Raw genomic sequence first — 72,089 nt, 5'->3', positions numbered from 1 at the left:
GGGAGATTTTACTTCTGCCCCAGGAAGCAGAAGTTTGAACAATGAATGGAAAGTGTTGTTCAGTCTAATTCTTCATGATTCCATTTGGGCTATGATTGTCAAAGATAATAGAATGGTTTGCTTTTTCAGCTCATTTTACAGATAAAGAAATGGAGGAAATAAGATTAGGTGACTTGTCCAGGGTCACACAGCTAGCTTCTGAAGCCAGATTTAAACTTCTGACAATGAGTCTCTTTGACTCCAGGCCCAGCACTCTTATCTTTTGAATCACTTAGCTACCTTTGATGGAAATGGGAAAAAAATTTCAGCTGGTTACAGGGGAAAATTCCTAATATAGTTGTCCAAAAATAGAACAGGTATATAGGTTCATAGGATCAAAGACCTAGAGTTAGAAGGTACCTCAGGGCCAGCAAACCAAACCATCTCATTTTACAGACAAGGAAACTGAGGTTCAGTTTCCAGAGTGACCAGGCTTTGGGAGGTTGTGAGTTTCAAATCACTGGAGTTCTCCCAGCAGAGGCAGATTGACTTTCCCTTATCATGAATGTTGCAGAGGAGATTTCTGACTAGGTAACGATTAGAGTGGAGGCTTTTTGAGATTCCTTCCAGCTTTTACATTCAGCAGTTTTGTGAACAAGGTTCATAGTAACCTCTGCACAGCAGGTGGTCCATGAACAGTGATGCTTTCTTGGTGACAGGGGAAAACAGTGAAGGAAACAGATATTTCCTTCATGAGAATTCCTCGATGCTGGTTTCTCAGCTCCATAGAGATTCACCAACACAGCCACTTCTCTGCATGAGAAAGAGCAAAGGCTTTTCCACAGAGTGAGCTATAAGGGTTTGTCTTAGCTAAGGTAGAGAAGCCAGCTCAGTTCTTGGTTCAGACACTGAGATTCCTGCAAACCTATCACTAAATAATGGCTCATCTCTATGAGGAATCTTATTTCTTTGGCAGTAAACCTTAATTTTTTTATTTTCTACCTATAAGTTTAACTTCTATGAGATCAAAGTCACTTCTAGAAAACAAAAGAAAGAAAGCTTTGAAAAAAATAAGAGCTCAGGCACAAGTTAAGGTGATCTAGGGGGGTGTGTGTGTGTATGTGAGAGAGAGGGGGGAAGTATGGGAAGTGGCTAAAAAAGGAGGTGTTGCCATGCTAACTTCGTGATAGAATTGGCCTGGCCATTGGTTCTCACTGCTCATGGGGTGACACGGGGTTCAGACAATGGGATTACTCATGGTAGGCTGGAAAGTTGACGCTCAGGTAAGTAACCACCTATTTTATAAACATATATACACATACATATATATAATGCTAAATAGCTAGTTAACATAACTTCTTTTAGTTGAGGATATCAATGGGGAGAGAGAAGCTGAAAAATATTCTACCACTATGTTTTTACATTTAGTTTCCTTTTTTTTAAACCAGTGTCCAGTATTTAATCACTTTGAATCTAAAAAATATATATATACTGGGAACTGGAATCAGAAGACTTGGATTTGAGATCAGGCTCTACTACTTCCTAGTGGTCTGGCCTTGGGGTCAGACTAGTTTAGCCCTCTAACATCTTTTCTCAAATCTTTTCTCCTGGGAATAGTTATACCCCTTCTTGCCATAGGGTTCTTGTGAAACTTAGATGAGATAACATATGTTATCTTTTTTTTTTTTTCTATTTCTCTATCTCAAACAATGGAAAAAGAATCATCTTTCTTTAGGGTCATTTAGATTAGATTATTTCCATTTTTGACTGCCCAAGATAGCATCCATTCCCTGTCAAATCAAATTAAAATATCTAATTGGGTGTTTCAAGACTCTTTATTTCCTCACTCTCTCTGCCATGCTTACCTTACTTCATCTGATATGTTCTCCAACTGCTGCTCTTTTCTGTAATCAAAATGATTTTCTTGGTATTCAGAGCTAGCTTACTTGCAGAAATGTAAAAATGTAAGAAATGAACTATGCAGGCAGCTTTGCTGGGAGACAGAATGGATTCATAGGTGACAACAGTACCAACACGTACTTGTCTCCTACCCAAAACTTACTTATCTAAACCTTTGACCTTCAATTTCATATCTCTAACTGTCGGTAGATATCTTAAACTCACCATGTCCAAAACCAAACGCCTCAACTCTCCTCATAAAAACACCCTTTCCCCTGTCTTTCCTATTACTTTTGAAAGCAATGTCATCCTTCCACATCTTTTCTGTGGATTGGTTGTATTTCCTTATTCTGGGGTACCCTACTTATGGCCTCCGCGTGGGAGGTATGTTTCCCAACTTAATCCCATGGTGAGAAGATAATAACTTTGTGATCACTGCTTGCCAAGCTAATGAACTAGTGAAAAACACTAGTCCAAACACACGCAATCTCTTGGCCTAAAGGAAAAATGTTTTGCTAGGTAGAGTGCTAGAGAACAAAGGTTTCCTAACGTAGGATAGTGAAATTTATCACAAGGATCCTAGGAAATTTTGTAATAATTATATGGCCCCATTCAGGTATCTATGATTATTATCATCTATTTTATTTCTTGTATCAATGTTTGTGATAAACTCTAAAATTTATTGCTTTTCGTTATTGACTATGGTTTATGGGAAGATTTATTGAAAGTCAAGGAGTAAAGAGACCAAGAAGTAGGAATAGAACCTAGTGCTCACGATTCCTGGTTCATTTCTTTCTCATTATTACACACTTTATCCACTCATGCTGTTGGCCTAGGAGAGATACCAAATATTTTGTAAATAATTAAATAGTAAGTCAATAAGCATTTTTTCAAAAGCACTTACTTTATGCCCTGCTATGCTAAGCTCCGAGGATTAAAAAAAGGCAATAACTAGTCCCTTCCATGAAGGAACTAATATTCTAATGAGGGAGACAATGTGCAAACCACTATGTATAGGCAGGATATAAAGAGAAGAGATGTAGATAATCTCAATAAAAGGTTGGATGTTGCTGATAAAGGCTGAATAGAAGTTGACTGTTCACAATATTGTGTATTTAGCATCTTATCAGCTTTGGTAACATGGGCTGTTGGTCTGATCCTTCTCTTTCACTTTTAGTTTTGGGGCATATAGGCTATATGACATGAAAAGCTACGTCCATGCCAGTGGCTGATGTCTCTCTCTCAAGCTTCCCTCCCCCACCCCCCGCCCTGGGCACAATTGAAATGAGGAACAGAACTGTCCAGGAACCATCTGGCTGCCTGTGTCTGAACCCTGTCCCCCACTCTCCCTCTCAGGCTTTCTTGTTTATTATGTACAATGTGATGTACCAAGATTATATGTTTTAAGAGGAGCATGCAGCCTTCTGGGTGGTGCAAAAGCCGAGCTGTCAGCAGAATCCCGGAGAGCGGATGGCTTCAAGGGCACTGGGAGTAAAAGGTGCTGGGAGAATTGGCAGTTACTTAGTGAGACAGGGAGAGAAAGCATGTCCTTTGCATGAGATGGGTTACTGTGTTTGCAGAGCTTGAAGTTTGCTTGTTTAAGAGAGGAGATGAGCTGCTGAGAAAGTGAGGAATGCTGGAGTGCTGAGGCTCCTTCTCTGCCCCCACCCTTCCCTACCACAGGGGAAAGAAAAGTAAACATGTTCCTCCATGGGGTTGTCATGCTGGGATTAAATAGAGTCTTAGGGCAAGGCAGAAGCCTGACTTTTTAATGGGTTTACTAGTATTAATCCCCTAAAGGGAAACTGTATAGAGCACATATGCTTTTAAAATGGGATGTTCTTTTCTAAAAATAGGTCATTCCTCCTGGGAAGTGGTGGGTGTTATGAATGCCAAGGGTAATCCTACAGCCCGAAACCCAACACAGAAGCCTAACTGGTGTTCACTGGTTGTATCTGTGCCCATGAAGGGAGAATCATAGGCTGTCAGAGCTGGAAAACACCATAAAAGTCTTTTAACATATGCTTCGCATTTTACAGAAGTCCTGAGGCCCAAAGAGAAATGACACATCCAAAGTCACAAGGTGAAGTTTTAGAAGAACTGGAACAAAATCTTTAACTCTACAAGCTCTTTTAGAAATAAACCAAAAAAAAAAATGAAAAAAAAATATATGTGCACTTCTCTGCTTTTTCTTCTTCTTGTAAGAATAGAGGTGGATTTGCCATTGCGTATCACCACAGTGATAGCACAATAACAAGAGTCAAGAGTTCCTTCTGCCTTGTTCCTTCCTATATACCCCTCCCTAATTTCAGTTTAATTTCTACTTTTTTTACTTCAAAAGACAAGGGCTAGTACTGGAGAAAGGGAGATTTCATAAACTACCTAGCAGCTCAAACTGGTCTATAGCTTAGTAAATAAGTCCTGAGAAGCTCTCCCAGGTGCACTGAGGCTAACTGATTGATTGACCCCTAGTTACCTAGCTTGAATTCTGGTCTTGACTCCAACCACTCTATCCACTGTGATGACCTGTCTTTACAGATAGTAAAAAAAATATTTATTGAATTGAATTGACCTTTTAAGACTATTTTTCCCATATCCTAGAAAAATTACAATTGGCCAAATAACATAAAGATAGTATGGATTAAGATGAGAAATTGTTTTGCATTTCCTTAATCACAGAGTGGATGCGAATGGTGTAAAGAGAGCAAAGGTTAAACATAAGTCAAAGTCTTGTTTATACTTTTATCCTTGAAAGGGGTCTGTGATTGCTTTGATAGTCTTCCTACCCTTGCTGGTGGATCCTCGAAGATGGTCTTTTAAGTTGTTATGACTCAAAAATTCTATACTTCTAAGGGCAAACCTCTGATGATGCTATTCTTCCAATTTAACTAGAATAATCCTGGGATGTTAGATTTATAGTCTATCTGTGGGCCCATACTCAAAGCATTTTTAGTTTTATGGTGTCCTCCAAAATTCCACTGCCCGGACTTTCAAGAATCTACTTTCTGTAATCTTGAAGATTCAGATGAGGAGAGAAGGTACTTAATCAATCTTTCTTGACTATGACACTATAATGACTAAGCTTAAGCCAAAAGAGATGAAAAAATACCTCTTTTGCTTTTTATATATATTTTTCCTGATGTAAGGGATTATGGGCGTGCACATATAAAATGTATGATTCTTTTGATAAATTGGTTAGTTTTGTTGAACTATTTAAAAAAAAAAACCCTTTTTGCTGTTTGTTATAGTTCTCTGGGAGGGCAAACAGGAAAATACATATTGGGAAATATGGGCTATATAAACTAAAACAAATCAATATTTACTAAGAATAAGTGCTAAAAGAATTCCCATTTAAGTGATAAAGGACTTAGAATTAATGGCCTCTAAAGCCCCTTCCCCAAACTCTATGTGGTACAGTGGATAGAGTGTAGGTCTTGGGGCAGGAAGACCTGAGTTGAAACTTGCCTCTGACACCTTTAGCAAGTCACCTCAATTTTCTCACCTATAAAATAAACTGAAGAAAATGGCAAATCACTCCAGTATCTTTGCCAAGAAAATCTCAAATGGGGTCATGAAAAAATCATACACGACTGAAAAATGTCTGAAAAACAATAAAAGCCTCTTCCTGATCTATTCATTTAGGCATTTTTGTAGGACACTGTTGCATGATAATAAGACATAGGATTGCTGACATTGCAGAATGAAAAGAGAGTGCTGTAGATCTTCCATTTAGGGAACCATTGTTAAGATCTCATGGTAATTTGGTCAGATCTTTTCAAAGATCCCCAGTGATGTTAAAAGCTGTGATATCAGGGGTCATAAGTAGCTCAGTTAGAGTTTGACTTAACTAAAGTAATTTGATTAAAAAAATAAATTGAGAGGAAAAGATGTTGATTCTACCTAGTCTGATAAAACTCTGGCTTAGTTCCTGGTTTGCACAGATAGACTCTTAGGTTGATTGCTTTTTTGTTCAGCTTTGTTTTTATTTGTAGTTGTAGCTGCTCACCCCTAGAGATAAATTTAGCAGCATCCTGGGATTTATTTACAATATTTCAATTTTCATCCCACTTCAGTTTCGTTTAGTGATATGAAAATTGGCTCTTGCTTTTATTCAATCCTTCATTCTGGGGCTCTCCTTATTTCCTGCACCAGATTTAATGGAAATTCTAATAATGGAATGGAAATATAGCCAGGTTATTTTATTAGGGCATAAGCAACATAAAGGGCTTTTTTCCCCCCATAACTAAGATAAACCTGAATTTTTCATCTCAAATCCTCATGCTCAAAATCATTTCTTCCCTGAGACTTCCCAAGGGCTCCTTATTAAATAAAATTACACCAGGAACATCATGACTCCAGAATAAATATCTTCTGAGCTGCCTTTGGTGGATGGTATAGCTTATTTTGAAAAAAAAACTTAAACATTCTTAAAAAGATAGGCCCTGACTGAAATAAATCTTTGTGCTAGAATTTCTGCCTGCCGTCAAAATGTTGTTTTCTGCTCAGCTAGGGCATGACTTACTGCCAGCTATGCATTTAAATACCCCATTGTCCCTTTGAGTTGAGGCTCTGTATCCTGCCTTAATTATCCATTGGTGGCCTCCAGGAGGCCAATAAAACTATTAAAACTCAAATTCAATGCCTTTTGGAATGAGGCCACTAAAATTGAAAGATAGTACTCTGGGTCTGTCAGCATTACTGTCACCACTAAATTTGCTCCAAATGTAAAAGTGTCATGCTCAACTATGGTGGACAAAATGGAGGCTCAGAAAGAACTGTCTTGGCCAACCAGATTTGGAGACCAAGCATCTCAAAGCTCTCTAAACAATTACTTTGGTATCTTTTCCTATTTTGACACTAATTTGATTGACTGTTCTAGAAGGAAGTAGAAATGAGATCCATTCAAATCCTGATCAGTAAATAAAAGCTTCAAGCTACTGAGAGTGAGTTTTATATGAGGAAGAACAAAAAGACTTGCTGAAACAGTGTATATTGCCTTGATAAAATGAGTAATTTTGAGTTTTCCCACAGGGTCCCTCATTCTCATGTTTAGCCATAGGAAACTTACCCTGATTTTTATCAGTTTGATTTAAAAACAATGTTTTACAGCAGTCAGATCTGCTAATAGGGTCTTATGTAGCTGCTTTTATTTGGCTTAATCAATGCCATTGATTTCCCTTTAAATGTAAAGATTGCACCGTTCAGCTTTAATTGCATATCTGGTTGCAACAACCTTTTCTTGGAGGCAAAGGCAAAGCAGGTTCATTAGACCTCCCTACTAATAAATCACTCTGTTTTCCACAATCCTGCTGGGTCTGCCTGGATTTCCATCAATTTAACCATTTATGTTAGTCTTGGAGTTCTGGGCCTTTTGAAAGGAAATGCAACACCCAGCCAGAAGTGTTTTAACTGAAACCATTATAGTTAGAGGCTTAAATATCCAAGGCTTAAGGTCTGTCATACAATAAACTAGGTGCTTTGTTATCGGGAACTGCTTAAAGAGGTGAACAAAAATGCATTGGGGAATAGTTTTAAAGGGAAAACTAAATAAGGTGAGTTTTGAATACAACTATATGTAAACTAAATATGGTTTCTAATGTGGTTCCCTTATAACTAGAGCCTTCTGATCCACATTTGTGGACTTTTTTCTGATGTACACTGGGACCAGGGGCAAGCAGTTGACCAGATTGAGGACATGCTTAATTTCATATCATTAAATGTAGAATGGAATGAAAACACTTTGAAAGCAGGGACTGTTTACATTGTTCTTCTTCTTCTTTTTGGGGGAGGGGGTCTTTGTGTCCTAAATGTCTAGCATAATATCTAATACTTATCTGCCCTTAACTTAATGCTTTTTGAATTAACAAATGAATGAAAGGCAACAGAAATCTAGTACTTAAAGGAATCAAATTTGGAGGAAAAAGAAATCTTAAGAGATTCTCTGGCCCATTATGTAACAGTCAAGAATAATCAGGTTTGAAGAGGGAAAATGATTATTGAAGGTCACTAAGTGAAGAACTGGGATTCAAAATATTTCTTTCTGTGATATCACATAGTGGATTTCAGTGTGCAGAACCAGTTCTAAATGTAAAGACTTCTCTCACTTTTTCCTTCCTTCCCTTTCCTCCTATTTCTTCTCTCCTTTTTTCCTTTCCCTTCCTCCCCCTTTTCTGCTCTGCTCTGAGTCTCCTCTGTTAATTGTCTAAAGGAGACTTACCAGATTATTTCATTAAAATGCATGCATATATTTGATAGGGAAAGTAGAGATGACTAGCAGCCTTGAAAAGAGAAGATTCACATTGAAGAAATTTTCAGGGTTAGCAGTTTGCAAACTTGCTTGAAGGTATTAAAAATAGATATTAATGCCTCCCAAACATAGATGGTTTCTAGAGGCTGTGGTGGCTCAGAGAGGTGAGTGACCACCATATAATAAAAAAAAGCTGGAGATATCTCTAGGAGCAAAACAAAGGTTTATTAACCTTCTCTGTAATGCTGGAGAAACTGAAGCAAGGCAGAGATTAGAGGGTTTTTAATATTTTAATAGTGGAGAGTTTGGACTGGCAGCCGGTAGATGAGACTCTTGTCTCAGAGCATCTAATGATGAACAAGGGATTCCAGAGACTCTTATAGGACTCCAGTGATCAGGGAAACAAAGGCAAGGGTGGGGCAGAGCATTGGGTGAATGGAAGTTTTAAGAAAGGACCATAAATTCAGTTCTGACAGGTTGGGGGTAAGGAAGGAAGGATTATAAATTCTAAGAAGTTGGGAGTGAAGAAGCTAGGAGACAGGATGTCTGAGCCAGAAAGATGCCCAAGCATTTGAGATAAGCCATCTGTAGTTTTATGACTCTTTGGAATGCCAGAGTGGCCAGAGCTCTGTAGCCCTAATTATCTCAGTACTAATGGCCATGAAGGGGGGGGGGTTGCCACTAGGGAGACTGAGGCATGGAATCTGAGGTGGAATAATTTAGGGAAACTGAGGCAGAAAAATTCAGGAAAACTGAGGCATAACATCTCAGTAGAAGTGGGTGTCCCTCCAGTTGAACAAGCAATTGAAAGGAGCACTTTTGGAGTCAGGTCAGCAGTTTAAATAGTCCCTAATGCAAAAACCCCTCCCACTACTGACCCTTATCCTCATTGACTGAGGAGCTTACATTCTAAATGCTAGAACTACCCAGGAAACTGAACTTTGGCCAGTAAGTACATAGCTGCCCATATTTGATTGAGGTTATAAAGGAAATGGTGTCATGGAAGAATAGCAGGAAGAAGTATGTCCTGGGATCAGTGCCCAAAGACTAACTTCAGGCCTACTCCAGTTTTGGGGTGGATGAAAATCGAGTAGATTTTCACAACTGTCTGAGAGATCTCTCTCCATCTCGTTCAAGGCAATAAGAGGGTGATACAGAGAGTATAGTCAGTTTGCTTGTTTCTACTATCCCAGAGTCAAATCAGCTACATGCTATTTAAAATGGTTGGTAAATCTCTCTTCTCTGAGTGCCATTTCCAGCCCCTATTGGCTGTATACCCCCTCATTCTTGAGAGCAGCCAAGCCACTAGCACCCCAGTCACATTTAACAATTTGACATCAATTAGCTTTTACAAAAAAGGTATTTATTTTGAAGATACAACCAAGAATGAATGCACAAACACCTCCTGGTTCTCTGGATAGAATGGACTCAAAATCCTACATAAACATGGATCACACCAAGTTCAGGTTCAAAGGCAGCGTTACTGGTAGGAGGGTCCGTATCTCCGCTATCACTGCTCTGCGATCTGAAGGTCACTCCTGCTCTTTGAGATGGCTGAAAAACCCAGACATGGAGAGTTCTCAAATGAGGAATGTAGGGAGTCAGTCAAAACCCGGGCTAAATGCTAGGGATGCAAAAGGAAGCAAAGGGTGTCCTTGCCCTCAAGGAGCTTACAATCTAATGAGGGAGACAACATGTGAACAGACACATGTAAGCAAGCTATAAATAGCACAAATAGGAAAAAATATTAGTGGGAAGACAATGGAATTAACAGGATTTGGGGAAGACTTTCTTTAAAAGGCTAGATGTTAGTTTGTACTTAACAGAAGCCAGGGAAGCCAACAGTCAGAACAAAGTAGGGAGAGAATTCCAAACATGGGGAACAGCCAGGGATAGGGTGGGATCTCAGAGATGGCAAGTTCTGTTCACAAAACAGCCAGGAGGCCAGTGTTATTTGATCAAAGAATAGGTAATCTGGAGTGAGGTATAAGAAGATTAGAAATGTAGAAAGGGGCTAGGTTCTGAAGGGTTTTGAATGCCAAACAGAATATTGAGTATTTGATCCTTAAGATAATAGGGAACCACTGGAGCTCTTGAGCTAACCTCTGCTTTAGGAAAATGACTTTAGTTGATGAATGGAGTTTGGATTAGAGTGGGCATCAGCAGGATATGCCAAGTCCAAGGGTGAGGTAATAAGGGCCTGTGCTAGAGTTGTGGCAGTGTCAGAAGAGAGAAGAGAGTTTGCAAAGGTAAAATTGGCAAGCATGGGCAGCAGCTTGGCTATGGGAGAAGGGGGATGGACCTGAGAGATCGGAGGATGGTGTTGCAGTAACAGGGAAGGAAGAGAAGGATTTAGGGGGAAAAATACCGGGTTTTGTTTTGGACACATTCAGTTAAAAATAGTTACTTGAACTGGACACTCAGTTCAAGATGTCTTAAAGGCAGTTGAGTATCTGAGAGATGAAGTCAACAGAGAGTTTAGGATTAGGAAAATCTGAGAAACTTCAGCATTTAGGGAATAATCAAATCCATGCTAGATGATGAGATCATCAAGTGAGATGGTAAAGAGGGAGAAGAAATGGCCCATGATAGAGCCCTACAATTAGATACCTACAATTAAAGGATATGATTTGAAGGAGGATTCAGCAGAGGAGACAGGCGGAATAAGGAGATAGGCAGGAAGAAAACCAAGAGAATGTGGTTTCCTATAAAACACATAAAAAAGAGAGTAGCAAGAAGTGCTGATCAACAGTGTCAATGGCTGGAAAGAGGTCAAGGAAAATGAAGATTGAAAGAAAGGCCATTGAACTTGGCAACTAAGAGATTTTAACCTTGGAGAGACCAGTTTCAGTGGAATAATAAAATTGGAAGCCATATTGTAAGGAGTTAAGAAGCTAGTAGGAGGAGAAAAAGTGGAGGCCCCTAAAGTAGACATCCTTTCCTAGTTTAGCCACATCCACCTTCTAAGATTGTTGTGAGGGGAAAAAAGGAGCTATCTACAAAGCACTTCATAAACCTTACAACTCCATAAAAATGCCTGCTATATAAATGTTAGTGCTAATTGAAGGCACTTGCCATGTTTGGTTGTGCATTCAAAGACTTTTCCTAACCTATAATTAGCAGACCAGAAACCGTTAACAGTATGTCTACACATAAACAAATCTATCCAAGGTGCTTCCTTCACACATTGTCACCATTTTCCATAAATCTGGGTCCCTAGCTTCTCTATCTGAGAATATCCTGTCATCTGTATTTGTTCCAGTCCCTGTTACACCAGAAAATGGGAGAGAAATAGGAGGCAGGACTAATTTTCTGGATCTTCTTTAGTCTATCAATACCTTTCCAAATGAAGTTGGGTGATGATTAAATATAAAATACATTGAACATATAGAGTGAGAATCAAAGGTTTCCAGGATGGAAGAGATCAGGTCTGGATGAGTCTAAGGTGTATGGAATCTGGAAAAAATGCAGCTTTAATTTTCTTGTGAATTTTTTTGTGCTTTGTGCTCTAGATCTGGTCCTTCACAGAAGCACAGAAACATAAAATATCAGAGTTGGAAGGATCCTTCAAGGTCATCTCATCTAATCCCTATCTGAAATTAGAGCCTCCCTCTAAAACATATCTAACAAATGATATCTTCTGCAGGTTCAGTTTAAAGTCCTCCAGTGATAGTCAACAGACATTTATTAGGAACTTACTACATGGTGTACACGATGCTAAGTACTGGGTATATAAAGAGTGGGAGTGGGGCTGGGGGAAGGAGGGAATAATCACTTACATAGGGTCTAAAATGTGCCAGGTACTGTGCTAAGTGATGTGTGTTTGTGTGTGCAAGGTAGGTGCTATTATTATCTTCATTTTTTAGGTTGAAGACACTGAGGCAAACAGAGATTATATGATTTGCCCAGGGATATACAGCTAGTGTGTATCTGAGATTATATTTGAACTCAGGTCTTCCTAACTCCAGGCCCAGTGCTCTATCCACAGCATCACCTAATTGCATTCAACCTGTTGTCAAGTGTTAATTGGTGTTTTTTTCTTTTTTTTTTCTTTTCTTTTTTTTTTTTTTTTGCTGAGGCAATTGGGGTTAAGTGACTTGCTCAGGATCACACAGCTAGGAAGTATTAAGTGTCTGAGGCCAGATTTGACTCAGGTCCTCCTGATTTCAGGGCTGGTGCTCTATCCACTGTGCCCCCTAGCTGCCCCTCAGCCTGTTGTTCAGTTTTGTCATTTCTCCATTTTCTCCCAGGTACATCTCCTCTCCGCCCAGATAGCTACCCCTTTGATGCAAGTTCTCCCCTTTCTAAAAAAGGGTAAAAAGATGGATCCTGCCCTCAAGGAGCTCACATTCTAATGGGGAAGGCAAGATAGAAATAACTGTACATTGAAAGTATATAATACAGAATAAATTAAAGATAACTTCAGAAGAGTATAAGAAGAAAAAGTAGAAGAGCAAAGCCTTCCCATAGAAGGTGATATTTGAATTGAGTTTTGAAGAATGGCAAAGAATCCAAGAAGGAGACAGATCGACAGATAGACAGAGACAGAGAAAGACAGAGTACTTTACAAATGGGAAACAGCTAGGGAAATGGTGAGGAGTCTGTGATGGAGTATTAAGTGGGAAGAACAGCAATTAGGCCACTTTGGGGGCATTTGGGGTATACAAAAGAGAGTAAAGTTTATGCAGAATATAGAATAAATATAGATTATAGAATGAGTAAAATTTATAAAAAAAAATTGAAAAATAGGAAGAGACCAGGTTGACAAGGGCTTTAAATGCTAAACAGAAGAGTTTATATTTGATCCTGGACACGATAAAGAGTCACTTTTATTGACTAGTATATGTGCATGAGGCTGCGGATGATATGTGTTGTTTGTGTGTGGTTGCATGTGATATGGTCAGACCTGCACTTTAGGACATTCACTTGGCAGCTGAGTGAAAAGTGGATAATAGTGGGAAGAGACCTGAGGCAGTTAGAACAACCTGAAAACTATTTCAAAGCCTTCAGAGAGATGGTCCATTTTGTGAATGAATAGGAGACATATTTGGGAGTAACTGTAGGAATGACAAAACTTAACAGACTGGATATATAGGATGAATGGAAAGGGACTTGAGAATGACAATGAAGCTGATGATTTGGAAGACTAAGAGGATAGGATATGTTCATTAGTAATTAAAAAAAATAAGAGTGAAGGGTTTTGTTAGAGGACATAATGAATTGAGTTTTAGATATGGTGAGTTTATACCTAAAGGACATCCATTTCAATATGTCTAGTAGACAGTTGGAAATGAGAGACTGGAGGTTAAAAGAGCTAGATAAATAGATCTAGAAATCATCTGCATAAAAATGGTTATTGAATCTACAGGAACTGATAAGACTATTAAATAAAATAATGTAGAAGGACAAGAAAAAAGGGTCAAGGATGGATCATTGGGGGACTACTCACAGACACCAAGTATACCCAGAAAATCCAGAAATGGAAACAGAAGAGGAACATCAGACAATAGAGGGATAATCAAGAAAAAAGTGTAATAAGAATCCAGAAAGGAGAGAATATCAAGGGAAGAGAGTGTCAAAGGCTACAGTGAGATAAAAATGGATGAGGATTGTTAAAAGGCCATTAGATTTGGTGATTAAGAAATCACTAGTGACTTTGCAGAGAGTAATTTCAATTGAATGATGAGATTGGAAGTCAGATTGAAGAGAATGTATATGTTTAGAGCAGAGGAAGTGAATGAAGATAATATGCTACCTCCAAAGATGGTCCTATTCCATTTTGAAAGAGTTTTCTTTGTTAGGGAGAGATTTTTTTCTTAAACATTGAGTTGAAGTATACCTTTTTTCAGCTCATTCCCTTTGCTACTGAGTTCGCCCCTGGAAAAACATGAAACATGCCTAATCTTTCTTTTATATGATAAGCCTTTAGATACTTCAAAACAGCAACTTTATCAATTCAGTTCAACAATATTTATTAAGTTCTAGAATGAAAAGTACAAGAACAGGTTTCTTTGCCTTTCTTAAAGATTCAATTCAAATATCACCTACTAGATGACTTTGCCAGGTCTTCTACCTTCTATGGTGTATGATGAAACACTGCCTAGTAATTACATTTGACTATGGAGTTAAGTGAAGCAACATGTACACATTCCACGTACAAGTTAAATACAAAATATATAGACAAATTTCAAGAGGAAGAGATCTCTATTAAAGAGATTTCTATTAACTGGGGAGCACTTGCAAATGGGTGGAGATGAGGAAAAGTTTCATGTAGGAAGGAGCACTGGAATCAGGCTTTGAAGAGTTGAGGGAGTCTGTCTTAGCCGCTCCCTTGGGTTTAATTATCATTCCAATGTGAATGACACTGTAGCTACATGTATGCAGCGCTAGCCTTTCTCCTCCACAGTCCTAAATTACTAACAGACTACATAACATTTCTCACTGTGTGTCCCATAGGTATCTCAAATACAACATGTCCAAGGTAGAACTCATTAGGTTTCTTACCCCACCCCTTAATTTCTCTTCCTCCCCTCTCCTGCCCTGCCCAACCTATCCCCTTTCAACCTCCCTGTTTCTGGGGAGGGCACCACTATTTTTCCAATATATAAGTTTATAACCTTCAAATCATCCTCTGCTCTTCTCAGTGCCCTCCCCCTTTATCCATGCAAATTTCATGTTTTGTAGCATCTCTCATCTCTGTCCCCTTCTCTACCTCCATAGCCTATTTCATGCCCTTATCTCGAATCTGGACTATTGCAATAGCCTTTTAAATGGCATCCCTGCCTCAGGCTTTTGACTCTCTAATCTATATAGCTGTAAAAATGATTTTTCCTAAAAACAAGCCACTCCTTTGTTTGCTAAAGTCCAGCAACTTTCTGTTATTTCTGGGATCAAATATAAACTTTTACATTTTGACATTTAAAACAGATCATTACCTGACTCCATCATAAAATGGATATCCTTCCAGCCTAATTTGACATTGATCACCTTCATGTACTTGACAGCCCATCCTAACTACCCTTCATTCTGCTTTTGAAGCAAAATTTTATTTCCATCACTGAGCTTTTGTACAGATTGCAATCAACTATTGCTGTAATGTGCTCCATTCTTACCCTTACTTTTTAGAATCCCTAGTTTTCTAAAACAAACAAACAAACAACAACAAATTCAAGTACTGGATTCTAAAAAAGACTCTCCTACTTACACCAGACACTAATATTTCCCCCCTATAATTACCTTAAGCTTATTATGTTTATATAGTGTATATATGTATACAACATATATGCACACACATATATGTGTACATATGTATGTGTATATACAACATATATATGTACACACATATGTATATAATATATATACACAGACATATTATCTCCTCCAACAGAATATAAGATCCCAGTATATCCCACCATGTTGGGCATTTAATAAATTTAATAAATGTTTGTTGATTGGTTTATTCTGTGGTTAAAATGGTGATATCTTCATCGGGTTTGGGGAAAGGATGATATTTAGTATGGTAGAGGGTGAAGAAAAGAATAGAATACATTCCACTTTGCACATATTGAGTTGAGATATCTATGGTACATCCAGTAATTTGATCAGCGCATGAAATCTGTCACTTTTGCTCTCACACCAGGTTTAAAATTCAGAATTCTTTCCTGGATATTAGGGGCAAGGATGACCTTGCCTCACCTCACCCTGAGGTCTAGGAAAACTTGGAGCCAGAATAGAGCTCTACAAGTGTCATGACAGAGCACCTATGCTGGTATATCCAGTATCTTTTCCCTCCCATGACTGTGACTAGAGGAATCAAAATGACTGTGTTCAGAACTCACTCTTCCTAATGATGACTTCTTTAAACTCAGTCACCAAATGCCAGGCTCATTTTTCCTTGTAGGTTTAATTGTCTCATAGTGGGGCAAATTACCAATCTTAGTGTCCCCACCCTGTCCACTGCTACCTGGTATAATCCAGAGTGTGTGTCGTTGGGAAAGGGTTGGGGAGAATTTTATGGAAGAGGGGATACAAATACTCTATCTTCCTGTCAAATATGGGACAGGGACTAAAGCTGTTCAACTTACTCTCTTCATCAAAAGACCAAGACTTAATTACCAGGGATCATTATTCCAGAGATTGTTGTCTGGCAAAAAATGTAAAACATTTGCAATTATTTTTTCTTCTTGTTCTTGTTCTTGTTCTTTTTCTTATTTCTTCTTCTTCTTTTTTTTTTTTAGTAGAAACTGGGAGCTGGAAGTAGTAGAAAGCATGCCCTTCTATTCAATTCCAGGGGAAAAGAAGGATAATAATAAGAAACAATTATGAAGGAGAAGTGCAACATAGTTCCCAGGAGAACGATTTTTCTTCCATTTGCATTATGGGCCAGTATATGACCCATCATTAATAAAAAGACAACAGCTTTCTCTGAAAGGGGCTTGGGGGGAGGGGAATGGAAGGAGTGATGGACTGCAGTTCCCCAGTAGCTAGGGATCACTGTTTGCTCAGCTTGTAGGTCACTTATCATTTCTTGCTTTATGTGACTACTGGTTACCATCTCCTTTAATATAGATAAAGTTTAAGCTATTTTTGGCTGCCATTCAAAGTGCTCTTTGGCCAAATGCCAATTTACCTACTTGCCAACTTTATCACAGAATCAATCAAAAACATTTTTCAGCATTTTTCAATGGCTAGAGCCAGGAGTCCTCAAACTATGGCTCGCGGGCCAGATGCAGCAGCTGAGGACGTTTATCCCCCTCACCCAGGGCTACGAAGTTTCTTTATTTAAAGGCCCACAAAACAAAGTTTTTGTTTTTACTATAGTCCAGCCCTCCAACAGTCTGAGGGACAGTGAAGTTGTCCCCTATTTAAAAAGTTTGAGGACCCCTGGCTGCTAGACAATATGCACATAGTAGGAATAACAATGACGAGTTGGAAAGGTACTCAGTGGACATCTTTTCCAATCCAAACCTGGAAGGAAATTGATATTGTAGCATACCCAACAAAGTGTTTTATAGTTTTGAATTAAAGACTTTCAAAAAAGCCACTTTTCTCTGAGTCAAGCTATTATACATTTAGATATCTCTAAGTGTTAGGAAATTTTTTTCTTCCCCCTTTCCTGCTAAATATCCAGCCTAAATCTTTCTGGTTTTACATGTAATATTATGTTATTTTTTCAATTATATGTAAAGTTTTCAACATTCATTTTTGTATGATTTGAAGTTCCAATTTTTTCTCCTTTCTTTCCTTCCTTCTCCCTTAGAGAGCAATTGAAGAATGGCTTATGTTCATATAGATTTGACTCAACTCAACTCTCTATATATTTTAGAAAAACTAGCTAGAAAAATTTGCTTCCCAGCTTTTTGCTTTCCTTATAATTTTGACTGTATTAGTTTTGTTTATACAAAATCTTTTTAATGTAATCAAAATTATCCATTTTACATTTTGTAATGTTCTTTAGCTCTTTGGTGATCAGTTACTCTCTTCATAGATCCAACAGGTAAACTATTCTTTGTTCTCCTAATTTGCTTATAGTATTACCCTTTATCTCTAAATCATGTATCCATTTTGATCTTATCTTGGTGTAGAGTATGAGATATTGATCTATGCCTAGTTTTTGCCATACTATTTTCTATTTTTCCCAGCAGTTTTTGTTAAAGTGAGTTTTTATCCCAGATGATAGAAAATTTGGCTTTATCAAACAGTATCTTACTATAATCATTGACTATTGTACCTTGTGTACCTAATGTATTCCATTGATTCATCACTTTATTTCTTAGCTAATACCAAATAACGTTGATTGTCACTTTATAATGTAATTTTAGATCTTGTACAGGTAGGCCACCTTCCTTTACATTCTTTCCATTAATTCTCTTGATATTCTTGACTTTTTGTACTTCAGATTAATTTTATTATTTTTTCTAATGCTACCAATTTTTTTTGGTTGTTTGCTATAACACCGAATAAGTCAATTAATTTTGGTAGAATTGTCATTTTTGTCCTTTAATTTTATTAGTTTGACTTAGCTATGAGCAATTGATATTTTCCCAATTCTTTAGATCTGACTTTATTTGTGTGAAAAGTATTTTATAACCGTGTTTACATTGTTCTTGGTTTTTGTTTTGGCAGATAGATTTGCAAATATTTTATATCATCTACTGTTATTTTAAATGGAATTTTCTACCTCTTGCTACTGGGCTTTATTGGTAATATATCGAAATGCTGATGATTTTTGTGGGTTTATTTTATACCCTGCAAATTTGGTAAAGCTGTTAATTGTTTCAAGTAGTTTCTTAGTTGATTCTGTTGATTTCTCTAAGTATATTATCCTGTCATCCTCAGAGGATGGTCATTTTGTTTCCTCATTATCTATTCCAGCACCATCGATTTCTTTTTCTTTTCTTATTGCTAAAGCTAATATTTCTAATACAATATTGAATAATATTGGTTATAATGGACATCTTGTTTTTCCCCCTAATGTTATTGGGAAGTTTTTAACTTAACCCTATTACATATAATGCTTCTTGCTGGATTGAAATAGATTTTTGTATCAGTATTCATTATGGAAATTGGTCCATAATTTTCTTTCTCTGTTTTGGCTCTTTGTGGTTTGCATATAAGCATCATGTTTGTGTCACAAATTTTCACCCATTTTTCCTAACAGTTTATATAGTATTAGAATTAATTACTCTATAAATGTTTGGTAGAATTCATTGCAAATCCATCTGGCCCTGGAGCTTTTTTTCTTAGGGAGCCCACTGATGGCTTGTTCAATTTCTTTATTTAAAGTAAGATTATTTTATTTCATCTTTTGTTAATCTGGATAATAATGTTTTTATAAATATTCACCCAGATCACTTAGATTGTCAATTTTGGGGGGCATATAGTTAGGCAAAATAGCTTCTAATTATTGCTTTAATTTCTTCTTCATTGATGTTGAATTTACCCTTTTCCTATTTGATACAGGTAATTTTAAATTTTTTTAAAATCAAATTAACCAAGTTTATTTTATTGGTTTGTCATAAAGCTAAACTGTTAATTTTATTTATTAGTTTTAAAAGTTTTCTTTCTTTTAACTTTATTAATCTCTCATTTAATTTGCAGAATTTCTAATCTGGTATTTAACTAGGGATTTAAAATTTGTTCTTTTTCTAGCTTTTTTAGGTAAAGACCCAATTCACTGATCTCTTATTTTATTCATGTAAGCATTTAGAACTGTTTTGGCTGTATCCCATAAATTTTTGTATATTTTGTCATTTTTGATTTTTTCTTTGCTGAAATTACTGATTGTTTTTATGATTTATTGTTTGACCTACTCTTTGTTTTAGGATTAGATTATTAAGTTTTCAATTCATTTTTAGTCTATCTTTCCAAGGCCCTTTGTTATGTATAATTTTTATTACATAATGATCTGAAAAGACTGCTTCTCTGAACTGCATTGTGAGGTTTTATGCCCCAAGTTTTGTGCAGGTGTCATACAACACTGAGAAAAAGGTGTATTTATATCCTCATTCATTTTTCTTCAAAGGTTTATCATTTTTTCTGATTTTTCTAAAATTTGATTCATCTCCTTAATTTTTTATTATTTATTTTGTGGTTAGATTTATCTGTTTCGAAGAAGGGAAAGTTGCAAAATACTTATTTTTATTTCTTCCTGTAATTCACTTAACTTTTTAAATAAAGTATTTGGATGCTATGCTATTTGGTGCATTTATGTTTAACATATATTACTTCAGTTTCTATGCTATCTTTTAGATAGATGTAGTTTCCTTTTTTATCTCTTTTAATCAGATCTATTTTTGCTTTTACTTTGAGATTAGGATTGTTACCCTTGTTTTCCTTTCTCTTTTTTTCCCTTCAATTGAAGCATAATATATTCTGCTCTAACCTTTTACTTTTACTCTCTGTGTATCTTTTTCCTTCAAATGTGTGTCTTGTATAAAACATATTGTATGATTCTGATTTTCAATCCACTCTGCAATTTGCTTCCATTTTACAGGAGAGTTCATCCCATTCACACTCACAGTTATGATTACTTATTGTGTATTTCCTTCCATTCTACTGTCCCCTATTTATACTTTACTCTCTCCTTTCACCTTGTTCCTCCTCAACAGTGTTTTGCTTCTGACTACCACCTTCTTCAATCTGTCTTTTATTCTATCAGCAAATTCTTTTCTTTCCTCTTTCCCTTCCTATTTTTGTCCTGCCTTCTATTATCCCCTACCTTCCCTTTTCTCTTTACTTTCCCCTTCTACTTCCCTATAAAGGAAGATTAAATTTCTTTACCCAACTGAATGTGTATGATATTCCCTTTTTGATTCAAATCTGATGAGAATACTATTCAAACAATGCTCAGCCCTTCCCTTCTTTCCAAAAACTGCAATAGGTCTTTTGCTCCTCTTCATATAATGTAATTTACCTTACTTTGCCTCCCCTTTTCTCTTCTCCCAATATAACCAATTTTTCAGCCACCCCTTCTTTTTTTTTTTATAATATCACATCAAAGCCAACTTATACCCACATCTTCTGTCTATGTATACGCCTTCTAACTGCCCTAATAGAGACATAGTTCTCAAGAATTATAGGGATCATCTTTCTATATAGGAGTGTAAACAGCTTGACATTATTGAAAAACATTTTTTTTTCCTTTTCTGACTTACCTTTTTATGCTTCTCTTGAATCTTGCATTTGAAGATCAAATTTTCTGTTCAGTTCTGGTCTTTTTATCCAGAAAATTTGAAGGTCTCCTATTTCATTGATTATCCATCTTTTTCCTTGAAAGAATTTGCTTAAGTTTGTTAGTAGCTGATTCTTGGTTATAATCCAAGTTCCTTTATCTTCTGGAATATCATATTTTAAGCCTTAAAATCCTTTATTATAGTCCTAAGTAATCTTGACTATGAATCCTTGATATTTGAATTATTTGTTTCTGATGGTTTGCAGTATTTTTAGCTTGACCTGATAATTCTAGAACCTGGCTACAACATTCCTTGGAGCTTTTATTTTGGGATCTTTTTCAGGAGGGGATCAGAAGATACTTTCAAATATTATTTTTCACACTGGTTCTACTATATTATATTAGTTTTCTTGAAAGATGATGTTTAACCTTTATTGTTTGTTTGTTTTTGATTGTGGCTTTCAGGTAGTTGAATAAATCTTAAACCATCTCTCCTAGATCTTTTTTTCCAGATCAGTTGTTTTTTCAATGAACTATTTTATATTTTATGCTATTTTTTCTGTCTTTTGATTTTGTTTGACTGATTCTTAATGTCTCATAGAGTCATTAACTTCTACTTGTCCAATTATAATTTTTAAGTTATTACTTCCTTCAGTTAGCTTTTGTATGTCCTTTTCCATTTGACCAACTCTACTTTTAAAGCAGGTATGTTCTTTAGTGGATTTTTTTAAGAAGTTGTTTTCTTTAAATTTTTTTCCCACCAAGTTATTCTCTTTTTTTCATAATTCTTCTTCATAACTCTCATTTCTTTTCCCAATTTTTCTTCTACCTCTCTTACTTGATTTTTAAAATCTTTTGTGAGCTTTTCAAAAAGAACTTCTTAGACTTGAGACCAAATCATATTTTCCTTTAAGCTTTACATATAGGTATTCTGACAATACTATCTTCTTCTGAGTTTGTGTTATGATCTTCCCTGCCACCATAATAGCTTTCCATTGCTGGGCTCTTTTTGGTTTTGTTTTGTTTTTTTAACCTAAAAAAAGGATTCTTCTCCTGGGACCCTATAAATAGCTTCTTGTGCTAGAGGACAAGGATCCCAGTCATCGGCTTTCTGAGCTAGGGTCTTATATGCTTGGGGTTTGCCCACTGCTCTGGCATGGTCTGGCTTCCTCACTCTTTTTGTGCTGGGGTTTTGGGACTGGCAGCTTGCCTTCTACCCTGGTTCTAGAGTCCTCAAAGCTGACCAGCTATACCATTGGTCTGTTGAGCACAAACTAGGGGTCTTGGCTGTTCATCTGTGAAGTGGCTTAAGAGTCTCTGCTGGGTTCCCCTGACACTGTCTGTTATGGGCTGGGCTCCCGTTGTCCCCAAGTGAGAGAGACCTTTCCTGAAGTCCTTGTAAGTTATCTTAAGCTGGAAAAGTGTTTTACTATGTCTTTTTGTGGCTTCTGTCACTCTAGAATCTGTCTAGAAATTTGATTCAACATTGTTTCTGAGGGAAACTGGGGAGAGCTTATGCAACTTCCTATTTTCTCTACTGTCTTGGCTCCATCTTCATCTAGCCTAAATCTTTCTCTTTGCTGGTCTTACCCACATCACCTAGTTAATCTCTCTGGGATCAAAAGAATAAATCTAATCCTTCTACATGACTTATTTTCAAATATCTGAAGATATCTATCATTTTCTTCAGGGAGCCAGGAAGATCTGAGTTCAAATCTACTCTCAAATACTTCCTAGTTCATTTAACCTCTGTTGCCTCTGTTTCCCTATCTATATAAAATGAGGATAATTATAGCATCTACCTCACAGGATTGTTGTGAGGTTCAAATAAAATAACAATTGTAAAGTACTTGGGACAATGTCTCACGTATTAAGAGCTATATAAATATTAGCTATTGTTACTGAGCAGCCCTTTGGTATTAGTGGCTCTTTCCAGGAATTCTCCATTTTTATAGATCCCTCTGATAAGATCTCACTAGCTTTTATGGCCATGCTGGATCTTCTTTTTTTTTTTCCCCTATAAATGTCTTTTATTTTCTATATTTTAAACTCATGCAGTTGTGGGGACCTACACTGTGGAATGAGAGTACACCTAAAGTCCCACTACACTCCTAAATATTACCCATTACTCCTAGATATTACCTTCTAGATATTATCTAGAGCCAGCAGTATCCCAAATCTCTGTTCTCTTATTCTGGTATTGAGGCTTCTTTTAATGCCAATGGATGTCATAGTGAAAGATTTTCTCACATACTTCAGGCTTAAGATATCTATAGTAAACACATTTGAAAAATGATCCCTAAACATTCTGGAGAGTTTCAACTAAGAATGTATCATTTGTGAAGAATGTTGTAGTAAAATGTTTTGGGAAAATAGCCTTCCCTTTAAGACTGAGATATTAAACCATTATGGGCCTTGCATGAGTTATTGGGCCCTTTGACTGGACATAAGGTAGCAGTGTTAATGTGTGGTCACCATAATTTCCATGGCTTCCTGGACAGAGGCCACATGATGTTTTATAGCGAAACATTACAGCACCAATGAGTTTGGAGTGAATTTAAACGATAAAATTCAATGGACTCAGCTCTTCATCTTTGGAGAGAAGGGGAGATTCTTCACAAATCATAGAATTTCTTCCTAGAGATTTTAATAGAAGTTAGAAGGGAAAATGATTGCTTTAAAAAGCATGAGCCTTTTTTTTTTTTTTTACCATCTTCATCCCCCACCCCTATTTTTGGAGGAGTATTTCAGACTTTGTTCTCATCAGTCTGGCTGACTTCCTGAAGTAGAAACTGCCTCAGCAAAGCAAATCTACAATCCATTTGTAATTTATAATCTTAGAGAGTTGCTGGCAACATTGAGAGGTGAAATGCCCATTATTTTCTCTAGCACCTCACATGTGCTGTTCATTTCTTCCTTCTTGAATAGGATCAATGATGTCACAAAGGTGATGTCTTGGCTTGTTCTAATTGAATTTAAGTGAGGCAGAACTGCGCCAAATTCATAGCCTCCCTTTCTCCTTGAGAATTATCAAAGTCTAGTACACAAGACAAAAGTCAAGATGATAATTCAGTCTACAATATGTCTTTATCAAATTAAGGTCTTTCCCAAGTCTCAGTTTGTCTAAGGCAACTTTCATTCAATGACTAAGGGCTCCATGAGAATTAAGACAAAAGATGGCTTGATTTACTATGACAAAAATATTAGTCTGGGAGGGGAAAACTCTGAGAGGTTCTGGCCATGCTTATAAATGTAAGGTGGTTTGATATTTAAGGATATAAAGGAGTCCTGAAATCAAAATGTTTGAGAACCATTGGACTAGAACAGACTGTGTTCTCTCTTGGAGAGAAGTATTCTCTCCATGTAGTCTTCTCACCTTGGAATCTTGGACCAAGAGTTCTAGAAGTCTGAGGATTCGGTCTTTCAGAGATGTGGCCAGAGAGGGCAAGTGTTCAAGGTCTCAAAGAAATGAACTATGGTCTTTGATTCCAAATAAATCACACTTTCTACTAGGCTTCTTAATTTTTTTGTAAAGGCAGTTGAGACTAACCTTTAGAAGGAAATCTGGATGACCTAAGATCTTAGGGCAGAATAATATGAAGAGACCTGTTTAAAAACAAACTCTTTAGATTACTCAGGTGATAGACTGAGCTCATTAATAGCAGACATCCTTCTAGGGTATTGGTGGGGGAAGTACTGAATCACTGCATGAAAATATGACAATGGTATCACCACCATCTCCAACTCCCCTCATATTTTTATCATCACCATCACCACCATCACTCATTTATACAATACCAACACTATACATGTATCCATCAAAACTTCCTCTGCCTCTCCCCCACCATTTACATGTCAACAATATCAGCTAGCAAGTATTAAGTTAACCAAGGGACAATGTGGCACAGTGAACAGAGAATTGGTCTTAAATACAGTAATAACAGTAATACCTCAGTTTAGAGGTTCACTAACATAATGGTTCTGTAACTTGGACAAATATCTCTCACTGTCCCAGACAACTCTCTAAGACTATGAGTTGCAGATAAAATTAAATTTTGCATTGGTAAAGAGTGCTTCTTTACTTGAGAGCCAATACCAATAACATGACGTCCAATTTTGATAATTACTTTTACGAAATCAAGCAGTCATTGGGTCACTCGCTTATTTCAGCTATTGCATATTATTTAAAAATAGTCTTCCAGGACCCTCTCACTTCTAACAGGGCCAAAAGCTTTTTACCTGGGAACTTGTCCATTGAGATAGCACCATCCACATGCATTACATAAAGGGAAATTTCTCCTCTACAGGCTGCTTAAGAATTCTTCCCCCAAACCTGGTGCATCTAGATTTTTAGATAGTTACATCATCCCAATGAATAATTGACCTATTGTGTGCCAGGTATATAGGGCTGGGGTGCTGGAAATATAAAGACAAAAGTGAAAGTGATACCTGTCTGTAAGAAATTTATGGCTGAGAGAAGAGGGGTCAGACCATATATCCTTATATAGCTACCTCTACATACAAGATAGATACAAAAAAGATTGAAGGTGGTGGATTAGGCAGGGATGGATGATCACTAGTTTTGGAGAGGATCAGAAAAGAACTCTTGTAGAGAGTAATGTTTTTCCTAAGCCTTGGAGGAAAATAGGAATTCTTAAATATGGAAGTGAGGAGGAGAGAAAATAATCCAAGAATGAGGGATAGCCAGAGCAAAAAGCATGAAGGTGAGAGATGATGTATGTAAAGTATATAAAAAGAGGCTACAAACCAGGTATACAAAGTTATGATATAAGTATTTAAATGTCTGAACCATATACATATAAAGGATAATGACAATATATTTTGTCTCCCATGTTATCCCATTAGGATAGAAAAGAAGAATTGAGGTAAATTTTAGTTAAGGGAACAAAGTTAGATCTTGCTAGTCTGAGTGACTAAGCACTAAAAAATAAGTTTCACAAGGATGATGGAATTTCTTTCCTGGGGACCTTAAGGAAAGGAATAGATAGATATTTATTTAGAATGACTTGGGTGAAACCTGCCTGGAGGCACCTTCTGGCTCAGTTTCTATGATTCGATGCATCTCACAGGACTGAGAACAGAAAAATATTGTAAGCATCAAAGGTTTTAAACAGGAAATATAATGCATGTGTGGTTTGGCTGAATGTTTCAGCCAAGTATTTCTCAGAAAGTATCAACCCTTTTCTCTTCTAAGTCCAGCCCCAGATCCCTAGTTGCCAACCTGATGTTTTCAGCTGGCTATCTTTCTTATCTTCTTTCTCTTCCTAAGGCATCTTCCTTTCCCAGCTTCCTGACTATAAAAGAAACCATTATTCTTCTAGTCAGTCACACTAAAGATTTTAGAGTCTTCTTTGAGTTATCTTGTTTCTTCATCCCCATATTGCATGAGTCATCAAGTCCTATTGATTCTTATTTTCATATCTTTCTTTTGCCCATTTTGGATTCTTTCACTCTGGATACTTATGACCTTGCCTTGGTTTACTGCCTTCCCAGTTACTCTTGCCTATACTCTTCTCTGACTTTTGATGACATGCAAAATCTGCATCTTACAGTGTGGCATTTATTATGGACTACTGTGCCATTTGCTAATTATTGCATATGTGTGAATCTTCTATACTCAATATTAAACATCTTGATACAGATTTAAATATATTTCTTATTTCCCATCACAATGATGGCCACAGAATAGTCACATTCTTCCTGAACAGATAGTCTGCCTTTCCCCCTCTCAACACCTAATCTCTGTATGCAATGGAAAATATATTTGCATGTTTAGAAAAAATAAAGCTTAATCTTGACTGTAACATCATCATTGTCATCATCTTTTTCTTCTGCTGCTGTTGCTGCTGAGATAATTGGGCTAAGTGACTTGCCCAGGGTCATACAGTAGGAAGTATTAAGTGTCTGAGACCAGATTTGAAATCAGGTCCTCTTGACTTCAGGGCTGGTGCTCTATCCACTGCACCACCTAACTGACACTCTTGACTGCATCTTGTTGGAGGTGACATTTATAAATACAGCTGTTGAGGTATGAGACAACATTTGGGGGTCCCCAGGTCAGTGCTGCAGCTACTGAAAAAAGAATTCACAATCCCAATCTCCGAGTTAAGTTGCCAAAAAAAGAATTTATTGACACTGAGAATTTTCAGTGGGGCTAGATTCCTGATTGGAAAATAGCAAAGCATTGAAAGACAGAGAACAGCTTTATCCAGTCTTCTATAGCCTAAGGCTAAGGAGTACAAGTTGATTCTACGACCCCAGGCTAAGGAGCAATCTCCAGATAAATTAAGGGTGGTGAGCTAGGGAGTAGTTAGAATGAGCAGAGTTTCTTGAGACAGACTTCAAACCAGAAAATTCAGGGTTTCCTGAACCAGGTCCCCCCTAAAAATCAGGAGACCAAAGAATCCTATTATATCACAACTAATACACACCCTTTGGCTGGTTTTGCAAACAAATTTGTCCTTGACCCCTGTAAGAAATGGATCTATTTGGGAACCAATTGAGACAAGTATTGAGGCAGAGGAAAGAAGTAGGGACTATTTGTGCATACTTGAGGATGGTGTTTGATGTCATTTGTTCTAATTTTTAAAAGAAAAAAGCTGAATTGTATTTGGATCAGGTTCTATTCCCTCCCTTAAGTGAGCCATACAAAGAACTGAATAAAGTTATATGGAACTTTTACATCATAAAGTATCCAAATTATACTTCATCCTTGAGAATGTAACTGTGAGATGGAATAAAAACTGATATTTATGTTACTTCATTTGATCATTACAATATCTTTTGCCTTGGTGATAGCCATTTTAAAAAAGAGAAAATGGAGGTTCAGAGTTGTATGTAGAGTATTCCTGTTGATGTGTGTGTGTGTGTGTGTGTTTGTGTGTGTTTATGTGTGAGTGTGTACCTTCAGATCATCATCAAAAACCCTTCAGATTCTAGCTCTGGCCTACTTTCCAATCTGTTTTGCATTAATCCCCTTCATTCTTACTTCATGTAAAGGTAGCATCCCAAAATGCATACAATATTGCAGTCAGTCAAACCTCCTTACTAGTTTCTGAGCTGTCCATTCCACATCCTATTTTTGTGTTATGCACGGCTCTTCTCATTCTCGAAAGTATTCTCTTTTTATGTTCACCTGTTAGTTCCTAACTCCTAGCTCCATTTACACGCCATTTCTTTCAGGAACCTTCTCTGAGCTCTTTTAGTGGCTTATACTCTCTTACTTCACAAATAACCATGTATTTTCTTTCTTTGTTCATGTCTTCCATTCCCTAGTTGGATGTAAGGTCCTTAAGGTCAGAGACTGTTTCTGTTTTGTCTTTGCAGCCCTGAAATCTGTTTCTGAGCTCTGCATCAGTAGACAATAAATACTTATTGGACTGGATTGGTTAAATGGGCAGAACCCTCTTGTTGATGTGAATTTCAGAGTCTCAGTCTGTGGTAGTAGATGAGTTTCCTCTCATTTATTTCTGCCTAGAAGGATCTTTTCTAGATATCTGACTTTAGATTGGGTCTAGAAATAGCAATGCAAATATATCTAGCTTACTTACTCTTTGGAGAAAAAAATTAACTTTATTGGTTAAAAAAAAAAAAAAAGTCAGAGAATTTTCCAGCATTATGGACGGACCCTTTCCACTCAAATCCCCTTTCCATACCTTGTTGGGTATTGAGGTGCCTCTGTGTCTTTAAAATCTAGGCTAGAAGTGTTGGAAGCTCTGTTAGGTCGTACCAAGATAGAAAAAAACTTTAATTTCAGGCTTGGAGAGTACCAGCTCTGTTACTTATGATCTATCTGTGTGACTTTGGTCAGGTAGCCTCTCTCTATGAGCTTGTTTCCTCATTTGAAAAAATGAGGGAGTTGGGCAGAATCCTTTCCACTTGAAAGTCCTGATTCCATATGTAAATATTAAAAAAAATGAAAAGCTTAAAAGACACATAAAGTTTTATAATCATATAATCATAAAACTGAATCAAGTGGACAAGGTCTTTTGTCAGATAATTCATGTTCAAAAATATTTTGTAATTTTAGAAAGGGGGGAAGGTCTTTGCAATACTCTAGAGCTTTCAAATAGGACTAAATTAATTTGAAACAATTGACAATTTTTCAAATTCTTAGTGCATGAAGGCATTCAAAAAGCATTCTTTTCCTGATTACCTCTCACTAATTTCAGAGTGCTCAGAACCATAGACATAGAAAGTAGTTAAAAAAAATAACACTAATTTCTCTCTCAAACCCCAGTCTTTCATGGGTAAATGTTAGTGGTTATTTCTACCTGGACACTCCACTGGCTTCTCAAATTCTTCAATTTGATGATACTATTGTTTGTCTGTGACCTTGGGCTCCTGAGTCCATGACCTAGCTCCACATCCTTGGAGTCACCCCAGATACTTCCCTCTGCTTCATTCCCTAAAATTAACCATTTATTGATTCTACTTTGACAAAATCTTTCATATAGCCTTTCTTTTCCATTTATATGGATTATGAATCCTTGTTTAAGATTGAATTTACTTTCTTCTGGACTACTATTATAGCCACTTAAGTGAACTCTTTGAGTTCAATCTGACCCATTTCTAATTTACTCTGGACCCACCATCCGACTATCTGGCCATCTTTATGCCATTCTCCCTTACTGCTGCTTCCACTTACAACCTGACATTGCGTCTTCTGTCTGGGAGTCTGAGATTCTGATTGGTGACAATTTACCTCATCCAGCCTGATTCAGACCTATCACATTGTTTCCTGTCCACATTTATGCCATACCATTTCTCTTCCCCTCTATCCATAGTTCTTGCTTTTTGCCTCAAGTTCTGGGAGCAATAATCAAATCAACATTATTGAACATTACTGATTAATGAACAATATTGATAAAAGGATATCAATTGATCCATGAATTCATTCACCACTCCAGGGATTTCCCAGAGCATTTCAAAATAACTCCCATGGCCTTCATTCCTCCATAAATGTGTTTTCTAACAAAATCTAAGTTATTTGATGGTAGATATTTTTTTTCTATTTTGTATTATGTCCCTAGAGCTTCATACAGAAATCAGAAATCCTTCCAAATTTCTATCATGCCCAATTCATTCCAACTTCATGTGGGGTTTTCATGGCAAAGATATTGTAGTAGTTTGCCATTTCCTTCTCTAGTTCATTTTACAGATGGGGAAACTGAAGCAAACAGTGATTTGCCTAAGATCACACAGCTAATAACTGTCTGAGGCCAGATTTGAACTCAAGTCTTCTTGATTTCAGACTCAGTTCTCCATCTATTACCTAGCTGCTCAGCAACCACTGCCATCATCATCACCACCACCTCCTTGACAGGAGGAATTGTTTTGCTTGTCTTTACATCCCCAGAGCTTAATCCCATTAAGTTAACACTTAATACATATTTTTTCATTCATTAATTCATTTTTCATCTAGTTATTAAAATAAATTTTTCAAGATACAGGACTAATCATGTTGTTCTCTTTTTCAAAAATCTACAATTCCTCATTGTTTCTAGGATAAAGGCTAGTATTTAAGTCTTTTCACAATCTGGTTTCACACTTAGCTTTGCAGATTTATCTTTTATAACTTTCACCCATTTTAAAAATTTTCTAGTCTAATTGGCTCACTTCTTGTTTCCTCAATTTATCTGTTCCTAATTCTTGGAACAACTTCCTCTTTACTTTTAGCTACCTTTATTTTCCTTATTTTCACCTAAGCTTTCAGGGGTCACCTTATGCAGAAATTCTTCCTGGTTTCCTCAATCACCAGGGCACTCTCCCTTGCATTTTTTTCTTGTTTTTATTTATTTGAGCATGTGGTGAATCTCTCAATGTAAATGTTTTGAAGGCATGAACTGTTTTATCTTTGTTTTTCTATCTACCACACTTAGCTGAGGGCTCATAATTAGTAAATATTTGTGGGGATAAATTGAATTTATTGGATTATATTAAACTGAATTTGAGTAATATCATGGAAGTCTTCTGTGCTTCACAAACAATAAATATGAAACATTCAAAAAGCTGTGGAAAGACTTGGTTGTAAAGACCCAAAATGAAGTCAACAGAATAGGAATAGCACACATTTGCTACAATTATATGAAAAAAAATCTTGCAAAAGTTAAGTTCACAGGCAGCTAGGTGGCACAGTGGATAGAACACCAGCCCAGAAGTCAAGAGGACCTAAATTCAAATCCTGCTTCAGACATTTAACACTTCCTAGCTGTGTGACCCTGGGCAAGTCACTTAACCCCAAATGTCTCAGTAGAGGGAAAAAAGTTAATGGAAAGGTTTGGAAGAAGGCACAGAACAAATGTATCAATATTATTCTTATTTTGATCAAGCACACATATTGCATTATTATGTTTCTTTAAATAAAAATGTAAATGGTTCAAATTTTAAGAATTTGGGGATTTACTCCACATTTCATTTATTTATTCTTATTGAGAAAGGAACAATTTCTATAAATATGAAGGAAATATATTGAGAATGATACTAGCTCTATGATAAAGTTTTTTAAAAAAGAAAAAGAATTGTATTATTTCTACTACTAGATCTCTGGTCATGGGGAAGGGAGACTTTATCTCTCCCTTTAAGAGGTAGGGGACTGCTTGAGCACTATGTATTCTGAATCACAGTTCTGAGAAACAACAAATCCCATTAGTTTTTCTTCTTGCATGATTGAAGTTCATGCCATATTTGGTGATGCAGCAAAAGGTAGTTGGTTGCAATCTCATTAAGGGGAATCGTTACTAAACCAATCTTCTGGGATTCTAGCACCGTTGGTCTTTTCAACCTCCCTTCAAGAGCCATCATGCTCAAGGGCAAAAGAAAGGATCACAAATCACTGAAAGGTTTCGCCTGCCAGACTCCCATAGCTGGAATATGAAGAAACGGTTGTTTACTTTGTTCAACACCACAATTAGTGAAAATCAAAGTGTCTACAGATGCATTTGGAGTAGTAAATTATTAGGTAATTAACCTTAATGCTCTCTGTTCTGAATCCCCAACTTACTATCAGTAAAATAGCATTTCAGAACATTTTTCATGTAGCAGAAGAGGACTGTAACACAGCTTAATTATAAACCTAAACAGCTTCTAATGCAATACAAGGAATTTTCAAGGGAACTCATGTTAAAGGAAGAAGGAAAAATATTTTCTTACAGGGTAGAGAGCTGTAAGTTAAAAACTTTAAGACTCACTTATTTCCCTCCTTTCATTTCTGTGACCATAATCCTAGTTTAGCCCCTGTTACTTCATGATTCTACAATTATTGCAATAGCTTCCTAATCAGCCTTCTTGCCTCTAAGTTGCCTCTGCCATCCTATATATACTGTTAGTTTACTCTACTGAAAGCATACAGATTATGACTTTATATTGTCTTAGAAACTTACAGCGGCTCCCCATCACCTACTCCCTACACCAACAGTGCTGATTTAATGAAATTCAAACTCTTTAGCTTGGTAATCAGTCATCTTCAATCTGGTCCCAAAGCCTTTACAACCTAATTTCATACAATCACCTAGGTGCATGTTGCCAACCCAGTTAATCTGAATTATTAGCCATTTTCTGAGCATTCACTTCTCTTTTTCATTCCCAGACCTTTTCCTCTTAGTTCTGCCTTCCCTTTGCTTGCCTCTTTCCGTTTCTATTTCCCTAAAGGGTAAGATAAATTTCTGTACCCAACTGAATGCATGTTATTTATTCCCTTTGAGCTAAATCTGATGAGAGTAAGATTCAAATGATGCTCATCCCTCCCTTTTTTCCTTCTACTGCAATAACTCTTTTGCACCTTTTCATGTGATGTAATTTACTCTATTCTACTTCTACCTTTCCTCTTCTCCAAAACAAATATTTTTTTTCACTTCTTGAGTTTTTTAATATATCAAAGCCAACTTATATCCACATTTTCTGTCTATATATACTCCTTCTCATTGCCTTAATGGAGATACAGTACAAGGAGTTATAAGGATCATCTGTAAACAGTTTAATCTTATTAAATAACATTTTTTTCTTTCCTGTTTACCTTTTTTTGCTTCTCTTGAGTCTTATATTTGAAGATCAAATTTTCTGTTCAGCTCTGGTATTCTCATCAGGAAAGTCTGAAAATCCCCTATTTCATTGAAAGTCCATCTTTTCCCTGAAAGATTATGTTCAAGTTTTCTGGGCAGCTGATTCTTAGTGGTAATCCAAGCTCCTTAACCTTCCATAATATCATCATCTTTCAAATCTATGATTCTGTAATGTAGAAGCTGCTAAATTTTGTGTAATCCTAATTGTGACCCCTTGATATCTGAATTGTTTCTTTATGACTTCTTACAGTATTTTCTCCTTGACCTGATAATTATGGAATTTGGTTACAATATTCTTGGAGTTTTCATTTGGGCAGTGGATTCTTTCAATGACTATTTCACCCTCAAATTCTAGACTAGCAGGCCAGTTTTCCTTGATAATTTCTTGAAAGATGCTCTCCAGCTACTTTTTTTTGATAACCGCTTTCTGGCAGTCGAATAATTCTTTAATTATCTCTCCCAGATTGATTTTTCAGAGCAGCTGTTTTTCTAATGAGGTATTTTATATTTTCCTCTACTTTTTTATTCTTTTAATTTTGTTTGGCTAACTCTTGATGTCTCATAGAATGATTAGCTTCCATTTGCACAATTCTAATTTTTAAGGAATTATTTCCTTTTTTTAGTTTTTTTAAAATTCCTTTTCCATTTGGTCAATTCTACTTCCAAGGGAGTTGCTTTCTTATTTCTCTTTCCATTTGGCAATTCTATTTTTAAAATAATTCAGTCTATTTTTGTCCTTCCTTTTCCAAGCTGTTGATTCTCTCTTACATAACTTTCATTCCTACCCCCGCTCCCAATTTTCTTCTACCTCCTTTATTTGATTTTAAAAATTCTTTTTGTATAAGAAAGCTTTTTGAGCTTAAGACCAATTTGTATGTAGGCATTTTTTACACTGTTGTTCTCTTCTGAGTTTGTGTTTTGATCCTCCCTGTTATCATAGTGGCTTTCTATGGTCTAGAGTTTTTTCTGTTTTTTGTTTGTTTGTTTTTTTGTCTATTTTGTGACTTTTGTGTGTGAGGCAATTAGGGTAAGTGGCTTGTTCAGGGTCACAGAGCCAGGAACTAAGTGTCAGAGGCTGAATTTGAACTCAGGTCCTCCTGACTAGAGGGCCAATGCTTTATCCACTGTGTCACCTAGTTTCTCTGATATCTTGTGACTTTTAAAGTTGATTTCTGCTCTTGGGGTACAGGGGGCATTGCCCCAAGCTTTTTATACTGGGCCTTGGGACTTGATCACTGGCTTTGAGCTCTGGGGCCTCAGGTCTGGTGGCTCGTCCACTGCTCTGTTGCTCCAGAGTTTATTTAGAGATTCAAGTTAATATCATTTATGATGGAACATGGAAGGACTTAGACAACTTCCTGGCTTTTCTTTGCCAACTTGGTTCTACCCTTTTCTCTCTGACCTTCTATCTCTGTTTTTCTCTGTCTCTCTTTGTCCATCCTCTTCTCTATTTTTCTGTCTCTCTCCCTTCCTTTCTCTAATATATATAATTAATTACATCATAAGCTTCTTGAAATTGGATCTGATTCATATCTCTTTTGTAACTTTAAGATCTTATATGGAATAGAAGCTTCATAAATGTTTATTGAACTGACATTAATAATAGCTAGCATTTATGTAACACTTTAAAGTTTACAAAGTGTTTTTGAATATATTATCTCTTCTCATAACAATTCTAAGAGGAAGATGCTATCATCACCCCATTTTGCAGATAAAGAAACTGAGCATGAAAGCAGTTAGATGTTTTGCTGAGGGTTAGAAGTGTCTAAGGAAGAACTGAAATTAGGATCTTTCTGACTCCAAGTCCAATATGGTATACTGTGCCATTTAGCTTCCTAGGAGAATTGAATTAAATTCTCAGTCAATGAATATTGCTGATTATCATTGTCTAAGAAACCCAAAGCAGTGGGAAGAGAAGATTTTTTTTAAAAGGTAGGAAAAAGTAAAGTCAGTATGTCTCTTTACTTTTCAGAAGTAACCATTAATGTGATTGGCATCCCATTTCAACCATCAAAATATGTGTGTAGGGGGAAAAAACTGTTTTATGGGGCCCAAGTAAGAAAGTAAACAGTCTCAAGATACAAGAAGGCATTGTCTGGAATACAAAACCCACTACCATGAATATGAGATGTATGTGTGATGGCAGTGAAGCAATTGATTAAGCAGACAGATCATCAGTTTGCACAGACAGGTTTAATTAAATCAGTCTAACTGTTCAAGCTCCTCATGGTCCACAAGGCAGTAGTGAAATACCCAGGTATGTCTAGGGAGGGATAAGTAAGCTGCATTAGCTAAAGTAAAAATTCCAACTCTTCCTTTCATTCTCCATAGAGATAAAATTTGTGCCATATTAAGTGTTTCTTAAAGAAACCATCAAATCAAATACAGTGATCAAAATTGTGGTAGTTGCCTATTTCTATGACAGCCAAAAGAAATTTTCAGAAAAATGCATGGTTTTATGTACTGATACTTTATATTCTGCAGAATAGTCAATTCAGAGGTCTCTAAGCTTTTGGCACATAATAGAAGCTTGTAGGGAATCTAGGAAGCCAGAGAGTAGAGATCATATTTAAATTCATAAATTCCTGAAAGGTAGTGCGATCCAATAGAAAAGAGTTCCTCACAGCAATGAAATCATATATCTGGTTAAAAAACTATTTGCATTTAAAATAGTTAAAAGATGATTTCACAAATCATTCTGAATTGGAATGAGAAGATCTGGGTTCAGCTCTTACCATTATTTCTCCTCTGTGTGTGACCTTAGGGAGTTATATAAAAATAAATATATATATATATATATATATATATATATATATATGCAATGTATGCATGTATTTGTCCTATTGGATCAGTCTATTGAACATTTCCAACTAAATATCCTGGAAATATTTAAATATGTCTAATTATATTATATCTAATTTTATCTATTATTGAACTTATCATATCTAATACAGAACTCATTTTCTTTTACCATCAACCTTCCTCTTTTCTAAATTGCCTTATTTCTGTATTCTTCTAGTTGCCAAGGTTCATAATATTATTGTTATCCTTCTTTTTTCCAATCAGCAGACGTATCTTACTATTTCTTAACCCTTCTCCCCACTCACACAATTATCACACACTTAGTTCAAGCACTCCTCACTTCTCATTGAGATCATCTCCAGAACCTTTTAATTCATCTTTCTGCTTCAATACTCTTCTCTATTTTACCCCTTGTTGCCAAATGATTTTTTTTTTAATGTAGATCTGGTCTTGTGATTCCCTCACTTAACCAACTCCAGTGGTTTTTTATTGCCTTAAGGATCAAATACAAACTCTTTTGTTTCTCTCTAAAGTTCTTCAGGACCTCACCTTAATCCATCTCTCCAACCTCATTAGTTAAGACTTCCCTTCCCTCACTCTCCACATCAGAACTGCTCACATTTCATCTTCTTGCTATCTGACTGGCTCTCCCTCTTTCCTTAAATGCAGATCTTCCCTAAAGATTCAGTTCAAGGATGAGCAGACACAGACCCCCATAACCGCTAATATGTTCCCTCTCAAATTATCTTGTATTTAACTATTTTGTATATGTTTGTATTTATTCAGTTTGTTTTTATGCTGTACATAATTTATATGTACTTGTCTTTCAGTTAGAATGTAAGGTTTTGAGGAAGAAGCATTGTTTTTCTTTGTATTAGAATCTTGAGCACCTAAGACCGTGCCTCTCATACAGTAAATACTTAATAAATATTTGTCAATTGATTGACTGGTGCCTATTATCGGCCAAGCACTATGCTAGGTGCTGGGGATACAAAGATGAAAAACAATCCTTTTCTGAAAAAGTTTATCTTAGGAGACAGCTAAGTGACAGTTGATGGAGTTCTGTCTTGGAATTGGGAAGATCTGAATTCAAGTCCAAACTTATTAGCAAGTTGTTTAACCCTTATTTATATATTTTTATATTTATTTAAATCAGTTTCTCTTCTGTAAAAGAAGAATACACCCATGAAGGAATTGGCAAACCACTCTAATATCTTTGTCCAAAAAATCCTGTGGAGTTGCATAGAGTCAGACATGACTGGACCATTGAACAGCAACACAAAAATACAAAAGTATTATGTAAGTAAGTGTACCACGAAGTAGAATAATACAGAGATAAAAGGATAGATACAGTCAAAGTGCTGCTGGGAAATAGAAGGACAGGGAAAACTCTTTCAGCCAAGATCAGGAAAAGCTTCATAGAAGAGGTAGATTCCATTCTTTTGAAAGGAGAGAAAAACATTTCAATGGGAAAAGTGAAGGAGGGAAGGTATTCAAAAAACTAGGATGTTGTGTATGAAGATACAGAGTGGAGCATGGCAGGATAAGAATGAGAAACACTCAGTAGTTAAGGGTACAAAGGAGTAACATTTTAAATAAAGTTGGAGAGGTTAATATGATTATATATTAGAACAGAAAGGAACATTAGAAACCATTTAGTCTTCCTCTCATTTTACAAACGAGGCAGTTGAGGCACAGATAGGTTAAATGATTTGCCCAATGACACACAGATAGTACTTACATAGGGCAGGATTCAAAATCAGGTTTTATTCACTCCAAGTCCAATACTATTCAGTAGGTCATTGAAGAAGTACTTAAATGAACAGTAGAAGGAGCATGGGCACTGTAGGACCTGAATTCTGTTATTGTCTCTGATGCTAAATACTCCTGTGATTTAGAACAAATTATTTTACTAACCTGTACCTTAATTTCCCTATATTTAAAATGAGGAATGCTGGAATAGATGTTTTATCATATTCTTTCTATATCTAGACATCATGAACCCCAGAAATTACAGGATAAATATTTTATATCTTATTCTAGAGTCTAGGAGAACTATTGCCCTGGTGAAATGTAAAGAGATGCTTATTATTTGATTGAAATAAACTAATGGATTTAGGAAATGTTATGGAGGCCACATGACAAGATTTGATAACTGAGTGGATGTGGGTGTAAAATGGGGGCAACAGTAAAAAATGCATCTAAAATTTCAGGCCAAAAAATTTGACTAGAGAAGCCTGGAGGAAGGGCAGATTTAGGGAAGGAAATTGATGTTTTAGCATGTTTTAGACATGCTAAGTTTGATGTCCTAGCCAGACATCCAAGTAGAAGTATTCAGTAGGAATTTGTTAATATAAAATTGGAGATCAGAGTGAAATGAGATGGGGTGATAGGGAGGAGGAATAGTCAATTAGCAATAGTCAAATTCATGGAAGCAGGTAAGATTAGCAAGGAGCCTCTCTTAGTTTCCTTATCTGTATAGTAAAGGAATTTTGCTAATTCTATAATTCTGTCCAATTCAAAAATCTTAGGATTACAAGTTTGGGTTTGCATGAATACTGCCAAAGGCTCCAATCATTCATCTAGTTGGGGGGGGAAGGGAGAACTGAACTGAACTCTGAACTATTTGTTTGAATGTGGCTCATTCTCTGTACTTGAGAAATAAAACTGTGAAATTAGTTGATTCCAAGGCTAAAATGGAATGTCCTGTTTATCTTAGCAGCCACTGACTTTCTAATGCGAAGAATTTTCTTCTTTTAAATTACAGTAGGGGTAGAGCTGAGATGGCAGAGAAAACTCAGGGATTCACCTGAGTTCTCCCCTAAACGCTTCAAACAACTTCAAATAATGTTTCAAAATAAATTCTTGAGAACTCACAAACAGACAGAGTGAAACAATTTTTCAAATCTAGACAACTGAGAAGGTTGGCAGGAGATGAAAACGGAGTATAGTTCAGACCAGGCAATAGCTCTGCAAGACAGCAAGAGGCCTTGCAGTTACCTGGATAGGGATGGTAGTGCCAGCTTCCATTCCTCTGAGCCCACAGGTGAAAACAGACAGACAACTGGTAAGAAGATTTTGAAGGTGCTCTTTGATTGTACCTGGAACAGGACACTGTCTATTGCCCAAATTCAGATCTGGATCACAGTCCTGGGTCTCAATTCCAGGACAAGAGGGACATTAGCATATCAGAACTTGTGGCTGCAGGAGGATCCTGGTCCCAGCTCTAGGGCAGAAAAGAGAACTTCTTGTTACTCAGAGACCACAGCACAGGCCAGGAGACTAGTAAATACACCTCTCCCTGGATCATACAACTTGGGAAGAACTAAAAATACAAATACCCAGATGATGTCTCAAAATAGCTACACAAAAAAACCTGAAACTTGGGACAGTGTTCCTTCCACTCCAGGAGGAGGACATCACTTTAGCGTAGAGTTAAAAGTTTAAAAAAAAAAAAAATAGACTGGGAAAATAAGCAAGCACCAAAAAAAGATCCTGACTATAGAAAGTTACTATGTGACATGAAAGATCAAAATGACACTCAGAAATGCTCTAAATCATTGATTTATTGATTAGAGATTAGATTAGAGATTTGCAATTTTGATTAGAGAAATGCAAACTAAAATAACTGAGCTACCACCCCACACCTGTAAGATTGGTTACTATGATGGAAAAGAAAATGAGATATATTGGTGAGCATATGGGAAAACTGAGACACTGACCCATTGTTGGTGAAAGCATATGATTCAAACATTCTATAGAACAATTTGACTCTATATCCAAAGGGATACACCCTTTGACATTACTACTAAATCTGTATCCTAAAGAAATTAAATGAACAAAAAAGAAAAGGAATTCTATGTACAGAAATATTTTTATCTCCTAGTAATGGGAAGGAATTAGAAACTGAAGGAATGTCCATCAATTGGGGAATAGCTGGGCAAGTTGTACTATATGATTGTGATGGAATACTATTGTGCTAAGGAGCAGGGTATGCTCAGAAAAATATGAAAAGACTTACAAGAACTGATAAAGTGAAATGAGCAACATCAGAATATTATATATAATAATTGCAGCATATGTTGATCAACTGTGAATGACTTAGCTATTCTATTCTCAGCAATACAAGAATGTAAGATAATTCTGAAGAACTTGTAAGAAAAATGTTATAGTTTGAAGCTTATACTTATGTTAAGAAGAAGCTTATACTTATGTTAAAGGTGTTTATTGAGAATCAGTGTCAGTTAATGATCATAGCTTCTTGGCCTGAGAAGATAAACAAGATTAATGGGATTAAGCTAATAAAGAAGAGAACTGAAAGAGTCTGAATCCAGATCAAAGTATACTTTTTCTCTACCTTCTTTTTTCTCACAACATGACTAACATGGATATATGTTTTTCATAATTACACATGTATAACCTATATCAAATTGCTTGTCTTCTCTATGATAGGGAGAAGGGAAGGAAGAAGGGAGAGAACTTAGAACTCAAACATTTTTTAAATGAATGTTTTAAAATTGTTTTTACATGTAACTGGGGAAAATAAAATATTAAATTAAAAATTTGTCAATTGGGCTGTGCTGAAATAATTTATATATGATCCTCTATTCTTCTTAGAACTTGAATAGAAAGCTTTCTCCTATGTGCACTGTGCTTTGACAAAAGAAATTCACTGGGCAAACAGAAATGATAAGTCTTCCTTTTTAAAACTAGAGATGTTTCATTAAGGCAGGCATTAGCCAGAAAAAGATTTTGTTTGTTTTTTTTTTTTTGTTTTTAGATTTAAGTAATCCCACAGAGATCTATGTAAAAGGTCTTATTGTTCTATTTCTTTTTTCTCTCAGAAAACTGGGACTCTCAGTGAATCCAGACCTTATATAGCTATTTCAGCTGATAAAATCCTCATCTTTCTTGATTACTTTGCAACATTTGACATTGTCAAACACATTTTTATCCTAAATGCTCTCTCTTTTCTAAGTTTTTATGACACTGTTCTGTCACGGTTCTCCTATTTATCTGACCACACCTTTTTAGTTTTCTTTGCTATTTCTTTCCCAGGTTCTGGGGCATATATTCTCCAAGACTCTCTCCTGGGACCGCTTCTCTTTTCCCTTCACTGCATAATCTCATCAACTTCCATGTGTTCAATTATAATTTCTTTTTTTTTTTTTTAAATAAAAGCTTTTTATTTTCAAAATACACGCAAAGATAGTTTTCAACATTCAATCTTGCAAAACAGTGTGTTCCAAATTTTTCTCTCTTCCTTCCCCCGATCCTCCTTTACCTGGACAGGTAAGTCTCAGATCTATTTATCTAGTCCTATCTAGCCTTAGTCTTGCATCACTGACTACTTAGTGAATATCTCAAAGTAGATGTCTTATAGACACAGAAAACTCAGCATGTCCAAAAGAGCAATTACTGTTTTTTTCCCCCTTTCCTCATCCCCTTTCCCAATTTCCCTATTGATGTTGTAAATGCCACAATCCTTCCAGTCATTCAGGCTTCCAATCTTACCATCATTCTTCACTTCTTATTTGCATGGACTTTACATATCCAATTCATTGTCAAGTCTTATTTCTATCTTCACATCTCTCATTTCTATATTTATATCAATACGTTTATTGATATACCTATAATTATATCTATATAGAGAATATTTTTTTTTCTTCCCAGTCACAAAGCCACCACCCTGATAAGAAAGATCTCATCACTCCACATTTGGATTCCTTCAACCATCTGCTGGTTGATTTTCCTCACTCATCTCTCTCTCTCTATTCTAATCGATCCTCCATCTGATCATCAAAGTGATCTTCCTACAGTGCATGAGTATGTCATGTACTATTAATAACTCCAATGGCTCCCTATTCCAGATTCAAACATCAACAGTCATTTGACTTTGAAAACATTTCATAATCTGTCCTCTTCCCATCTTTCTAGTCTTTGTACATTTTATTCACCAACATGTCTTCTGCGATCCCCAGTGCTGGCCTACTTCCTATACATTACGCTCATCTCCAAATTTCATGTCTTTTCACTGGATAGCCTCCATATCTTGAATGTTCCCTTCCACTTCCTGGCTTTCATACTTTTCTTCCAGGGTCTGCTCAAATTCTACCCTTTATTAAAGGTCTTTTCCGGTCTATTTTTAGTAAGTGTTTTTCCTCTAAGATGACCTTTATATATATTGTTTGTACATAGTTGTTTTTTTGTGTATTGTGTCCCCTTGAATGTGAACTCCTAAAGGGTAGGTGCTATGCTTTTGACTTTTTTTTTTGGGGGGGGTATCCCTAGCATTTAACACAATGCCTGGTGCTAAATACATGTTTGTTGAATGACTTAAAAATAATATTATTCCTTGAAAATTCTTATTTATAAAATGGAACCTTTTTCACTCTGATAGGATTTAGCCAATTTTTAAAAAAAGAAGTCCAAAAAGTCTGGGAAATTTGTTGAATCACCTAAAAATAGTATTATTCCTTGAAAATTCTTATTCATAAAATGGAACCTCTTTCACTCAAATAGGATTTGGTCAATTAAAAAAAAAAACCAGTCCAAAAAGTCTGGGAAATCTGTTGAATGACAAAAATAGTATTATTCTGAATGAGATGGAGTGTGATCTCTAAAATACAGTTATGAAAATCGAGTAAGGCTTCATCTACCCCAGAGTTGGAGTAGGCCTGAGGTAGTCCTTGGGCATTGACCCAGGACATACTTACTTCCTCTTCCTGCTATTTTCCCATGACACCATTTCCTTCCTACCTCAATCAAATATGGGCAGCTATGTACTTATTGGCCTAAATTCAATTTCCTGGATTGTTCCTGCATTTAGAATGTAAGACCCTCAGCCAATGAGGATGAGGGTCAGTGGTGGGAGGGGTTTTTGCATTAGAAACTATTTAAACTGCTGACCTGCCTTCAAAATTATTCCCTTCAATTGCTTGTTCCACTTGAGGGACACCCTTTTGTTTTGCTCTTAAGAGACATCTCAAGCTTTTTAAAAATTATATGGTGGTCATTCACTTCTGAGCCACACATTCCTTGAAAATACTTAATTTATAAAATGGAAGCTTTTTCACTGAAATTCCAGGATGTGGCCAATTTAAAAAAAAATCAGTCCAAAAAGGCTGGGAAATTTCCTACACACATTATGTGGGGAAACGCTTCAAGAAATTAGAAAGGAAGAATCTGGGGCACATTTTAGGATGGATGTAGCTCATTCCATTTTGCTTTTTCTGACACTTTAAGAGAAAGGCTTTCTCTGATTTTGAAATTTACAATAAGAAGCTTTGATTTTGATATGAAACTTTCATTCTTTTTTATTTTTAAAGAAAAGTAAAAATAAATCAGATATTGAACCAAATAATTCTGTAATGACTCAATTACTCAAAGTAAAATTAATTTTAGATGCATTTACTCCTTCAGTATTCATGCCAGGGGCAGGGGATTGGGACTTAAATCTGTGATTCCTTTACTATGGGGAACTCCCAGATAAGGAAACTCTCTCTACTAAAGCAGAGCTGTGACTTTTTTTTTTTTTTTTTTTTTTTTTTGCAACTTATAGTATTAGAGAATTGCCTAGAGTACTAAGAAGTTAACTAACTTGGTCCTATTGTTGAGGTTGGCAGAAGCATAACAACAGATCTGAAAAACTGAAGAGCTGGAAGAGATCTTATAGATTATAAAATGAAAAATAAAAACTGGAAGAGATTATATACATAACCCAGAAGATTAGTGTTAGAAGAAATTGTGGAGATGAGGGCAGAACTATACCTAGTAATTGACATAGTATTTCCTTTATTAGAATACAAAGTTCTTTAAGGCAGGAAGAATAGTTTTGGGGGAGGCAGAGCCAAGATGGCAGAATAAAGGCAGGAACTCACCCAATCTCTCCCCCAAACCACTCCAAATTACTTTAAATAATGACTCTAAAGAAATTTTAGAGTGTCAGAATACCTAAAAAGATGAAGTAGAACATTTTCTGGCTTAAGACAACTGAGGTCATCAGAAAAGATCTGTGTTGCCAGAGGGTCCAGCGTGCAGTCTTGTGCAGGTCAAGCCAAGGCACCCCCGGGTCCAGCCACGGCATCCCCCGGGTCCAGCCTAAGCCCCAAGCTCAATGCTAGGAAAGCAGGAATTGGCCTAGAGGTTTCTAAACCTATCAACCCATAGACAACATTATAGCCAACATCAGGAAGACTAGTTAGCAAATCTGTTTCAGGTTCTACTTCAAGCCCATGCCTGCTGTTTAACCATTTATTAACAGTTGTTTAAAAATAAGTGTCCTCTGAGTCTGGTCCCACATTATTTAATAAAATATGTGAAATTAACTAATACTTGTGAAATTCAAACATTTTCCATTTTTGTAGAATGTGGTTTAAATTAATACACTGCTAATTTGATTTGATTCTTTGGAAAATCTGTGGTTTCACACATGTGGATTCTTCCTCTTTCCGTGTAGATTAGTGTTCCCTTACCTTTCCCCTTTCTCCTCTGCCGAGCCTTAATAGATAGTCTTCATGGCAAGACAAGGCAACAGACATCTGTTAAGAATTTATTTTGTTAAGTGCAAATCTTTATGAGTTTCCATGGGGAAAAAAAATCAATCATTAACTATTGGCCATGCTTCTAGGGATGAGTTTTTTTTGAATTCAGCTTAGCTGGTTCTTGGGTGTCAGAGAATCTCAGAGCCGGATGGGAGTTTATTTAATTCAATCCATACTTAAGGCAAGAAAAGCTGTGTTAATATACCTGAAAAGTTCCCTTATTGATGGGGAACTCTAGTAAATTACTTTGGACAGCTGTTCTAACCTCAGATATTGAAGAGTAAGTAAATGACCTGGTTTCAGTTAGGGATATAAAAGCAGCTTTATGAAAGAAGACATGTAAGGAAATAGCTGTTGAACATAGGGCTATGCTGTTTGTCCTTTGCTCTTGAAGAGGACCATGACATCAGGGAGATAATGCCATGACATGCTAATGAACTGGATTTAAGTGAGGGAGGGCTATGCAAAGTCACCTGCCTCACTTTCCTCTCCAGAGCCACCTGGGTCCTGTGGTAAGATATAGATGAAATGAGAGACTTTGGCCTTTTTAAGCTAAGATCTCCAACAGGTCTCAATTGGACCAAGCCCTCATCCATTCAGTGCTTAAAGCTAGGTAGTGATTGAGGCAAAGACTCTCCTCATTCATCTAGTAAAAAAAAAATCATTAGATTTAGTAAATGAATGAATGAATCTGGGAAGGAAAGACACTCAGGGTTTCTGGCCAAAGCAGAAATGACTTTGTTAGTAGTTTGGATTGAGGTTCAGCTGAGTATTCAGTTTAACTTCAAGACTTTCCATGTTTTCTTTTCTTTTTTTTTTTTAAACAAAACTTTATTGGTAATAGTTTTCAAATGTGTTTACAACAAAGCACATAAAGAGGAAGTCATTTCCATGAAACAAATTTCTTTGAATTACACCGTTTTAAATTCCCAGGTATTCCCCACCCCCACTCCTACCCCAGGCCTATGAACTCCTTCAGAGATGGGGGAAATTGAGAAAGGGACAAAAAAAGAAAAAGGGGTGGAGAGAAGTGGGCTGCTCTCCACTCAGACTACTTCCTAGAGAGAGTGGGAAAATTATGATTCATATGCCTCAACAAGGGGTCAGTGGGAGAAGTGATGGGTAGATGTCATCCAAGCCAGATGGAAGGTACCTCTAGGGATGGAGGATGGTGGTGAATCTATCGGGCAATAAAAATTGGCATTCCCATGGCGAAAGGAAGCTCTTTACTTTGAAGCTGAGGCACTTACTATTTTCTTTTTCCCAGTGTGGAGGAGGTGGGCTCCATCCACCGTATCCAGGGTGGGCTACATCCTTCAACTTGCTTTCAGGGAATGACACTCCCAGATAGAATGGGAAGTTAGTGGCTGTGCATTAAAAATCTATAGATAAGAATGGCCAAAATGAAGGAGGTGTGCTCCAGGGATATCTGAGAGGCCTCTTTGGCAGGGGTCACAAGCTAGGCTGCCAGAGTGGGTTGAGAAATGTTTTGTTTTGTTTTTTTTTTTTTTTGGTTTGTTTTATTCTGGTGCTCTAATACCCCAAGTGAGCAAAAACTGGGGAATAGGGAAGTTATAGGGATTAAGAGAGCTGATCATGAGGAAAGGAGACCACTGGGAGTAAGGGTAGTGATGTAGTACTGAGAGTTCAGGGTTGTTTCAAACTTGGCAGGCTACCCCTCAAGGGAATCTCATAACTATTTCCACAACTCCTTAGTTGATTATCAGCAGCAAGTATCCCCTCTTTCCCCAAGTCACAGACCCAGCTCAAAACCATCTGCTAAGATCTTAGAGGTTAAAAGCTCTATAGTCTTTGATTTGGGCAGATCCAGACACATTAACATATATTTGGGATAGCTGGGGAAGGTAGGAAAGAGTTAGGATGGAAGGCAAATATAATTTAAATAATATTTAAAAATTTTTTAAATATAAAGGAGCCACAAAAATTTTTACCAAAATATCTTCCCATGCAGGGTTTCTCCTTGTGGAGAAATGGTTTGTTTGCCCTTTTACCCTTAGATAAAGTTCTGAAGTTCCAAGGAGAGGGTAGTCTTGGGAATTGGGAGATTTTCCAATTTGGGGCCCCTGGCTCTCCTGCCCCAGCTTCCCAGCACCAGAGGAATCAATAAGGAGCTACAAAAACAAGGGCCTAGCTCTAGGTACAAGTATATCAATCTGAGTGGGGGGCAGGGGTGGAAAGAAACCTGATCTCTGGTGGTGTTAAGAGGGGGAAGGTTCAAGTCTGTTTGGTCTGGAAAACTCATTTAAAACTTGTATGGAATTAGGCAAAGAGCAGAGGGAACCTAGCCAGGGGTCTACCAGCTGGAGTGAGACAGTGAAAGAAAAGCAGTGGGTGTTAGGCATGGGAGGGAAGAGGGGGCATCAGATATTTGAATCTCCCTCTTCCCACCCTGAAAACATCTCTGCTTTCCTGACTCCCAAGGGAAAAAACTAATATGCAAGGAACTCTGGGGCCCTCAGTCCATTCAATTCCCCCCACCCCCCTCCCCCTCCCGCAAAGAAAACCACCAGGGCCCAGTGACATCATCAGAAATCAGCAAACTCCTTGGCGCATTTCTCGTTGATGGAGATCCGCAGCTCCTGCTCCTCATAATCATCGAAATTACTTGTGTCGCCGGCGCCTCTGTACTTTGGTATAAGGGGAGCATCCACCTTCTTCTGGTAGATGGCTATCCAATCGATGGTGGAGAACCATTTGTGGTTCTTGATATCACTGACACCATTCTTGAGGTTCCCGTAACGCTTGGTGAGGTTCACTTGGAGCAGATTCCTAAGCAGGTCCTTTAAATCGGGGCTGAAGTGAGAGGGGAACCGCACCTTCCCAGCGATAATCTTTTCGTATATCTTGATGGGCTGCTCAGCAAAGAAGGGCGGGTAGCCTGCGGCCATCTCATAGATCAGGACGCCCAGGGCCCACCAGTCCACAGCCTTGTTATAGCCCTTACTAAGGATGATCTCGGGAGCCAGGTACTCGGGAGTCCCACACAAGGTCCAGGTTCGGCCTTTCACACGCTTGGCAAAACCAAAATCTGTCATCTGGATATAGCCCTGCCGATCGATGAGAAGGTTCTCAGGCTTCAGGTCTCGGTGGATCAGGTCTAGCGAGTGAAGGTATTCAAAAGTCAAGACAATCTGAGAAGCGTAAAAGCGGGCGTGGGCCTCGCTGAACCTTCCTAAGCGCCGCAGGTGGGAGAACATTTCCCCACCCGGGACGTAATCCATCACCAGGTACAGGTTTGTGTTGTCTTTGAAGGCAAATTCTAGTCGGACGAGGAACGGGAAGTCGACGGACTGCAGGATACGCTTCTCATTCAAGGTGTGCTCGATTTGTTTCAGCTTCACCACCTTCTGTTTATCAAGGACTTTCATGGCATAGTAGTTCCCGGATTCCTTGTGCTTCACCAGTATCACTCGGCCAAAGGAACCGGTGCCTAGAGTCTTGAATTTTTCAAAATGATCCAGTTGGATTGGACTTGACGGAGGTGGATTTTCCCATTTCCTGAGGAATTCTTCTTTGGCCTTGGCTAGGAAATCCTTGACCGTGTCCTGCTCGTTGATCTTCCAGGTGGCGGACGTGTTCCCCATCTCGGGGGAGCTGGCTCGGGCTCCAGCTCGGGCCGCGTCCTTCTTTTTTCGGTCCAGGGTAGCGGTGCTGACACGGACGCAGGCCACTAGATGTCCCCCACCCCCGCCCGGCGGCGGCGGCGGCGGCGGCGGCGGCGGTCGGGAGCTCAGCTGACTTAGTTCCTTTGTTTTCTTTTTTCCATGGAGATGACAACTGAGGGGTGGCATGGAATGAAGAATGCCCCAGAGGTGAGAAGGCTACTCCTTAGATGATCGGGAATGCCGGGGCACAGATGCCCCAGAAAAGCCTTGTTACGTCTGAAACACAGAAACCTTACAACAACAGGGACTTATTTGCCCGAGCTTTTAGTTTAGCCGAGTGTCTAAATCCTCACGGGGTTTGCTGTAACTTTATCTGATCCACAGCCTAAAGATTTTCTTCTTTAACGCCTCCCTTTGTCACAAGGTCCCCTTAAACGCAGGTAACCTGCTCAGGTCTGACTGAGCAGGGACCCATCACCATCCTGAACATCTTTCCAGTCCTTATCTGAGGCTTTTCCAGCCTGGCAAACCCTTGACAAGCTTGCTCTGAACTGACATAGCCTTTAAGAGATCCCAGGCTGCCCTCAAAGGCAGCGTGTTATTGTATCAGAGGAGTAATTTACTGAAGGAAAGACAGAGCACCCTATTTAATAATGGTTAATATCAAATGAAAGGTAAACAGAACAAGAATTCATTAATTTCACTGGCTGTTGTTCCCTGCCAAAGCCATTATTTGCCACAGAGTCATTAGATGTGACACACAGAGTAAAAAGGGATTTTCAAATTCAGCCTTAAAGCTTGAAGATGTCACTGTAACCTATATAAATAAACCTCTTACTCAGAACCCCCAAAGGTTACAATGGCCTAGAATTCATTAAAGATGATTTCACCGAGTGCTTGAGCTCAAGAGGGTGAGTATTTTGACAAGGGAAACTATTTGATCTGTACTTCTTTTAAGTAGTAGCTTGAATGGTTGTTATGATAAGTTTGATAAGTGTTTGAACATTAACAGAGATGTAGCAAAAATTCTAATTTGTCTGGACAACTGTCACCAAATTGCAGGAATTCTACACTAATTGCCCTTAATATCACTATTTGTAATTCTTGAGTTGCTTTCTTCATGCATTACAATTTCAGTTAAACTTTTATCACGTTAGAAGGCAAGGTCTAGGACTGGAACAAGTTACAGTTGAATCAGCCAAGCTGGTGATACATTTATCTATGCCTAGAATGCATTCATTCCTCTATTCCAAATTTTTTTCCTTCAATAATCATTTCAGATACTATTTCCTCTAAGATATCTTCCCTGATTCTTTTCTCTCCCTACTCCCACCTGGAAGAGATATCTTTCTACTAAAAACTGCCTTAAAAATGAATCCCTTTTTCCCTATCATAGATGGTGAGAGGGACCCAGGTTTGGAAACCTCAGAGGCTGTCTAGTCCAACCCCCTCATTTTATTTTACAGATGAAGAAACTGAGGACTAGAGAGGACGTGCCCCAAATTACCCAGGCAGTAAATAACAGAGAAATAATCTTATTGTTGTTGTTTGGTCTTCAGTCATATCTGGCTCTTTGTGACCTCATTTTGGGCTTTTCTTGGCAAATATACTAGAGTGACTTGTACTTTCCTTCTCTAGCTGATCTTACAGAGGTAACTGAGAATTAAGTGACTTGTCCAGGGTCACACAACTGGTTAGTATCTGAGGCTAGATTTGAACTTGGGAAGAAGAGTCTTCCTGATTCCAAGCCCAGAGCTTTACCTACTTTCTCTACCAAGGTGTTATCAGAAGCAGGACTTGAAATCAATTCCACTAATGCCAGAGACAGTGTGATTTCTCGAATAATCTACACTGCCTCCCATTTTGCATCTTTTAAACACCACTTAAAATTGCTCATATTTTAGGGAGGGCACTGAGTAGCTTGAAGCACAGTCAGAGGAAAACTGGGATGGTGAGCGGATTTGAAAACCAGTTTAGAATTTTTGATTCACTAGTTCCTGATGTCTTTTTAGAAAAATGTACATTAAGGCTTTGAAAGGAATACAATGATCTCTCATACTTCATAAACTTGGCTGAAGTCTCAAAAGCAGGTAATGGACAGGAAAGCTTAGCGGAGATGAAGGTAGGAGAATAGTAGAGGTAAGGGAAAGACCAACAAACTCCCCTGATCACCAAATTGTTTTCAACAATTTCAAGGTTGTGCTTGCTTTGTGAATCAACAGACCATTACAGCTACTACTAATAATCAAAGTGGCAAATTATTCTTTTTATTATCTGAATCTCTCCACTGATTAAAAGCAGCACACATCTTACCTTTGTTATAATAAACTTATCCCTGGACATGTCATTTAACTAGAAGGTTCCTAAGAGCAGGATTATATCATTTCAAAATTTTGTATTAACTGTGTTAAGGACTATACCTTTCATATGGGAGACATTTAGTAAATGCTTTTAGATGTAATTTATGATATAATTTGATATAAATATGATGAGGGTGACTAGGTGGTCCAATGCCTGACCTGAAGCCAAAAAAGACTCGTTGAGTTCAAATCTGGAATGACATTTACTAGTTGTGTGATCCTGAGCAAATCATCTAATGATGCTTACCTCAGTTTCTTCATCTGTAATATGAGCTGGAGAAGGAAATGGGAAACCCAGTGTCTTTGCCAAGAAAACCTTAAATGGGGTCATGAAGAGTCAGACATGACTGAACAACAATGAAAATATGGAGGCCACCTTCATATTTGTGAGTGGAATACTATTTTATTTTTTCCAATTACATATCATTTTCAACATTCACTTTTATAAAATTTTTGAGTTCCAGTTTTTTTTTCTTCTCTTCTTCCAAGTTCTCTCCCCTTCCCAAGAGAGAAAGCAATTTGATATAGGTTACACATCTACAATCATATTAAACATATTTCCACATTAATCATATAGTGAAAGAAGTCTGAGAACAAAAAAGGGAAAACTACAAGAAAGAAAAAAATGAAAACAATATGGTTCTATCTGCATTCATATTCCATAGTTCTTTCTCTGGATGTGGATGGCATTTTCCATCATGATTCTTTATCTTGAATCATCGTATCGCTGAAAAGAGCTAAGTCTTTCATAGTTGATCATCACATAGTGTTGCTCTTACTGTGTTCTCCAGGTTGTGCTCCCTTTGTAAGTCTTTCCAGCTTTTCCCCCCTGACATCAGTCTGCTCATCATTTCTTATAGTACAATAGTATTTCATTATATTCATATACCACAACTTGTTCAGCCATTCCCCAATTGATGGGCATCCCCTCAATTTCCAATTCTTTGCCACCACAAAAAGAGCTGCTATAAATATTTTTGTACATGTGGGTTCTTTTCACTTTTTATGATCTCTTTGGGATATAGACCTAACTGTGGTATTTCTAGGTCAAAATCTATGCACAGTGGCAAAGAGTGGCAGGCTTGAAGGTATAAGACCTGAGTTTGAATTCTCACTGATCCTTATCAGTTAATACTATGGTAGCTACTGTGTGATCTTGGCCAAATAACTTAACCTCTCTGATCTTCAGTTTCTTCTGTGAAATGGAAGTAATATTATTTATACTACCTACCTCACAGGTTTTTGTGATGAAACTGCTGTGTAAACCCTAATCCAAGCCATAATATTAGCTGACATTCGGAAAATGCTTTATGGTTTGCAAAGCAATAAACATACCCTCTCTAGTTTGATGTAGACAAAGAAACTGAGAGTAATTTGTGGAGATATTTTGGTCCAATTACATGTGGAAATTTGAGTTTCTCATCCATGTCTTAAATAATCTATTATGACAAATCTATATTAGCAACACCAGTCCTCCCTCAAAAGTAGAATGTCATGTTATTAGGCTCTAACAGTTCAGCAATATAGAATAAGAGAACAAATATAAAAAGCTTATTTCTTTAATATATAGAGAGAGCTAGGGATAGACTGTGATAGAGATAAAAGAAAGCATTCACAAGATGTTATGCATGGAGGTTTCACTGTCTCTTCTGTCTGTAGAAATCCATCCCTGAATGTGAAGTTCTGAAATCAATTCATGTGTAGAATAGGGTAATTTCATACAGAGCAACAGACAAGCCATGAACTATTTTCATTACATGATTCACACAAAGAAAATAATACTAACCTTCATTTTAGGGAATAGGGACTTTGCCTATAATATCATTGATATAGGCAATTAGCAAGTTGGGAAATTCCTTCCACTGGGAAATTCCAGGTGCAGGTGAGCACCTCCTTTGTAGTTTCTACTATCATGTCTAGAGCAATGAGAGATTAAATGAATTGCTTGAAATCATATGGCCAGTATGTGTTGAAACCAATATTTGAATGCAAGTGTTCCTGGTTTCAAAGTAAACTTTTCTATTTACTATCATACTGTCTCTTAGTAGGGCATGATGGAAAGACATTTATTAGATTTAAGAGGACATAAATGCAAACCCTAGGTCCGGAGCTTACTCTGTGTAACTTCAGACAAAGCATACAGATAATTTGGATAATTTTCTCCCTTGTCATCACCAATCCTTAGAATCATTAGTTTCCTTCAAGGTTTACCTTAAGTGATACCTCTTACAGGAAGCCTTTCCTGATTTTATCCCTTTCTCAGTTCTTCATTCTCACTCCCTACTCAAATTACCTTGTATACACTTATTTGTATATATGTTGTATCTCCTACTCTAATGGATCCTAAAAAGCAGATTGTTTTATTTTCATTTTTGTAGTCTCTCCCTGATCCTATGCTTTTTCATTTGTTAAAAAAAACACCTCATTTTTGAGGTGAGGAAAATGTGATTTAGGGAGATTAAAGTAACTTTCTTATATATCTATATCTATATATAGATATATAGATCTATAGATCTATATCTATATATATCTCCATATTTCCAGCTATCATGTGTCAAATTTAGAATTACATCTCCCAGACTCTTTGCTCTAAGCATGCTGCCTGTGCCCCATAATTCATTCCCAAATAATAATAAAGGGCCCTTAAATCAATGACCATGATAACATTAATAATTTTTTTCAAAATTCATTTTAAAATCAGTTAAAATGATTATTAAATGTTGATTGGAATCATAGGATCTTATGGTTCAGAATGACCTTGAGAGCTAATCTAGTCTTATCCAATTCTATTCCCTGCACATTTATTGAGTACCTTCCATAGGCCAGATATTGTGTTAGTTGCTAAAGAGACCTCTTCCCCACCCCTATCCTCCATTATGAAATAATTTCTGATTTTAACTATCTCTTTAAGTTGGAGATACAACATATACACAGAGAAATGAATAATACAATGTTATTTGAACTGGTGAAGGGATGAAATCAGGAAAGTTTTTTGTGTGAGCCTTGAAGGAAACTAATGATTCTAAGATGGGAGATAAGGAAGTGAAAAGAGAATTTTCTTTGCAGCATCTCCAATGAATGGATAGCTAGTCTTGTCTTGAAGACCTTACATGAGGATGAACTTAATAACAATAATAATAAACAGCAGCAGTAGGAACAAGTAGATTTTATCTAGCTCTTTTTTAAGACTCACACCTATCAGACTGACTAATGTTAAAGAAAAGGAAAATGATACAAGTTGGAGAAAACATGGGAAAATCCAACACTAATACATTGTTGGCGGAATTGTGACTTGATTCAACCATTCTGGAGAACAATTTGGATCTAGGCCCCAAATGATCATAAAACTGTGCATAGATTTTGACCTAGAAATACCACTGTTAGGTCTATATCCCAAAGAGATCATAAAAAGTGAAAAGAACGCACATGTACAAAAATATTTATAGCAGCTCTTCTTGTGGTGGCAAAGAATTGGAAATTGAGGGGATGCCCATCAATTGGGGAATGGCTGAACAAGTTGTGGTATACGAATATAATGAAATACTATTGTACTATAAGAAATGATGAGCAGACTGATGTCAGGGGGGAAAAGCTTTGGAAAGACTTACAAAGGGAGCACAACCTGGAGAACACAGTAAGAGCAACACTATGTGATGATCAACTATGAAAGACTTAGCTCTTTTCAGCGATACGATAATTCAAGATAAAGAATCATGATGGAAAATGCCATCCACATCCAGAGAAAGAACTATGGAATATGAATGCAGATAGAACCATATTGTTTTCATTTTTTTCTTTCTTGTAGTTTTCCCTTTTTGTTCTCAGTCTTCTTTCACTATATGATTAATGTGGAAATATGTTTAATATGATTGTAGATGTGTAACCTATATCAAATTGCTTTCTCTCTTGGGAAGGGGAGAGAACTTGGAAGAAGAGAAGAAAAAAAACTGGAACTCAAAAATTTTATAAAAGTGAATGTTGAAAATGATATGTAATTGGAAAAAATAAAATAGTATTAAATGGTGGGGGGGGGGTAAAGGCTTACAAAGCATTTTACATGTATTTCTCGGAACACTTCAAAGTAAATGCTATTAATATACCAGTTATAAGATGAGGAAACTGAAGTTTTAAGAAGTGACTAGCTCAGTGACCATTTTATAAAAGACAGATAAGGAGAACTATAAGTCTGAAGAATTTCCCTCCACACATTTAAACATTCTTTGTAATTTTTACATTACTCTTTCTTCTCCTCTCTAGAATTAAATAAAAAAGTTTAATCCATGATAACCTTTAGATATTTAATGATTGCCTTATCTACCTTTTAACTCCCAACTTCATTCAATTTTTATATGGCATGACCTCTGACAAATAGTAATAAATGCTTGGTTATTGATCTATCAATTGAAGTTAAGGCTCTTAATAGACATGGTTGGTGATACAAAAATGTGGATGACATAATCCTATCCTTTTCTAGTTTCTAGTCTCAGGAATATAATTAATCCAGTCTAAGCGACATTTCTGAACCATCTTGCCCAAGACCACTTTATATTTCAGTCTGTACTCATTCCTGAAAACTCTTATTTCGTCATCTATAAAATGTGAAATGTGGACATAATCTATAAGCACTCTTCCAAGTCTAAATCCTATGATATCTATCCTGGATTTCCACAAATTCTTTCAATTTTCCTTCATATGTTATATTTCTTAGTCTGTCACTGTTCTGGTTTAAGTGTGTACAGGCCTACATTGCTTTATTGCTTTTCACTTTACTGCGAATACTTTGCAATAACAAATTGAACAAATTGAAGGTTTGTGGTAACCCTGCACTAAGCAAGTCCACTGGTGCCAATTTTCTAATATCAAGTGCTCACACTGAGTCTTTGTGGTCACATTTTGATCATTCTTGAAATTTTTCAAATATTTTGAAATATTTCAAATGTTTTCATTATCATATCTGTTATGGTGATCTATCTCAGTGACCTTTGATATTACTATTGTGATTATTTTGGGGTGCTATGAATCATACATTAGGAAACTAAATCCATAAATTTTATGTATGTTCTCATTGTCCCACTGACCTGCCATTCTCCATTTTTCTTCCTCTCTTCGGATCTTTCTATTCTCTGAGACACAACATTAAATTTAAGCAAATTAATAATGCTACAATCATCTCTAAGTTTTTAAATATAAGGAAGAATCGATCGATGTTGCAAACATTATGGTTTTCTTATTTTAAGAAATTTCTACTGTCACCCTGACCTTCCACAACCACAACTATCAAAAGCGAGGCAAGATCCTCCACCAGCAAAAAGGTTTGAACTTGCTGAAGTCTCAGATAATGGTTAGTATTATTTTTGCATAAATTATTTTTAATTAACATGTGTATTTTAAAAGATATAACACCATTACACACCTAATAAACTACAATAGAGTTTAAATATAATTTATATGTATATATATATATATGTATGAGAGTTTGTGAGTCTTTACTGTGATATTTGCTTTACTGTGATTGTCTGGAACTGAACCATCAATATCTCTGAGGTATGCCTATACTCTATGCACCCTCTAGTTTGTCAGTTAGCAAAATGTGGTGTTTTCCAAACCATTCCATCTTTTTTTTTTCTGAGACAATTGGGGGTAAGTGACTTACCCAGGTTCACACAGGAAGTGTTACATGTCTGAGACCACATTTGAACTCAGGTCCTCCTGACTTCAGGGCTGGTGCTCTATCCACTGCACCACCTAGCTGCCCCCTCATTCCATCCTTTTATGAGATTGCTGGGTTTTAAATGTGCTAAAACAATAACAGTTGTACATATGAAAGATGTATTCAAGAGAACAGAGGGTAAGAAAACCACAGGATAAAAATGGAGATAAGGCAGGTTCTGTGGGGTTGCTTGGGGGGCATTAATGGAGTGGATAGAAGAAAATCAGAGAGAAAAGGACTGGTCCAGGATCATGGAACAGCCAAAAAATAAGGCATAATGGGATTTATTTGTGGCAAGTAAGCTAGATTTGAAGTTTAAGGTTCTAGGTTTGAATCTTGACTGTTGGATTTCCTAGCTCTGTGATCTGGGAATATGTCATTTCACCTTTCTGGAACTCTATTTCTTCCTCTATAAGAAAGGGTCAGGCTGGATAAACTCCAAATTTCCTTCTGATTCAGTGATCCTATGAATTTTTGGCATATTTGTCCAAGATTCAGTTAGCTATGAGCAGGGAAGGGGATAGAAGAGAAAGATAGAAAAGAGAAGGATAGAGAAAAGGAAATCTGATAGGTCGGTCACAAGTTTTCAGTTACTTTATGCTTTGAAATTTTCAGAATCCTGACTTGACTCATCAGTTTCAGTCTCAACTCTTTGCATGATCAATTTCAGCACCACCACTTCCTATAGGAGGTCATGGCTTTTTAAAAGTTGTTTCCAATTGCTGCCAATAGCTAGGTTTTGTTAAATGATCCAATGATATTCATCCCCTCCTTATCTATAAATCTTTCACAATTTCAAACTCAATATGCTCACAAACTGTTTTTTAATGGTAACTCTGGTATTCTATTGAAATCATTATATGCGGTAATTAGTAATCTGCAAGATAATTTTAGTTAATTTTAAATTTAAAATCCATCATGCAAAACGAGCAGGAACAGAGTGAATATCACAACAAAGGAAATGAATCAGTATAAGAGAATACGCTGCTGAACACTAGAAATAAAAATATACAGATTTCTTAGGGAATAATCATTGTCTAGATTTTACTTGTAATTATAATTTAATTATGAACCCCCTTTTGCAACATTTTTAAAGTACATAGTTAGCATTTAAGTACTTTCCATATAATTATCTGCCATTGAACCTGTTCATTATTTAGCAGTTGCTGCATAAATTACTGTGCTTTGTGTAAAAATATTTTTCACTTCACAATGACTTGAAATCAAATAAGAGAAATCATTTGAATTATATTTAATATCACCCCCCCCTGTTAAATTTCAACTTTGAAGGGATCCTGACATCTTAGAGAACAGAAGATAAAGAGATGAACTCAAATGACTTTCTTCTAGTACTGGGGGATTCCCAGAAACCTAGAGACACTTTTTCCCCCATTTCCCAAGAACCCTAGGTGCTTCCCTTTGAGGATCCAGTTGGATTCATTCTTAGTGAAAGGGTGGAATACCTTGAATCTGGAATATCTCCTGTCCCTTCTGAAAGTTAATTACAGAAATGTAAAATCCTAAAACTAGAAAGGAATTTTGAGTTCATCAAACAGAGCCTTACATTTGAGAAAACAGGCCTAGGCAGGGAAATTAATTTTCTAGCTAACATTTATATAGTACTTTAAGATGGACAAAATGTAATATATGTGAATATATGACAAAATGATATATATGTATGCACACATGTATACATATCTATCTATCCATCTATCTATGTCTATGTGTATGTTTATATGTAAAATATCATTTGATTATCACAACAACTCTCCATATCCCTGTTTTACAGATGAAGAAACTGAAATTGAGTGAGAAAGGTTAACTGCCTTTCCCAGGATCAAATAAGTCTCTGAGATAGGTTTATAATTCAATTCTTGATTCCAAATCCAATGTTCTTGCCACTGTACCATCTAGGTGCCTTATGTAAGGGCAAAGAGAGGTAATAGTAGAACAAAGACTAAAACTCAGGTCTTATGACTGCTTGATGATCTCTCTCTCCCATCCCTTAGGAAACGCTGGAAATACTTCTTTCTGGGCTTTCTTTGGCACTGTACTGAAGCTGGCATATTTTGGTTTTTTTTGGAAACATCTAGCCAGTGAAACAATGAACAGGCTACTAAAGGGATGCTATTTTTTGGAGGGGAGGGAAGGAAGAACTGTTGAGGCAGCTGATCTGTATGTGAACATAAGGCAGGGAGAAAGCCAATTCTTAACCATGGATGGAGGTTATGTGTATTCAGTGATCTGATTTTGCTCATGTGTATTTAAAGGAATGTAGATCTAGAGCAGGCCCAGGCAAGAAAACAGAAGAGTGGAGATTAACTATCATGCTGCTCCTATGACTTCTTCAGATTTCTTATGCTTATTTTGGACAAGTCAAGATTCCTGATAAATCAACCAAAAATTAACATTTATTCATTAAGCGTTAGACTGTATGCTTAGTGGTTGGGAATACAAAGACAAAGACAGTTTTTCTCCTCAAGAAACTTATACTACATAGGAAACTGTGTGTATATGTGTATATATGTATATGCGTGCATGTGCAAGTGAATATATATATATATATATATATATATGTATCTGGGTGTATGTGCATATATATATACATATATAAACATGTATTATATATATAAATAAAATGTGTATGTACACACATATACATATACATGTATGTATGTGTGTGTGTATGAATCAAAATGAAGGTGGGGGGTTTAGGAAAAGGCTCATTTCATTTCCTATGATCCTATTGTCTCTTCACCAACCATCTTGTTGCCTTGAAGAAACTTCTGTTTAGGAATTTTGCTGTCCCAATTAGTGATTATCTTTGAACCACTATTTCAGAAAAGCCCTACCCGCCAACTCTAGCCAACTCTGGAGCCATGAACCATTCTGCTATTATTTCTGGATGGGATATATAGTTCTACTTTTGTTTTTAGCCACTCACTACCCCCATAAATTTCCTTAACATAGTGCCTCTCCCTGGTCCCCATATTCTATTATATATTTACCCCCTATGATTACGTAAACAATTGGAGAGCAAACAATTGTTTGTTTTTGTGTTTGAATCCACAAAGCCTACACAGTGCTTGTTACACAGTAAATGCTTACTATATATTGTTTTCTTTCATTCATTCTTGAAAAAGCTGGTACTTGAGCTGAACTTTGAATGAAACTAGAGATTCATTTTAGGAGGCAGTGACATGGCTCAGTAGACAAAAGCACTGAGCTGGAGTCAAGAAATTTACACCTGACCTCTGACCCTTACCAGATGTGTGACCCTGGACAAGTCACATGTTTTCTGTTTGCCTCACTTCCTTCAACTATAAAATGGAGATAATAATAACATCCACCTCCTAAAGTTGTCATAAGGATCAAATGAGATAATACTTCTAATGCACATAGAAGATGATTAGCAGATGCTTGTTTGCTTCCTTCCTTTGGAACCAAGGGGAAAAAAAAATCTAATTTCTTTTCTATGTGACTGCCCCTTAAATACTTGAAGACAGTGCTCAAGAACCCCTTGAAGTTTTGTTTTTCTTTACCTTTTTAGGCGAGACAGCTCCAGTTTCTTCAACCAGTTCAACAGACCATTGCATTTCATAGTTTCCAGCCCTTTCGCCATCTTATTCACATTCCTCTGTATGAACTCCATTTTCTTCAACAGCCTTCCTAAAATAAAATGGCCAGACTGAATACAGTATCATTTTTCAATTGATGTCAGGACTACTAGGTTTTTATTCTCAACACTGGACTTCTAATAGTACAACTTAAGATACTATTTTCCTTCCTTCCTTCCTTCTTTCCTTCCTTTCTTCATTTCCTTATCTTCTTCCTTTATTTATTTCTTTCCTACCCTCCTTTCTTTTTTCCTTTCTTTCTTCCTCTCCTTATATTTTCCTTCCCTTCCTCCCTCCCTTCCTTCCTCCTTCTCTTCCTTCCTCCCTCCCTCCCTTCCTCCCTTCCTCCCTCTCTCCTTCTTTCCCCCCCTCCTTCAGTTCCCCCCTCTCTTTCTTTCTTTCTTTTTTGGTTGACACAACATGCTTTATTATTTTCCTGGAAGTCCACTAAAACCTTTAATATCTCAACATTGTCTTATACTTGGCTGTTGATGTTTAAAATACAGGACCTTGCATTTCATCCCTAGCAGATTTAATTTTATTGAATTAAGTCCATCAGTTAGCCTATTAAGCTAATTTTAAATACATTTTTCATATAATATACCAGTCATCCTTGTCAGATTTCTGTGATCCACAAATTTGATAAAAATAGCATTTATTTTTTCAAGTACCAAGGCCCAGGAGCTTGAAGAAAGTTAAAAATGGATGACATTTACATAGTATTCTAAAATTTTTCCAAGTAGTTCACTTATATTAGCTTCTTACAATAATCTTACAAGGTAGGCACCACAGGCATTATTATCCTAATTTTACAGATGAGGAAACTGAAGGTATTAGAGGTTAAATGATTTACTCGTGTTTAAATAATCATTAAATGGCAGAGGCAGGATTAAATCTCAATTTCTACTAACATCAGGCCCAGGCTAGCACTCTTTCCCTTATATCACACTGCCTTGAATATGACTGGATGACTGTGTCTAAAGGTTCATATGATCAGAGCTGGAATGGGCCTTCCATATAATCCAACGTCTTTCAGAAAAAGGAATGGAGGCCCAGAGAGAGTAACTGACTTGCCCTATAACAAAGCCAGTAAATGGCAAAGCCAGGATTCAAACCCACATCTTTTGACAACAAAGATAGTGTCCTTTCTACCGATCCAACTCCTCTCAGGATGCAGCTCTTGGTTCAGCCAATTTCAGTGACATAGTTTGACATGTTCTTTAGAGAGTAAAGAGTAAAAAAGGAATATTTTAGCTGATTAAATACAAAGAAATTAAATTCACTCAGTTATACTCAAGAATGAAACAGCCAACTTGGTAGAGGAAGACATTATACTTTGGTCTCCTCTTTTCTAGAAACCTTGTCTTTCAAACTTGAAGATACAAGTTTGTCATCTTCATTTTAATGTTCCACATAGCATCTGTGATATGACTGGGGAAGAATGATTATTGATTTAGTTTGAACTGGAAGTTAGAAGTATAAGCTAAATGATATTAATGATATGCAAAAGATTTTTTTAGTGCTTTTTTGATTGCTAGGCCCTTTACACACCTTATCTTAGTTGATAATGACTTGGAAGTCAAGAGACATGGCAACCAAAGACAACACCAATTAAAAATCAAAATTGCAAAGTATTATATCAAATTAAGGTAGAGGACTATATGTAATATCTCACAAAATGAGTAGAAAAGGCAATGGAAAAATAAAGTTTGGCATGTGACCCAAAATAGTCCTTAAGATTCAAAGAACATTTATAGATGAAACGAGGAGGACAACAAATAGATGTTCTCATCAATGATCATAGAATCATCATATTAGGACTCTTGTTACATTATCCCTGGTTTAATATGTGAAATAATATCTAAGGAAATTTAAATGGTAATCGAGGAAATGAAGGTAAGAAAATCAGTTATGACTCTTAACACAAGAAATTTGTGCAAGAGTAAAATTATTTTAAAGACACACATTGATTATCTCAAATAGGGAAGATGATTTCAAAAAATGGGCAAGATTGTGGTTTCATCACACTCCCTCAACAGACTCATATGTCTACTTTTCTTATCTCTATAAAATCATTATGAAAACATATTATATATATTCATATATACTTCATAAAATGAGAATACCAGTCTTTTACAAGCAATAGTTCTGGTTCATTTCTCTTCCACTTAATTGAATAGGGGCTCCTCTTCACCCTTCATGACTCCTCCAAAGTATTTTATTGTTTGATAATTTATTATTATATATTATATACTATACATTTTATATTATATTACATACTGTTATCATCCCATTGAATCATTCCTTGTGATAGTAAAATGATTAAACAAAACTTAAAAAATAAGAAGCTGTGCACCATGGCACCTCCTTGCCCTCCCCACCACACAGAAATGAATGGTGTATTTTATTATTTATCTTTTAGGACTAAGACTGGTCTTTTAATATCTTTTAGACATTAAAAGATCACAGGGTAGTATCCATTTTTAGTAAGGGCTAATAAGGGCTTTGGGAGCAAGTCAATATTCACTATTGCTCTTCTTTGGGAATTGATTTCTTTTAGGAACTGGGAGTGTGGCAATAATCAAAGACACTAGGCTGGCAGATTTCAAAGACCTTGGGATGCCAAAAGACTCAAGAAGTGTAAACTGACTAATAATCTTAAAAGTTCCCTTGATCCTCTACTCCCAAAAGGCCTCAGAGGTTATTATTAAGGTTATAAAACCAACATGTAAATCCATTAAATACAAATCATTGGCTGCTGGTAGACTTGGCCCATTTTCATATAGATTTCTCATGTGATGATTCATCTCCAATTTGAGCTGGCTGCAATAGACTTAGAATTCCTGCTGCTAAAGATGATTCTCTTTGGTGACTGTAAATTACAGAGGAAAATGGAAAACATTAAGCCTGACATGTCAGATTTTTTGTGTGTATTTATTTTCAATGATCAAGGATTAAATATGAGATTCTTTGCACTTGGTGTGTTTTTCAACTTTATCGGTAGGCATAGCTTCACTACAGATTGATGTATGATGGCCACAGTATCAGGTAGTGGCAGGAGAGTAAAGTCAAGATCTCATCTCTCTTTCCTAATCATTCATTCGTTTTTTTTTTTAAAGGAGTCAAAGTTTCCAACATATTATTAATGGAAATTTTCCAGTAACTTCAAATATATTACCCAAAGATCTCTCATCTCAGTAAATCAGAAGTCTAAAGGTCTAAGGATAATTAGATAATTAAACACTAGTAAATATAAATATGAAAGACCTTTTGCTAGCAGGATCAGAAATTGTCAAGGAGTAACTCTACATTTGGATGTCATATCAATTATCAAAGACATTTTTACATATTTCTCTGAGAAATATTTATATAAAACTATATTTTTATATACCATATAAAATAAAGGAGAAATTTAATTGAAATTGTAAATAAAATGAAAGTACAGTATAAAATGAAGCTATATAAGCATATAGTATCTTTGCCAGCTTGTACATTAAAATATTTGTATGTCAAGTGCGCTAGATTTGGAATCTGAAGACCTGTATGTAAACTCTAGCTCAACTATTCTCACTATCTGTGTAATTCTGGAATAGTCACTTATCTATTTTGAGCCTCAGTTTCCTCACCTGCAAGAAGATATGCTTTAATGAGATAATCCCAAAGATCCCTCTGATTCTAGGTCCTATTCACCATGATAACTCTTACTTTTTTTTTTATTATCAGTTCAGTCTTTTACTGACTGTGTGACACTGGATACCCAAAATATAACTTTTCCATATGTAAAATGGGAATGTTTGCAACAACCTATCTCACAGATTTAGTGTGAGGAAAAAATGAGATTTTACCCGTATACCCATACATACATATAATATATATATATGTGTGTGTGTGTGTGTGTGTGTGTGTGTCACACACACACACACACACATTTGAAAAGAACGTGATAAAATGCTGTGAAATAGACACAGAATAGGCAATTAAAGAAATATTGGAAATGTGTGTCTTAATTTCTATGTTTTAAACTTGATAGGATGATTCCATATTGGGGAGAAGGTCTAAATTATGGGATAACTTTATACTTTCTATAATATTATGTTTTTACATGTTTCTTTTTCATATCATATTACTCTCTTTTCATTCTATACATTCTTATTCCATTTCCTTGTTTCTTCACTCAATTAAGAAATGGCATATCTCATGTTCCAATATTTATTCCTAAATAACTGGGATCTCATCTTTCTCTGCCAATTATTCATCAAAGTAACAAGGCTACACTATGCAATAAATTAAAGTGTGTGTTAAAGTGCAATAAATTAAAGTGTGTGTTATTTAGCTGAACAAAACACTTAAGCTTGGGTCATAAACATTTTGTGGCTCCCACTTTTTTAGTTACTTAACTGAACTGACCAGTGATTTTTAAGTCATAAGAATACTGTTCTAGCCTATAAATAGTTTCACAATCAATGAGTACATATTAAGCATTTATTAAATACCTATGTGCTAAGAGCTGTGATAGATGCTAGGGATACAAAGACAAAAAGACAACTGTCCCTACTCTCAGGGAGCCTGCATTCTACCAGGGGAAATAATAATTATACATATTGATAATACAGAGCAATTCTAACAGGGACTACTAGCAGCTGGGGACATATAACAGGAAAGGTCTCATTTAGGAGCTAATATACGTGTTGAACTTTGAAATAGGGTAGGAATTTGAAGAAACTAAGGTGAAAAGGGAATACATTCTAGTTATGAGAGACAACCTATACAAAACACATAAGGGGGAGATAGAATGATGTAGCTAAGAATAGCAAATAGGTCAATTTGACTACAGCATAGAGTGAATGAAGGGGAATAATGTGTAATAAGCCTGGAAAGATAGAATGGAGTTAGATTTTTAAAAAAATTTAATCAGACAAAGAATAAATAAATATGTATTTATCATAAGGCAACAGAAATCTATTATGTTCAGTCTTTTGTTTTAAGAATATTACACTTTTTGGAGGATGGATACAAAGGGGAATAACTTGAGACTGGAAGACCAGTTAGGAGGTTATTAAAATAGTCCAGGTAACAAGAGACTGAAGTAGGGAGAAGACTGTGATAGTAGAGCAAAGGGATATTGTAGAGATTGCAAAATGTTTGTTTCATGTTACTATCTCATGTAGTCCTGGGAGAGGGGGCCAGGTAGAAATCTATAATGAGGTTTTCTATGGACCATGGCTATTGAGGAAATATATATCAATTTTATTATCTAAGAAGTCATTTGGGGCAAGGAGCCCCACAGAGATTTTCAAATCAACTTTGTATTCATGTTGCAAAAATAATATAAGAAGTAATTAATACATATTAATTTCAACAGATGAAGGAATTAGCTACTATAGTCATGGATAGCTTTCCATGACATTTATTCCTTCTAACTAGATGCTAAACTTGGTTATTTTTTGCTAAAGGAGAATATATATTAAATTTCATGTTCTCTATACTTGGGCACTCTAAAGCAAAATTTCATTTGTGGCTTTATCAATGAGAAGTCTTTTATCTTCCTCTTTTATAATTATCAACCAGATCTTCCTTTCCTCAGTTACATTATTAAGAACTTTCTCTGTGTGTCTGTCTCCCTCTTCTTTTTCTCTGTTGCTATGTCTCTGACTCTGTTTCTCTCTGCCTTGCTCAAATAACCTGGAAGAAGGTAGGATGAGGGAATGGGGCTGACTTCAGTGAAACAGTACTGAATGCATGAATTTATATCTTCTAGAAATAAATTTGAACCAATATCCCAAATGTGATTGAATTGTATATAGTCTAACCCTATCAGACTTGTATCACAAAAAGATTAAATAAAGAGGGACATAATATATATATATATATATATATATATATATATATATATATAATTTTTGTTGTAGCAGAAAACTATGAGATAATGAATACTCATCAATTGGGAATGGTTGAACAAATTATTATAGAAATGTAATATATTATTTTGCCATGCACAATGCCAGGAATAGATTCAGAGAAACCTGGGGAAATTTGTATGAACAAATTCATATAAGTGAACAGAAACAGGCAGAAAAATGGCATAATAGTTTCAACACTGTAAAGGGAAACAATTTGGAAGATATGAGTGATGTCATGTCTAACCCAGAATATTGATAATAAAATGTTACTCCATTGACTTGAATCACAGATTGAGACATCCATTTTTGCATATGACCAATGCATAGATTTGTTTTGCTTGACCATGTTTATTTGTTATGAATGTTTTTTTGTGTGTATTTGTTTTTAATGAAGGGTTGCATTTGGTAGAGAGAAGGATAAGGATGATGTTATGTCACAAAAAATGGAAGGAAAAAGGAGGGAAGGAAAGAAGGGAGGAAGGGAGGAAGTGAGGAAGGAAAAGGCGGCAAGAAGAATGGAAAGAAGGAAGGAATTAATAAAGAGATGAGGGTCATTGTAACACTAAAAAATATTAACTAAAGAAGCCAAAAAGAAGTTCAGAAGGAAACCCAAAATGGATAGCTTTGAAATGTCTTTGATTTGGCTATCTAATTTTGAAAAAAAAAGGAAGCTTTATGTGATGCAGATATGGAATTTTATTTGCAAATTTTTTCCTGTTCTTTGTCTATAGAAATGTTCATGTTTGTAGATGTTTGCCAAGTTCAGATTAAAAAATACAATAAAAGGGGCAGTGACAAACTTTGTGTACATTGATAAATAATGGTGTTATCAAAAGAAAATACTGAATTAATAATCTCAGTTGATATTATAAAAACCTATTCTCTGTGTTCCACGTATGATAATGTATTGCTTGTGTCTTCCTTTTGACACTGCTTCACTTATCTCCGGATACTCCTCTGTGACTTTCCATCTCTGCTTCTAACTCAGTACTAGTACTCAGTTCTTCTAATGTTCTTCTTTGAACTTAGCTTGTACTCCATTCACTCCATCTCTCTCTTCTCTGGCTTCAAATTTCTGCCCTCAAAATGCTGACCTACTGTTATGCATTGTCCTCTGCTCCTGTGTCTCTTGCCCTCTTGTTCTTTCACTGCACACAACTCACTGCACCCCACTTTCAGCTTATTCTCCCTCCTACCAGTATTGCTGAGCACATTGAGGAAATCACACTATGGTCCAGATTAAGTCCACTACAAATTCACTTTATCTAATCTCTACTGGTTCCACATTGCTGCGGTTGTTCTTCTCTTCTTGCTTTAGTGACTCATTGTTTTATCCCCCATAGAAACTCCCCTAAAACATTTTTTCCTTCTCCTCATGCCTCTAACACATCTCTTTCCCTATCTACAGTGAATTGACAAGCATTTATTGTTGTTGAATCGTTTTTCAGTTGTGCCTAACTCTGGGACCCCATTTGGAGTTTTCTGGGCAAAGATATTGGAGTGCTTTGCCATTTCATTTTCCAACTTATTTTACAGATGGAGAAACTGAGGTAAAGTGACTTGATCCAGGTCACACTGCTAGTAAGGATCTGAGGCCAGATTTAAATTCTGGAAGAGGAGTCTTCCTGATGTTAGTCCTGGCACTCGATCTACTGTGCCACCCAGATACCCAAGCATTTATTAAACACTTATGATGTCCCTGGAATTGTGGCTGAGGACTGAAGTAAAACAAAAAGCAATCTCTGTTCGCAAGGAGCTCACAGTTTCATGAGTAAGACAACAGTCAAACAGCTATGTACAAATATGCTCTGTGCAGAATGAATTGGGAATAATCTAAGAGGAATTCATTAAGATTAAGGAAGGCTGGGAAAAACTTCTTGCAGAATGTATCTCCCTTCTCTTGTCATCCCCAAAATGATGGGAACACATGGAAAAAGAAGGGGAATATAATTATGAGGCTAGACCAAAATGGATTAAAATTAGCTATAGGCACTCATTTAACAGAGTATTTTGCCTCCTACTTTATTGAGAAAATAGAGAGTTTGAGCTTCTCTTTTCTTTTATTCTATACCTTATATCCCTCAGTGTCATCTTGTCTTACTCCATTCTTATTCTAAATGGTTTCGTTTTCAGACAAGGAAGTGCTACTTCAATTCTGAAAGTCAATTTCTTTATTTATAATCTTGATCCCATCTACTCTCATCTTCTCCAGAAGCTTTTTTCTTTGTTCAACTCTTTTTTCCTTTCCTGTCTAATTTTCATCTTTATTACTTCATTACTCTCAGATGCCTACAAATTGGTTCAGGTCTCCAATTCTTGGGAAAAAAAAAACAAACCTTTGCTTGACCCTTTGTGCTATTATCCTTCTTTCTTTCAGAGATAAATGCTTTTACAAAAGGATCTATGATCAATGCCTACTTCTTTTCCCATTCATTTTTCAACCCTTTTCAATTTGATTTCTGACCTCACCATTCAAATGAAACTCCTTACTCCATGGTTATCAATATTTTAATGGTTAAATCCAGTTGTCTTTTTCTTAGGATCCATACTTCTTGACTTCTGTGCAGCACTTGACATGGTCTCTTCAGCTTTCTGGGTTTTAATGACATTTTATATTCTCTGGTTTGCCTATCTATCTGATTCATTCTTTCTAGTCTTCTTTTCTGAATTATCTTCCACCTCCCCACTCCCAACACAGTAGTCTAAGTCCTGTGCTTCTTTTCTCTCTTTGCACCCCATACGATCACATATCAGCTCTGAGGGGTTTAATGATCAGCTAGTGCATCTAGGTCTTTAGAAAAGTGTCTGGAATATCGTAGAAATTTAATGAATGCCTGTTAATTTCACCGTCACTATAAGTAACTAGTTGGCCGAGTGAGTTAGGACATTTTTTCTTCAAGTCCTGCCTTAGATACTTCCTAGTTCCAAGAACTGGGGAGTCATTAGCTTCCTTTTTCCTCAAGTGCATCATCTGCAAAAAAGGGGGTGATAATTCATAGGACCTTATGATGATAAAATGAGATAATATATGTAAAGTGCTTTGCAAAGCTCAAAGTGATATGAAAATGTTACCTATTATTATTGTTATTTCTATGCAGGTGACCCTAGATCTATATATTCAGCCTTTATCTCTTTTAGAGGGTTTGTGCTCATGGTATAGCCCCACATCACCAATTGCCTATTGAAAATCACGAACTACATTTCCTTTTTTTTTAAAATTTTTTTTGGTTTTTTTTTTTTTTTTTGGTTTTTTTTGTTTTCTTTTCTTTTCTTTTTTTTTTTTTTTTTTACGAACTACATTTCCTGATGGCATCTTAAGTTTAAAACTGTTTAAAACATAATTCATTACCTTCCTCCTAGAACCACTATTTCCTTTCTAAACTTTCCTTTCTCTTTTGAGGACACCATCATCCTTCCAAACATCCAGATTCTGGATATGTCCTCAATGATTGTTACTATTCCTCCCTCTCCTCCACTCTCACTAGTACCTAGCATAGCACCTTGCACATAATGGGTTATGTAATAGATACTTTTTAGATTGGAATGGATAGTTTAGCAAAACTAAGGGTCTTAACATACTTGGTAAATATTTGTTGAATTAATTGTTCTTTATAAATGATAATGTTTATCGTCCAAGGCAAGTTTAGGTAAGTTTAGACAAAGAGTATTGATTTTTTTTGGGTCACAGCAAATATCACCCCCTTTTTTGCAGATGATGCATTTGAGGAAGAAAGAAGCTAAATGACTCCCTAGTTTTTGTTATTGTTCAATAACAATCCAAGTTATTGAAGGATTTTAAATTTTAAATTTAAAGGAAGTTATTGAAGGTCAGTAAAGGGAAGAACTCACATTTGAAATAATGAATGCCTGAAATATTGAATTACATACATATAATATATACATCCATAATATACAGTTATATACTTATACATATTTGTATATTTATATACAGTACAATAATTTATTAAATAGAAGATTGAACATAATCTTTTACTGTGATCATATATTGAATATACAAATATAAACAAAATAAAGGGAAGGTATATTATGAAATAATTTAATATATGACAATATATAGCATTATAATAACATAATTACATCATATATTATAATATGTAATAGTATTTGAAAAGCAACTCAAACCCATAATCATTACTATTATCTTTCATCTCATCATTTTGTATTTCTCTATGCATTTATCACACTTAAATTAGCATATTTATTTTTCTGTATCTTATTCCCCTATAAACTTCATAAGGACAATTTATCTTTGCACCCCGCTCCAGGGCCTGCCTCAGTAGATTGCATATATTAGATATTTAATATAGGCTTGTTGACTGAATGAATCATTGCTGTTCTGCTTTATGAGGAACTGTGCCAAACAAGCAATGATTCCCAGTCAAAATAATCTGTACATATTTTCTACTTCCTATACAACCCATATAATTATAATCTAATGCAATTATGTGAAACTTGAGGCATAGATTTTCTAGTTCACATATTTAATAAGACATTTACAGCTCATTATCATATTTGGCCAACATTTTGCAATGTGTTTTGTTTGGAGCTAATTCTTCGTCTTCATGTTTTGATGAGCTTCTAAGTTCCCATCATGCAATTTTTATAAGCAGCTTTCACACATTTCTTATTAACAGGCTCAGTAACCACGGTTTCAGTATATGATATGAACAATAATGCCAGATGAGTAGATGGCTTGATCGTATCCTAAAGCCATTCCTTCTCTAGTACAGAGGAAAAAGGAATAACTTTAAACTTAAGTATGAGCTGTATCAAAAAAGGAAAGAGATAAAGGGAATTGGAGGAGAGTAGGAATACCTATTTTCCTTCTTGGCTCTTTTTATTGGAGTTGTAAACTACATCCCAAATGAGAGACTGTGAATTTTGGTCACACTGACACACATATAATACACACAGAGACATATACATATGTATAAAGATCCCAAAGCATAGTTTGAGACAGTAAGATGATACATCATCTCCTCATAGTGAAAAAGTTTGAAAGACCAAAGCAAAGGTAAAGAAATAGGAAACTAAAGATAACAACATGGAAGTTTAATGTCAAACTTCAAAGTACAGAGATAAAGTTAGCAAGGTTTGCTGCCTTGTATTCTTCCTGATTTTTTGTGCTTGATTTTGGAGAAGACTGATGGTGTGAGTCAATCTACATGAGCCTAGATGGAATATACTCTATCTGACTGGGAAGACAAATCTGGTATACATTGGGACTCATCTAATAGCAGCTATGTTCCTCTTCTTAATTCATTTCAAGACTCAATCACTAGAATGATATGTTTGGATAAAACTCATTAGTATTTAGTCCTTTCTTTTTGGTTTAGACACATGCCAGTTAGAACAATGGGGAATGAACAAATACTGATCCTGAAATCACTGGGTAATTGTTCATAGATTTAGAGGTGGAATAGACCTTGGAGAGAGAGCCTGAAATCCAGTCCTTTCATTTTACAGATGAGAATACTGAAGTACAGAGGGGTAAAATGACTTGCTCAGTCAGTGTTGGTAAATGTTACCTTTCTGGACCCATATTACTTGTCCTTGCCTTAATGTAGAAGGTCATTTTTTTAATGAATAGAAATCTTGAGGTGGGATTTTTTCCTTCTCTGCCACCCTCTCTGGATTTCCTTGGGATCTGTGAAGCTAAATTATCTCTTTTTGTCATCTCTTTTGCCTTTATGCCTGGTGCAATATGAGAGAAGTAAACCATATCTTAAAGTAATGTTCTTATCATCTATGCCATTCTTCTAAAAACTGGCATAGTCTTTTGACATGGTTTATAATATATCTGAATTGTGTTTAAAAACAAAACAAGGAGAAGGAGAGCCAAGAGCTCAAGAGTTCATCCAAGCTCTCTACTAAACCCCTCCAAATATCTTTAAATAATGCCTCTAAACAATTCTAGAGTGAAAGAACACACAAAAACAATTTTCCAGTCCAAGACAAATGAGAGGTGGGCAGGAAAGATCTGTTGCATCCAGCCTGAGCCACACCAGCACAAACTGAGCCCCAGTAAAACAGGAACAGGCCACAGAGCAGCTGACTCAGTGAAAATTTCCATATTTCTCAGCTCACAAACAGTGACAGGATAGGACAATGGGTCAGAAGGAGATTTACAGTGGTCCCTTGGCTGGCACCAGGGGCACTGCCTATACATGATCTGAATCCTGGTCCTAAGTCAGTCCTAGTGCAAGGAAGAATACTATCACAACAGAGCTTGGGATTTCAGGGCAGCAGGGACCTGGGTCACAGTTCCTGGGTGGAAAAGAATATTTGTGGTTGCTCACAAACCAATGGATAGGCAGGAGCATAGTAAAAACACCTTTCCTTAAAGCATAACACCTTAGAATAGCTTCAGATTTCAGAGAATCCCAGAAATGTCTCTGAAAACAGATGTACAAAAATTCTAAAGTTTGGCACAGTGTCCCCTCTATTTGGGAAGCAGAGCCATACTTTAAGCAAAGACTTAAAAATCAAGAAATAGGCTGGAAAACAAGCAAAAAAACATAAAAAATTCTGACTACAGAAAGTTATCACAGTGATGAGAAAGGTCAAAACACACATTCAGAATAAGACACAAAATACTGAAAAAAAAACACCTTAAAAAATAGAATGAGCCA

At 36.4% G+C, this 72,089-nt stretch overlaps 1 protein-coding gene across 1 annotated transcript; it reads right to left on the bottom strand.

The window, feature by feature from the left end:
* Positions 1 to 45,616: 45,616 nt before the first annotated feature.
* On the bottom strand, positions 45,617 to 48,050 carry LOC100913731 (cAMP-dependent protein kinase catalytic subunit alpha-like). The gene has a single exon (XM_012539679.3). The coding sequence runs from the start codon at positions 48,033 to 48,035 to the stop codon at positions 46,770 to 46,772; it is 1,266 nt and encodes a 421-aa protein (XP_012395133.2). The 5' UTR covers positions 48,036 to 48,050; the 3' UTR covers positions 45,617 to 46,769.
* Positions 48,051 to 72,089: the final 24,039 nt, after the last annotated feature.

The sequence above is a fragment of the Sarcophilus harrisii genome, chromosome 2 (assembly GCF_902635505.1).
Source record: "Sarcophilus harrisii chromosome 2, mSarHar1.11, whole genome shotgun sequence".
In the NCBI taxonomy this organism is placed as follows: Eukaryota; Metazoa; Chordata; class Mammalia; order Dasyuromorphia; family Dasyuridae; genus Sarcophilus; species Sarcophilus harrisii.
The sequence above is the reverse complement of the archived record's forward strand: the minus strand, read 5'-3'. Positions and strand labels throughout refer to the sequence as shown.

Bases quoted from the DNA above. Each gene is read 5' to 3' on its own strand.
- LOC100913731 (XM_012539679.3), bottom strand. From the start codon at position 48,035: ATGCCACCCCTCAGTTGTCATCTCCATGGAAAAAAGAAAACAAAGGAA.